This window comes from Monodelphis domestica, chromosome 5 (assembly GCF_027887165.1).
Source record: "Monodelphis domestica isolate mMonDom1 chromosome 5, mMonDom1.pri, whole genome shotgun sequence".
Classification (NCBI taxonomy): domain Eukaryota; kingdom Metazoa; phylum Chordata; class Mammalia; order Didelphimorphia; family Didelphidae; genus Monodelphis; species Monodelphis domestica.
Window position 1 is genome coordinate 85,130,302 of NC_077231.1, and position 72,089 is coordinate 85,202,390.

General features: G+C 37.9%; 1 protein-coding gene across 1 annotated transcript; it reads left to right on the forward strand.

Annotated features, from left to right (window-relative positions):
• The first annotated feature begins 290 nt into the window (after window positions 1-290).
• Window positions 291-42,304, forward strand: GAS2L3 (growth arrest specific 2 like 3). The gene is made up of 9 exons (XM_007503275.3): window positions 291-2,012; window positions 18,654-18,701; window positions 26,520-26,688; window positions 27,403-27,521; window positions 30,470-30,611; window positions 33,481-33,544; window positions 34,790-34,928; window positions 36,567-36,674; window positions 37,913-42,304. The coding sequence occupies exons 2-9, from the start codon at window positions 18,678-18,680 to the stop codon at window positions 39,245-39,247; spliced, it is 2,100 nt and encodes a 699-aa protein (XP_007503337.2). The 5' UTR covers window positions 291-2,012; window positions 18,654-18,677; the 3' UTR covers window positions 39,248-42,304.
• Window positions 42,305-72,089: the final 29,785 nt, after the last annotated feature.

The following is a 72,089-nucleotide window of genomic DNA, read 5'->3' on the forward strand; positions in this document are numbered from 1 at the left end:
GATTCAATTCAATTCAATTAATTCAATCCAGCTCAATAGGTACTCTGTAAAGACCTATAGTTGGACCAGCATTATGTTAAACCTTGGGGATTCAGGAAGCAATCAATTAACAGGGATTTATGAAAGTGCCTTTTATGTACTCAATACTGTGTTAGGTACCAGAGTATTAAAAAGACAAAATGAAAAAAAAATAGTCCCTGCCCTCCTGGAAGCTTAGATTCTAATGATGGAGACTAGATGTATACATGTCACCAAATGTCTCTGGGATTGTCTTCTTCCTATAAGGCAGTTGGACTAAAAGATCTCTAAGGTTCCTTCCAATCATAAATCTATGATTTTATGATGCTGATGTATTGTGCAACCTTGGGAATCACTTAGGTCAGCAAGCATTTATTACTACTTTTTAAAATAATATTTTATTTTTACCCAGTTACATGTAAAACAATTTTAACATTCATTTTTTTTAAAATTTTGAGTTCCAAATTTTCTATTTCCTTCCTTTCTCTTTCCCTCCCAACCCACCTGAGACTGTAAGCAATCCAATATAGATTTTACATATAGCAAGCATTTGTCATTTTTAATCATATTTTATTTTTACCCAATTACATGGAAAAATTTTTAATATTCATTTAAAAATTTTTTGAGTTCCAGATTTTCTCCCTCCTTTCCATTCCCCACCTCCCTCATGACAGTAAACAATCTAACATATTTTACATGTAGCAAGGATTTATTAGATACCTATTCTGTTCTACTGACAGAGCTAAATATTGGGGGATACAGAGAAAGGCAAAAAATAAGTCTCTGGTCTAAAGGAGCTCCCAGTCTAATTGAAGGAGACTGTTGGGAAACTACTATGTATAAACAAAATATATACAGAATGAATGGGAAGAAGGTTCAGAGCTTGGGAAGGCACTAAGACTGAGGACTGGGAAAGGCGTCTTGAAGGAGGGAAGGAAGATGAGATTTGAAGGAAGCTGAGAAGCCAGGAGGCAGAAATGGGGAAGGAGAGCATAGCAGGCTCTCATAGGGTGGGAGGATACACCAATGAAAACGCTTGGAGTCCGGAAATGGAGCCTCTGGTGTGTGGAATAGCAAGGACAGCAGTGTCACTGGATCGCAGAGTAAGAGGGGTTTTTAAGAAGATCCGGAGATCTTAGGATCCCTGGGCCTCAGTCATTTGTATTCTCTTCCAATTCTATTCTCTGATCCCTAGGACTTCCCTGGGCCTCTGTTTCCACGCCTGTAAAATGAAGTTTTGTCTAGATGGCCTTTATTTTCCCCATCAGGAAAATGAGGGTATCAAGCTAGATGATCACTTCCACTTCTAAATTTCAGATCCCTTTCACCTCCCTGGCTCTCAGTTTTCTCATCTGTAAAATGCTGAGCCCCTTTGGGGGCAGGTAGGTGGCTCAGTGGAATGAGAGCCAAAGCCTAAAAACAAGAGGTCGTGGGTTCAAATCTAACCCCAGACCAGGGCAAGTCCTTTAATCTCCATCGTCCAGCCATCACCGCGCTTCAGCCTTGTAGCCAACAGATGGTATAGAATCTAAGACGGAAGGTAATGATTTAAAAGAAAATGTTGATCTAAGTTCCCTCAAGCTCTAAAGCCGGATGTTTTCAGTGGACTGAATACGTACATACAGGAGCAAGAACCTGCACTCCCAGAGTCCAGTCCGGTCACAGTCACTCCTCTCCTCTTCCCTCTTCCTCAGCATCTACCATATACCAGCATAGGACGCACACACGTGGCACTGAGCCAGGACACAACCAAAGAGCAGTGAATCAGTGCCTGGGGCTTTTCTCCCCCTCCTTCTACGCGGCTCTCTAATGGGCGAGGTTTCGGCCTCCCTCCAAGCCACGCCTTCCAGACTTCTGATTGGTCCTTTCGAAAGAGGCGGTGGCGGCGACCCGAGACAGAGCCAGAAGCGGAGGCGGTTGGTCGGGGATAAGGCACCGCTTTAGCCTTGGGATGGGGACCCAGGAGACGAGCTGAGCCTCTGGTCCCAGAGCCGGTAAGTAGCCCGCCGCTGCCGTGGGGACCTGTCTCCTGTGCCTTGGGCATCTGTACTTACTGGATTCGGCCAGAGGCTACTTTCCGGGGGTCCCTCGGCGTAGGGGTAGCGGGCTAAGCCCCGCCCATACCTGGCGGCCATTGGCCTTCCTGGGAAGGGAGGTAACCCCGCGTTCTGGTTGGTTCGTGATGACGTCCGTTTACCCATTCCTCCCTCTCCCACCTGCCTGACAGCTCCTAGGGTCCAGATGCGTCCCCAGGCTCTAGTTCAGAAGAGGGGCAACCGTGGTGTCCTTCTAGCCCTCAGAACCTAGGAGAGCAGGTAGAGAAGTAACTCTTCATCTCTATCAGACCAGACCCTACGCCCTTTTTACATATGAGGAAACGGAGGTCCAGAAGAGTATCGTTACCTGCCCAGATTCACCCAGGTCTCTCAGAGCATCAAAAGGACTTAGATTTAGTGCTTGGAAGGGACCTTAGAGATTACTTAGTCCACTCCCCCTTTACTGTCCCCCGCCCCCCAATATACAGATAAGGACACTCAGGTCCAGATTAGTGAAGGAACTTAACCAACACAGGTATGCCATGGCATAAAAGAATAGATTTAGTTCCTGGAGGGATCTTAGAAATCATTTAGTCCATTAGTACCATCTTACAGAGGAGGAAACTGAGGCCTTAGAGAGGTTTTGCTCAAAGTCCCACATGTCATAGAATTAGAGATGGAATGGATTTTGAGATCGTAGTTGCGTCCAACTGTTTCATTTACAGAGGAAAATACTAAGGCCCAGAGATGTTAAGAGACATATGTAAAGTTACCCAGGCATGTGGCAAAGCAATTTATTTCAGTTCAGGAAGAATTTATTAAATCCTATATGCCACGAACTGGAGGGGAAAACCAAAGCAAAGAAGTCTATCCTCTTCTCACTTGTATCCAAAATCAACTCTGTGAAGTGGGAAAGAGGACTGGATTTGAAGTGAGTACTTCCTTTCGAGTTTACTGACGTGTATGGTCCTGAGCACATCAGCTAATGAATCTGGTTTTAATTTCCTCATCTTCTGGGATCTATTTTGACTCTAAATTCATGCTTCTGTGGTACCCATAGATAGTGCTTACACCTTAATGATTGGTAGTTGATTGCTTGGTTGATTATGTGTCTACATTGACTTAAAAAAACCCAAACTCTTACCTTCTGTCTTAGAAAGTAAGGGCTAAGCAAGGAGGATTAAGTGACTTGCCCAGGATCACTCAGCTAGGAAGTATCTGAGGTCACATTTGAACCTAGGACTTCTTATCTCTAGGCCTGGCTCTCAATCAACTGAGCCACCTAGCTTCCTCCAATATATTGACTTCTAATTTTTCCCAAGACTATCCCTCCCAAGTGGGGCAAACCAGATCATTTATTTATATTGAGAACATCCTTGTGCTTTTTTTTTCTTGGGCCATCTTCAGGTAAAGATGTTTGGTTTTTTTTCTGAATTTCTTATCAACATCAGAAAATGTTTATTATGAATGATAATATTTCAGATGTATGATATAGAGCAGACGTTTCAAACTTAAAAACGTGAGACCATTAAACTGTACATAAAAGATCCTTACAGACCTCAAATTGATGTAGTGAATCACACATGTTTCTGTATTTCTTTTTTTGTTAATACATCACCATCTTGAAGACAGGAATTACATTTTAATCTGGTTCAGACCACACTGTCATATTTGATATCTCTAGAATAGAGGACAGAGTACTAGCCTTAAAGTCAAGAAGGAAGGATTAAAGTCAGAGTCATAGAATTCAAGAAGGGACCTCAGGAGTCATATATGGAAAGGGATTCCCATGATAGTTTCACCACAAGTTATTATCTAGCCTGTACTTGTAGATCTTTTGTGAAGAGGAATTCACTACTTCATGAGGCCACCCATTCTGCTTAATGAGAGCTTTTCCTAATATCAACATTCTGAGTCCCATTTCTGACACATACTGTCTCTCAGATGTTGGTGGAGTTCTTTAATCTCTCATTTAACTAACTCTTTATGTTGTAGAAATACTGTTATTTTGCATTGGTAGAAGGCATTTCCATTATAGGAATTCTCTCTCTAAACCAGTAAAGTCACAGGTAGACCAAAACTTGAAAGAAAAAGATCTATTTGCATAAAGATTTATAATGTGCATTTCTTACTATCCCCTTTTGAAGTGTGTGTGTGTGTGTGGGGGCATAACTATTACTGTTCTCATTTTTCAAGTAAAGAAACTGAGGCCTAGAGATATTAAGTTGTTGGCCTTGGTTTACATAATGGAAATGTTGGTGATGGAATTTGAACCCTGTCATTTGGATTCCAAGGCCAATGTTCTTTGTCTTTGTCTTTTGCCTTGTTTATTATGGGGTTAAAAAAAATACCTCAACCTAACATTTATTTGTCCTTGAAGAACTGCATAGACTAAGACAAGATTTACTCTTTCTTCTTTACCTTTTAGCCTACCCACTTTCTGAATGGGCAAAACTAGAAATCTTCTATCTAGTGACAGAGATATCAGTGAATTAATAAGCACTTTAAGTAGTTGTTAATTGGCACTATTGAGTCTCAGACACTGTGCTGGACCATAAAGATACAAATATAAAAATAAAAGAGCCTCTGCCTGGAAGGTGCTTACATTACTAAAGGAGACAGCAAAAGAATCAACTCACGGGTCTGAGCTAGACCATGGTTTGTAGAACACTTTCCTTTCTTCAGATACAGGTTGCCGTTTTTTTTTTCAACAAAAGCAGATACCATTAGCTAACATTTATATGTTATTTTAGGGTTTGTTAATTGCTTTGTATATATTCCACCATTTAACCTCCCAATTACCATGAGAGGTGGGTGTAATTATTGTCTCCATTTTACACATAAGGGAACTGAGTCTTAGAAAGGTTAAGAGACTTGCTTAGGATTATACAACCTGTAGATGTCTGGGTCAAGTTTAAAATTTATGTCTTCTTGACTTGTCAAGTCCATCACTCTATTCACTCTACCATGCTGCCGAGATCTGATGCCTGTGGATAATTTGTCCAATTTGGAATCATTTTGTAGATTTCCTCCTTCCCATTGGCTCCTAGTCAAATTGAAAAATTTGAAACAGAAGCAGTATAAATAAGCCATGTCTAACTGGCACAATTGCATTCATGAAAAGACAATTTCTAAGGACTATCCAACTCCCAGTTTGAGTCCACGTATGACTTCACTTGGGTGGACTGTTCTAAGACTCACTTCTTCAAGACATGACATGTGATTTTGAGCATTGCTCTTTGGCCACTCCTCTTCTGGAACCTAAATGAAGTGAAATAGAAATCCTAGTGGAAAATCAACTGCCAAACTTCCTGAGATATGACCGTTGGCTGAGTCATCTATTTCATGTACCCCTTTCATAAGCCAGCTGAAACTGAGCAGTAGTAATTGTTTCTCCTCTCATTATTTTGCACCTCTTGAATTAGAATGACTTTTTTTCCCCTCAGATAAAAATCTGCTTATTGGCGTTCTCCTGGAAGTGCAGTTCAGAAAGGAGAATTCTTCCAGTGATGATACCTATTTATTGAAATGGAAAGTTGGAGAGAGCTCATGGTTACAAGTTAGCCTATAGAAGGGAGTAATTTTATAGGGAAGAATGTGACTTTAGCAGACTCTTCTAATATTTTCTTCATCTTATGAGATATTTCTGAAAAGTCTTTCAGCAGCACAGAGAAAAGAAGGATGTTAATTAAGCCCATCTGCTCAATTGTTGTTGTTCATTCATTTCAGTTGTGTCTGACTCTTCATCACCCCATTTGGGTTTTCTTGGCAAAGATACTGGAGTGGTTTGCTGTTTCCTTCTCCAGCTCATTTTATAGATGAGGGAACCGAGGCAAACAGGGTTAAGTGACTTGCCCCAGGTTTACACAGCTGGGAAATGTTTGAGGCCAAATTTGAACTCAAGTCCTCCTGAATCCAGGCCCCCTATCAGCTGAGCAGCCTAGCTGCCCACTTGCACAATACCATACATATAAAGGCTTCAAATACTTTTGATGACAACTAAGATATATGAATATGTACATATATAAAACATTTTTGTTATTTCTTAATCAGAATTAGGAAGTCTGAAAAAAAAACCCTTACTATAAAAGGATTAGGAAGTTTGTTCCTGTTTCTGTTTCAGATAAAACAACCAACCATGTCTATTGTTTAGGTTATGATTCAATATCTTCTGAATGTGTAGAAAAAAAAGTGACTGAAATTCTGAATAGTGTGGTGAAGCAATCCCAGAATCAGGAAATCAGTGAGGATTGTCCTAGATTCCTATGGTTTTCACTTATAATTTTTATTGTGATGAGTGGGTAGAGATTACCTTTCACTGTAGTACCCTACTCCCAGTATTGTAAGAGAAAGCAAATTGTAAACTTTAACAAAACTCTAAATAAATCTACCTCTTGTTATTCAAGGAGACCTGAGGTTGAGTCATACATAAGTTTAAAATGGTTAAGTTTTAAAAATAAATAAATTTGGAAGTTGTGAGGAATCATACATCTGTTTGTTTTTCTTCACAGGGCTCCATATTAATTACAGTTATCCTTTCCACATTGAGTTAGTGGCACAGCACTCCCTTGTTCTGGAAAATCCACATAAGATTTTTTGACCCTCCATATGAGAAGTCTGAATTCTTTCTTTTTCTTTTATGATGTGTTTACTAGTACCTTTTTGTAAATCTTGGGTTAAATATTCATTTCTGAATTTCTAAACTTTTTCTATATCATTTGCTGGCCTTTGCATGCATGCAATCAACAGCTTCAGCAAAACTCCCCCCAAATTTCCATTTTTTTATGTTGACCAGTAATATGTTGAAATTACAATGGGGAAAGTTGTGATGTAGATGGGGTAACTGTGTATTTTAACTTCAGAGTTAAACTGTGAACTCAGCAACACAAAGAGTAGTTTTATTGATGCAATCCAATTGTCTAATATTGACCTCTGAGGAGGTAAATAGATTAAGGCATCCTTGTATACAGTGATGCTTCCTGGGAATGATATTATATTGAGAGTCAGCAGGGGCTTATTAACTGTCCTGGATAACCCACACTCTTTCCCTTACTCATTATTTAGTGGCTTAAATTTACTTTCTGTATAGGCTTGTCTTGTCCTATTCTCTTTTATTTTATTATTTTTTTAAAAATTTAAAATCCATACCTTCTATCTTGGAATCCATACTGTGTATTGGTTCTAAGGCAAAAGAGTGGTAAGCTCTAGGCAATGGGGGTTAAGTGACTTGCCCTGGGTCATATAGCTGGGAAGTATATGAGGCCAGATTTGAACCTAGGACCTCCTGTCTCTAGGCTTGGCTTTCAATCGACTGAGCTACTCAGCTTCCCCCCCTTCTACCCCCCTCCCCGCCTTTTGTATTTTAAATTGTAAAGTTCCTGAAGATCTGGAATTAAGTAGAGTTTATTTCACATTTGGTCTAGAGGGTTCCACAACATGTGAATGTGAGCACTTGGCATTTATGATGATTAAAGTTGCAAAAATCTTCACTAGAATTCTAGAATTGTAGGGCTGCAAGGTGTCTACATTCTGTCCAGCAAACACTTATTGGATGTACACCCGATATAAGGTACTGGTCTTGGGAATATAGAGAAAAAAGCAAGAGAAGAGCCCTCATGGAGTTTACATCCTCTTGAAGTGAGGACGGAGGACAGGCTGCTGGGATACCACTCAGACAAGGAAATAGAAAATGACTGGAGGAAGGAGAAAGCATTAAGCACTGAGGTACCATGGAAGACTTTCCGGATGTGACTCCTGAGTTGAACTTTGAATAAAATGGAGGAATATGAGGGGTGAAGCTGAGGAGAGGGTATATCCCAGAAATAGGAAATATTCTGGGTGAATGCTCAGAGGTGGGATTTAGAAAGGTCTCATTCAGGGAATGACTACCCAGTTGTACAGTTTGGTGGGAACACAATTCTTGGAGGGGAGTAAAATGAGATAATGTGGGGAGATCAGAGTTTGAATGTGATGGACCTTAAAAGCTAAGGGGAAGAGTGTGTAGATACAATAGGTCCCATGTCCATGGGTGACATGTTCTAAGACCTAGCACAAATGGCTGAAACAATGGATATAATTGAACATCTGCTGACTCCATGTACATGTGCTCTCTCTCCACTTCTGCCCCTCCAGTCCAGCTCCACAACCTCCTCTCCCTGCCACAAAAAACCTTGAAAAGTAAAGGTGAAAAAACAAATTAGTGAAAAGTGAAAGGTAAAGCAGAAGAGACCCTTACTGCTGCCTGAAGACATCTGCCTGCATGTTTCCATGGATAATTGAAATGAAAAAAAAAAAAAAACAGAACCTTGGATCTGGGGACCTGATTGGATTATCTTAGAGGCAATAGAGGATTGAAGCATGGCAGTGACTGGGCCAGATTTATGCTTTAGTAAGATTATTTTGGCTGCTCTTGGGAAGGTAGGTTATGGAAGAGAGAGACAAAAAGAAGAGAAGCCAGTTAGGTGTGCAATACTGGAGTGCAGGGAAAAGAGGGCTCGACTTAGAATCATCTTGGCTCTTGCATTTTATATCTGTGGGACTCTCCAGGCCTTGGTATCCTAAAATGAGAAGGTTGGAAAAGATAACTTCAAAGTCTGTTTATCATGAGGCCTGCATTAGAGCGGTGGCTCTGTAAGGGGAAAGAAAATAGAGATAGATGATAGAGAGGAGCTATTGTGGAGGGAGAAGCCACAAGACTTAGCATTTGCTCAGATATGAAAGGAGAATGAAGAGCCAAGGCTGACTCCACAGTCATTGACCTAGGTGAGTAGAAGGATGGTGTGTCCCTCAACAGAAATAGGGCAGTTTGAGCGGAGAAGATAAGCTCTGTTTTGTACATGTTGACTTTTGTATGCCAGTATCACAAGGGGGAGTGGTGGGGAGGAGTTAAGGGAGAGTAGGCAGATGATTATACAGAACTGGAGGGAGAGGAAAGAGATTAGAACTGGACCTACAGATTTCAATGTCATTGGATAATATTTAAAGATAGTATGTAAAGCTAGGGGCACTGAGAAGCTCACCAATGAAGTATTTTTTAAAATACCTGCTAAGTGCCAAGTGTTGTTCTGGGCATGGAGAATACAAGTGCAAACAAGGAACAATCCCTTCTCTGAAGTATTCCATTCTTATTCATTTCCTGGACATCTCTAGCCATGTAGCCTCCCATGATTCTACTTGGGTCATCACCTCAGTTCTCTCTTTATCAGAAACATTGGACTTCATGACTAGGATCACCCTAGACTTTGAAGGGCAAACTTTTGACTTATCCTGCTTGGTTCTAGGCTTCTGAAACACTTTTCTGACTTCTTCAGGCATTTCTTCACTCACTTTCCACCTATTCTTTATGTGTTGTTTTCCCCTTTAGAATGTAGGCTCCATGATCCTCAGTATTTAGCATGATATTTAGCCCATAGTAAGGATTTAAAAGATTATCTGCCTGCCTATGTTTAGTTATTCTAATGGAAGAGACAAATATATATAGAAATATATGCTGTATGAGGATAGAAGATAGACTGTATGAGGAGGGAGGAGCTGCTCTATAGAAAGCGATGGAATGAATCAGGACAGACATAAAAGAGAGTGCTTCCAGGAGGACTTGGGTGAAATAAAATGACGCAGATTTGTAATAGACTTGGTTGGTACAATTGCCTGATCTCTTCCCTACAGCTACCCAACCACTCTGTAATGGTATCTGAGAAGGTGGATGGTAAGGATACTTCAGGGTGGAGAACTAGCAGTAGGTTCATGAGGTGAGAGTCAAGGTAGAAGAGAGTATACAGTAGAGCTGGTTAATTATAGGGTCAAGACTGTTTAAGGGCACAATGATGACAGAGTAGGGTGGATGCACTGGGAGAACAGGTAGAGATAGGGAGACTGAAGGTCTCTCTATGATGCTGAGGAAGAGGTTTTAGGAGCCATAAGGTTAAGGCAGAGATGGAAGTACAGGAGTTTATAATTAAAGAGGAGAATCTCCAAGTTTCAAATTATAGAGGTGGGCCAATTACCAGCATTGATGAGGTCTAGGATAGTTCTAGCATTGTTGGTGGCAGAGGTGTGGTCATGGGAACTCTGGTTGAAGGTAATCAGCTTGCCTATTTTGGTCCCCAAGCATAAGGGCAGACAGAGATTGGTATGGAGAGGAAGACTTAGAAGAAGGTGCTATGAGCCCCTGGCCAGAGATCTTCTATCTAATAAATTGATCTAGTCAGAAAGTTGCTTTAATTTCCTCCACCTGGATCTTACTTAATTATGGAAGTGCTTAAACTTGCCCCAGTCAATTATAGGGTCTTGTCAATTTATCAGTGGTCTACTTGGGAGGCTGCTTCTTGAACAGCTGGCATGGGATAGAAGTAAAATAAATTAATGAATTGTTCTGTAATTTGTTCGGTTGTATCTGACTCTTTGTGACCCTGTGGATAATAGCACATTAGTGCTCTCTGAGGGATTTTCTTGGCAAAGACACATGAGTGGCTTGCCTTTTCCTTCTCTAGAGGTTAAGTGACTTGCCCAGGGTCACACAATTAGTAAGTATCTGACTTGGGTCTTTCTGAATCTAGGTCCAGCTCTCTATCCACTGAGAAAAGAAAAGTGTTATTTCAGCAGGCAGATATTTCCAGTAATTATATAACTTTGTATGGTAAGAAGCTGATCTTGCCTAATGATAGTGACATTCATCAAATGTATGCTGACAGATAAGATTTTGGCAGTGTTTTTGACCTTCAGCAACAGCGACTTCAAGGGCATGTCAGTGAGTGGTGCCCCTGGGCATGGTGTCTCAGCCAAACTGGGCCATGACTCTGCTGCCCCTGGGACATTTCTGCCTCCTGCCTGCCTCCTGACTTGTCTTTTCACCTCCCCTTCTACCGGCAATCTGTACCTTCCTTGTTTCTGCCTATTCCTCCAGGCCCAGCTCAAAGACTCTCTGTAAAGTCTTTCTTCCTATGGTCACCTAGTTAGAAGAGGCCTGTCTTTCCCCAGGCCTTGAAAACACTTTGTATCTTTCTTAGCTACTTATTCCATTTTGTAGTACAGTTATTACGTAGTTACTGTATATTGGCATATGTACACAATAACTACACAGCGTATATGTAGTTACTGTATATACACTCTTATTGTCTTTGTGAGATTGTAAACTCTTCGAGCCTGAGGACTGTGTGTTTCCCATCCATTTGTGCATCTCTCAGCGTTTATCCACAGCAGTTACTTAATATAAGGTTGCTGAATAAATGGGCTTGTGTGCATGTACTTGGGGTGCAGGTTTGTTTAGGAATGTTTCATCAATTAGAAGGTAAGAACAAGTTACTAGGTATCCCCTTGAGTGGTCAAAGTCTTCTCTAAAGCACTGAAGTCCAGGCAAAAACATGCTACATATTAAAAATAAACTCAGTGTGACAGGGCTTTTGTTTCTGTCTTTTAGTGCTGAATTGCTTAAGCTAAGAGCAATCTTTCTTCCTTTTTATTTACTCATTTGTTTTTTGCTCTGTCTCATACAGATCCAGTCATTTCACTACCAGATATGCCCATATAATTCAATTAAATTGTTGAAGCTAATCACAGATAGTAATATCACATAACTTTTTACATAAAATTAGTGACAGCAGAATGCTTCTTCCACATGCCAACTTGCAGATACCTGTGAAATCTCTCTGTAAATCTGAGAGCAAGGAAGGGATTCAGCAAAAAAAGTTAATACAATATTAGGGCAGCTTGTTTTCCTAATCAGCCTTGATGACTATTTGTTTCTCTCTACACATTGGAAAGTAGATGAAAGTAGATCTGTTTCTTGTTGAGCAATGTGATTTAGTACAATAGTAACCAGATGACCTTTTGGAAATAGATTCTTGTGTTCTCTCTGTGGTTTTCATTTGGTCTTGCTGAACTTCTATTTTGTTTATAACAGGACATTGAAATATTTCATGAGTAATCAGTGTATTCTCATTATATAGTATCCTGTACTTATAGATTAGGAAGCACTTAGGTGGCCCAGGGAGAGAGTGCTGGGCCTGGAGACAGGAAGACCTGAGTTCAAATTTGATCTTAGACACTTACTAGCAGTGTGACCCTGGGAAAGTAATTTAATTTCTGTCTGCCTTAATCCCCTGGATGAGGAAATGGGAAACCACTTCAATATCTTTACCAAGAAAACCCCAAGGAGAATATGATCCATAGTTTACGAAGAGTTGGACATGACTGAACAACCACCACAATTTATAGAATACTTCTACTTTAAACTCATTGTTTTGTAACTGTATTAGAGTAAACATTATGATATCTTGAGTAGAGGATGATCTTTATCTAATTTTTGACCAATACAGAGATTATTAATAAAGACCTGGAATGTAGAAAAAATGCCTTTGCCATTAAGATTATAGGAGCTATATTTTAACCGTTAGGGTTTTTCAGTGTCTTGGGCTTATTTTTTTTGAAAACTAGTTATGTATTGAATATATGTTGGAGTAATGGTTGACAACATTAATAGAATGTTGCATAAATTAACTTTTACTGTCTGTGATTGAAATGGTAGCTCTCAAAAAATCTCAGTGGACACTACTTCACCAAATTTCATTAAAAACAAATCCCTACCTTCCATCTTAGAATCAATACTCTATATTGGTTCCAAGACAGAAAGAGGGGTAAGATCTAGGCAATGGGGCTTGAGTGATTTGACCTGGGTCACACAGCTGGGAAGTGTCTGAGGTCAGTTTTGAGTCCAGGACTTCCTGTCTCTATGCCTGGCTCTTAATCTACCAAGCCACTTTACTACCCCTCCCCTCACCAAGCTTCTTATTTGTTCTTTTGAATTCTCTGAAGTAGCTCTGCTTCTCTCTTTCTTTTGAACAGCTAATTGTTCTGGTCATTCTCACTTCTTCTAAAGCTCTCCATCCTCTTTGTTTATTCTTTCCTATGCTTTCAACTGATGACTTCACCTTTTAGTTGTCTCTGGGGGGACATATTCCTAGCCCAACAAAATGACCTTTCAAATGGTCATATTGATTTCCCTTCATCTTATTAAGAATTCCTCTACTGCACAAGACCACACTGGTGTCCCCAACTAATTTCCAGAGTTGTAGAAAAAGATTAACCTTCTTTGACCAGTTTATGCTGCCTTTTAAAGCATTTATTAAAAAGGAGCTGAACTAGGTTGGCTAGTGCCCAGAATAGAAAAAGGAAACTTGTTACTGGAGAACTATGTTAAGCTCAAGACTTTGGTATTCATAGTCTTTGGTAGGAAATATGTTGATGTAATTATGTTGGGCTTAAGGCAGGTGACTAGATCCATCAGTGCATATATCTAAGTGAATTTTGGATGCTTCCAGTAAGTCTGAGTTTAGAAAAGTTGATGTTTATCATGATTTTCAAGAAGGAACTAAACAGGGACCAAGATCAATTAATAGGGAACATAGGACCATAAGATTTCGCAGGATTAAGTAGTGTGAAGGTATAAAAAGAAGATGTTGCAACTTTACCAAGAAAATCCAAAGACTGGAGATGTCCAAAGCTGATGTAGCCCTGGGGCCAGAAGGAGGTCCCAGAGATCCAAGTAACAGGAATAACAAGCCAAAAGCTACCCTTGTTTTACACTTGGACAGCCAAATCATTTGACTTGTATTGTAAATAGGACCTATGTGCATTTAGAAAACTAATATAGGGACAGACAGAAAGAATGAATTCAGGTAAGGATGAGGTGGGAATCCTTTTCAAATGGGGCAGCACATACTTAAAGGGAACTCTGGAACCAAGGAAATTCAATGCTATGCTTTTCCCCACAATGGTAATGTTTTGGAACCATAGGGACAAAGTGAATATAAGCGGGGAGGTTCTGACTAAATTCCATCATTGTATTATATTACCTGAAACATGGTAAAAAGATGCTCAATGCTTCTGTGCTGAAAAAGCAATAGAATATAATTTAATTAAAAACCAAAAACCAAAACAAAAACCCTACCTTCCATCTTAGACTCAATACACTGTAATTTGTTCTAAGGCAAAAGTGTAGTAGAGGCTAGGCACTGGGATTTAAGTGACAGGCCCACACAGTTAGGAAGTATCTGAAGCTAGATTTGAACCCAGGATCTCCTGTCCCCAGGCCTTGCTCTCAATATACTTAGCCCCACAGCTGCTCCTGCATAATTTATTTTAAATTTGATTCAAATTTACCCAGAAATCTCACAGTTATCCACCACTTGACATCTAAAAGAGGACTTTCTGCTGTTCACTTACCACTTGATTGTGGACACTGAAGAAGGTGGCAGGCCTTATGGAGAAGTTGGCTCATAGAACCACTTCCCCTACTTGATGAGTATAGGATAGTCAGGGAGAAGTAGTTTTTGAAGTCATTGATACGAAGTAGTTGGGGATGGGGGTATTCAAGTTGCTATAATTACAACAGCACAGTCCCAAATGATGAAGTTGGAACACAGGCCCCAAATAGGAAGCTCTGCCCTCTACATTTCCCTTTGGAAACTTCCTGGTAATCACCTTTATAAGCACTTGCTGCAATTAAGGGCCAGGATCTAGGTATTTAAAGAATATATAGATTCATTAGATGGATGTAATAAAGATAGAGCATGCCATTTGCTACTCAAATAGGCCTTTGACACATATACTTTTTCTCCAGAGCATAAACAGATAAGTGAATTTCTACCCTGAATAGACAAAAGTGATGAGTACTATGGACCTATTTGAAAGAGACCTGTGTGGACCTATAACGAGAGAGAGCTAATTTGGCTATTTTGATCATGAATGGAGGTATTCCTTTTCCTTGGTGAGGTTGGCAGCTGCAGCAATGTATTAGTTCCAGGGGGCTCAATGAAATAATGACCTGTAATTGTTCCTGCTGCTGTTGATCTCTTCTATCCTAGGGAGAGTACAAAGGGCCCACATTTATAGCAAAGTGGATTCAAAAGGAACCGTTCAGTATTGTTACAATTTGATCCAGAGATGAATAGAAGACAATGTTCCAGGTGCTCTTTGGACATAACAAATGCGAGCTCATTGCTTTTGGGCTGGCTAATTCCTCAACAACATTTCATAGCTTCGTAACTAATGGTCTTGTAGACTGATAGAAGGTTTTGTTGTAATTTACTAGGATAACATCTTAATGTCTTCGCATCTTAATCACGAGCATGTCCTAGGTAAGAATAATATGAACCTAGTTGTAGGGCCATAGCTTATACCACAAAATGGAAAATGCACTTTTCACTGGCTCCAAATAGTATTTGGGAGACTCACTTTTAGGTCATATGTACTGAATATGAATTCTGAGTATGTTCAGGCACTATGGAACCATGTGGCATCCCAGGAAGGAAGTTGCTTGCAGTGATGATTAGGAACTGCCTATTTCTCATAAATCAACTTTACAGCAGGGTATTTACAACTGATGGAGCACTTTATGTTACTTTATGAAAGATGAGCAACCCCCCCCACCAAAAAACAACTTTTATGCTTGCTTCATTACCATAGTGGCTTTCTAAACTTAAGTGTGCATTTATGTGTGTGTGTGTGTGTACACGTAGTTGAAGAATGAGAGGAAGACCATTGTCTACAATTTGTGCCAGTCAATTCCCACTAAAAGAAATATTTTGATTAGAAAGGGAGGTTTTAGTAATTAGATTTGAACTAGAACAAGGATTCTTCATCCTTTTATTTTATCATGGGCTTCTTGGATAGTTTAGCAAAGCCAGTGAACCCCCTTTCAGAATTGTATATTTAAGTACATAAAATAAAAAACAAAGGATTACTAAGGAAAACAATTATATTGATATACAATCATTAAAATACTTAAAAACAATAATAAACAAGTTTAACCTGTACTCTGCACTAGAGACATGGTGGTATCATCTAGTGAAGCTTGGTACCTGGTGCTAGGCTGTTACAACAGAAAAGTTTAAGATGTTAGGAACCTTGACCTTGTCAGGGTTTCATGAACAGTGTCACTTTTATTTTTACACTATTTTTCCTTTAGGGTAATTTATATCCTGCAGCTCATCAACACCTTGGTAGAAACATTGACCTGAAGCATGGCCTTAAAAGAAGATCTAGGGGGAAGAGATATACAAACTTTTAGACTTTAGTTTTAGGTAGAGAAAGGATGGAAAACAAGAAGTGTGCAATAACAGAAGCAGAAATTATGTTAGAAATGGGAACTAAATAACAAATTGAATGGGTAAAGAATTGGGGATGAAAGTGGACTAAAAATTCAGGGGTAAAAGGGATCATTATACTTTGGGTTGTGTTAGGAGGAAGCAAGTATTTCAGGTTATCACCTGGATATTCTCAAGGTTGCCCATAAGTGTCTCTTATTTATCTATCTCAGACAGTTTCTATATAGATAAAAGGCACAATATTTACTGACAACACTATATTTTCAGATATATAGCTCCATTGCCACCCAGTATTTTATTTTAAAATTTTGCATCAATATTCATCAGATAGATTGGTCTGTAGTTTTCTTTCTCCTTTTTTTCTTCTTCCTGGTTTAGGTATCAGCACCATATTTGTGTCATAAAAGGTATTTGGTAAAATTCCTTCTTCACCTTATCATTCTCTTAGATTGTTTTTTTTCCCCCTTAAAGCATACTTAGGAACTTATTTGGTTAGTTCCTACTCAGTAGTCACTTTCTTTGCTGCCAAAAGTACAGTTAGTTATAAAGCAACCTAGGTAAAAATAGGCTAAGTTCAAGTGTCGCCATTTTGTTCACAAGTTCTTTATTTCATAAAAACAGATTATGTTGAGTTTTCCATAAAGTGCAGCTACTAAACATTCTTGTGATAGCTTCTTGGTGAATGCATCACTGTCTCAGATTTGAGCTTGCCTTGCTATTTAGGCCTTCTTTTGTTTCTGCTTGACAGTAGCAACTGTTCCAGCCCTTGTCTGATTATGTGGGACGCCTTCATTTAATGGGAGCAGCTTCTTTGCTGCCCCTTTTTTTTTTATAAGCAAGGAAGCCTCTTACTGGGGATCTTTGTTGCGGACAAAGCGTTATTTATGCTAAAGGAAAATGTATTCCCCTTTGAATGAGCTCGTGGGAAGCATAACAAGCTCATTAGTTATGCTTAGTTTGTACCCTGGCTTTTGCCTATGGTAGGGAGTAGCAAAGATGACATCAAAAAGGGACATTCTGCTGTTATTGGCATATCATGCAAGGAGAATGTCATGTAACTTGGAACTCTTCAGTTAGGTTCTACCCAGGTTCAGTAATTTAGCTGATGTTTATGAATCACTTTGGTACTATAAGAAAGTAATTTATCCTGAAAGTAAAAGATATGTAAATTACAAGGTACATAATAATAACATGGGCCTTTTGTCTCTAGAAGCTGTGAGGGAAGAACATACACCTTTATGTTTGAAAATGATATCATTTTAATTGATTTATCATAATTACTTTGTACTTGGTATGAAGTGTTTTGTTGGTGTTGGCTTACAAAGAGATTTTCTCATGGAATCCTGAATATGGACTACTTGATTAGACTGCTTAGAATCAGTCAAAGATTCTAGTTACCTCCTGGATCAGCAGCACTGAAGTGAGTATGCAAGGTGGTCCTGAATGCAAAGAAATAGGCTTTTCCCTTGACTTATACTAAGGAATTTTATTATATTAAGTTGAGACATCATTTTTAGAATTTCATTTGAGGTATTTCTGAGGTAACTATGGTTGTGGCTGACATTTCTGGTTGGGTCGTAAGGCTAAGAAATAGATAGATGATTTGCTTGTGAGTTTTAGTACCTCTTTTGTTGGGTTAAGTATATACCTGTTTAAAAGCTATTGAGTTGTTTTTCATCTTAATAGTTTATTTGTTAAGTCTTTAGATATGCAGAGAGGTTAGTTCCATTATAAAAATCTATTTTGTATGAGTAAAATTTTCACTTTGTGACAAAGGTTGAAGATTTCTCATTTTGCTATATTCTTTCTGGCAGATGAAGATGATGATACTACATTCTGGCAAATTGTACTATGAAATATAGCTTGTGAATTTCTAAAATACATTGCAGATCAGATTAAGATGTAGCAGTTTCAGAATGAATTACTATTGTCTAACTCAATTTATTTATAGAAACACATAAATATAAGGGAAACTAAAAAAAAAAATACCATTTACATTTTACCCCAGTGCTTCTCTTCTTTTTAACCAAGCTCTTCTCTGAGCAGCATAGCAGCAAGTCATATATTATGCAAGCATTTTTCTATTTTCCATCTTTCAGAAATGATAAGCAAGGAAACCTAGAGAAGAACTGTATTTCTTTGGAAAGGTCATTCTTTATCAGAAGGCAAGAAGATCTGAGTGTGAATTGTTAGTAGTAGTAGCCATGACCTGAGGTTAACTCACCTAACCTTGTTTTAGTTAATTACTACTTTTTTCATATTTAAAATGAGTGACCTGGAATAGGTGATCCCTTAATATCCTTTTCATTTTTTAATCTTGTGATTTTTGAAGTTACACTTTATAGCCAACTAATTCTGCCAAGGAGAAGAAAAGCCTTATTTGTCAAATCAATTCACTTCAACAGGTTCCTAAGCTATAGTCTTGTATTAATTTTGTTTGAGTAAAATGGGGGAAAAGCTAAAACCTTTGTACATCACCTTTTCTGTCTTCTTTCAGAAAAAGAATTTAATTTCCATATAGATGACCATGCAGCATGCAGTTCAAGTAAGTGATCTATTTATATTTACTCAAAGACACAGTGGCAATTAAATTCTGGACATAATGCAAATTGAATTTTAAGATCAAGTCACTTTAAAATTTCTAAAATGTTTCCATTTTGGTAACTGGTTTTTAAAGTTGTGCTTTAATACTAGTATAACTGTGGTTTCCTAGGTTTGTCTAATGCTTATTTTAAAAATTTGTTTTTATTTTCTGCCACAAATGGTTTCTGAAAGAATCAAAAAATAACCCAAGGTTGATAGAATTGGCTCATTTCACCACCTCATCAAAAGATGGATAGAGTCTTTTTCATTTTTTACCACCTTCTCATACATAGAAGTTGAATGGATTTTTCCTTCAGTAAGAATAAATATTAGGATCATTGAACTAGAACTGGAAGGGACCTCAGAGGCCACTTAGTGTGACCGATCATTTTACAGATGAGACAGATGAAGACCGAAGAGGGGAAGTGACTTGCCCAGGATCACACAAATGGTGGGCATCACAGGTAGCATCTGAACTTGACACTGAAATTGAAAGCCAGCACCCTTTCAGCCATATACAGCCTTCTCATGGAGGGAAATGCTGAAAAAAAGTCAGGAATATAAAAATATATATATACATAGAAATGATTGAAAGTGATAAGAAAAGTTCAATTCGGTTGGTATTCAAAGTTGGTCTTTCTGTAGTTATTTTTAAGCCTAAATAAGATACATTCTTTCCCATGGCATAAGTTAAACAGAAAAATATTAGATCTTAGATAAAAACTCTTCAAAGCACTTGCTGGAACTTATCAGATAGATCTCAGCTGCTATTAACAAGGTAGAGTCTCTCTCTTTCTTCTTTGATGGCAGTAACAATAATAACTCCTAGTATTTATTGAGGATTTTAATGTTTGCAGAGCACTTATGTATATGGTTTATTGAAAGCATCCAAAAATTGGGATTTGTCTTGTATAATTAAAGCTTTTATTTAAAGGAGACAGAAATAACAAGAAAAACAAGTTTGTTTTTTTTAAGTTTATACTTGAAACGATTGGATGATACTTCATGCAAGTCTTACATGGGTTGGTTAATTGATGTTTTCCTCCCATCTTTTTGCCTTCTTGTGTAGACTTACCATTCTCTAAAAGATAAAAAAACCCCATAGTCCTGTTTTCCAGCCAGTGCTTGGAAACTGATAGCAATCTTTCAGTCTTTAGTTTTGTTTTCCCTTTTCCTATTTACCTTTTACTATTATTTTCACTTTTTCTAGAACTCTTTCATTCTCAAATCCATATTCAACCTGATCAAGGTATCCTAGAGGCAACTCTATCAAATTTTTCCACTTAATGTCCAAGTTTCACAATTTTGCCATCTCAACAAAGTGTTTGATTCCTTTATTCTCATCATTTCACTGAAATTGTTCTTATCCATAATTGCAAACACTTCCCAACAAAGTTTAATGAGCCTTTCTTAAACTTCAGTTTTCTCTGTTGCTTTTCTCACAATCTTATGCTCCCCTTTTGCTCAAAGCTCTCTCTGACTTAATTTCCATAGATTTCTTCTTCCCAATTCTTTTCTCAAAGCTCCTATAGGTGTGTCTATTGGAAAAACCTCCTGGGAAGCATATTCCCAATAGATTTCTTCTCTTTTGGTCTCTTTCTCTACTGGATACATTTGATTGCTTGATCTCATGATTTCTTCGACATAATAGGCACATAATGAACTTTTGTGCTTGATTTAAGCTATGAAATTATATTGAGGGGATTCTTTCCTCTTTTATTTGTGCTATCTTTATGACCTATAAAAGTGTGAGACCTAGGCAGCATATATAATCTTTACACGTGCATTTTTCATTGGTAACATTAAATGTTTTAGAAGTATTATCATCTTACTGCATAATCTGAATAATTCTAAAGACAGAATATTGCATTTCTTGGTAATGCTAGGAATGACTTGAGACATCTTTATATAATATGATGCAAATTAGTACTTTGCTATGCTGAAGTTTAGTCTTTCTCTTATTTTCACAAATCAATAATGTCAGTTATGCCAAGAATGTGTGGTTTCATATCTGTGAGTACTATCAAAGCAGATTACAACCCTTTATAAATTTAGAGCTGGAGAATTGTCTGTGGTCAAAGAGTTTAGGAATTTGCCTACAGATATACTACTCATTTTGGAGGTAAGATTTGATCCTTTACAGGCCTTCCTGACTCTTAAGTCCAGCTCTCTTTCCCTTATACCACATTGTTTTCACATGTAATTTTAGGGGAACTCACCGTTTTATCTCATGTATATATCTCCTCTTTGCCCACTGATTTCCTGGCTAGCTTTGACTGTGTCCCTTCTATTTCATCCATATAGTTGATAAGAACAATACTGGTTAACCCATTCAGCCCAAATAGATATTACCAGGAGGACATTTCAGCTAGGGGCTTGGAGGAAAGGCTTGGCAGAATGGAAATGACTGAGTCAGGATCTAGTCTTAAAGAGGGGAAGGTCCAGGGCTAACCCTAAGGTCATGGTGTTGAGATTATCTAAGCCATGCTCTGGCTCTAAAAAGTCATATGCAGTCACAATTTGGCCATGTCTATGTTTTTGCCACATTCAGAGTGGAATAATTATACAACATTCAGGAGAAGATAGTCTTTTGTCTTTAACTTGAATACAATTCAGATCCCCTATGAACAATTTTTATTTAAGTGCCAGAAAGACAGAATTTACTACATGTAACCACTTTTGTTCAGGTTTTTTTCTTGGTCTTCCCATTTCCTTCTTGCCTTTTGTTGTGTGTATTTTCTGCCTCTCTTCCCTTGAGATTTCTCCCTGTTTCTTCTCAGAGGATACCACAAGCTAATTTTCTTCAGTGTTTGTATTAATTGTGCTGATGCAGTGCCTGCTAATTTGGTGTGGTAGTCATTGATATAAAAGTGCTTCCTCAAAATATATTGCCTTACACATATGAGATTTTTATATTCATAAGCCTTTTTAGATTATTTTCTATTGAAAAGTTATAAATAGGACCATCTCTTTTAGAATTTCAACAATTTTGTACTTTCACATAATAAACCATTTTGCTAATTGTGGCTTAATGGATAGAGCACCAGAGTTGGAGATAGGAGGTCTTGAGTTCAAATATGGACTCAGATATGTCCTAGTTGTACCACCCTGGACAAGTCATTTAATCCCAGTTGCCTAGCCCATACCATTCTTCTGCCTTAGAACTGACATTTCCAAGGCAGAAGGACAAAGCATTAAAAATAAAGATATCTGATAATAACCCAGGAATCTACAAAGTGGCTGAGCTCACATGGACTGGGTCTGATCCTGAGGGCCTATCTCCAAGAGGAAGTGTTTGTTATGTTTAATATGTGCTTCAAAAGCTAGTTGTACATAGCAAGAGTTGTTGATTTCATCTAGGTAACGGCCCAAAGATAGTGGTATAGTCCATGGGAATAAGTCTAGTGGCAGCTCCAGCAGCACGCAGTGCTCATCTACTCCCCACTCTCCACCCTGCCTAGGTTATTCTTCTCTTCATTATTCTTTCCTGGCTCTTCTCATACTTGATTCAAAGGGTAAAAAAAGGTTTAGGGTTATGTAGACAGGAACTTATATTTGGGCAAATTTTGATTTTAACAAACCTTCTCGTCGGCTCTACCATCACTGCCATTAAAGGCTGAGGAAAATGAAGAGACTCTGTCTCTTCACATTTCAATACCCAATGCCAACAGGTCAGGTTGAGAGCCATCAAGTTTCATAGCGCCGGTTTAAATACTATAGATACTGAAAGTGAACAGTAAGGAGAAAAACAAAACACCCAGGAGCTGCCCAGGCAGCCAAGGAAAGATAAAGGGGGAAGCCAGGAAGTGAGCAGTTGGCTGATTATGAAAGTGGCCCCCAGTGTCTGAGTGGAGAAAAGGTTGCAGAGATGACCAAGGCTGCCTATTGACTGGTATCCTTTACTTCCAATTGATCAGCTCTCCCAGACCTTTGCTTTGCCACCACAACTCCTGATCTCTAGGTCTTTAGCAAAGTGTTGTTAGAGAATGTTGTCTCTAGACTCTGTGTGAACTTTCCACCTCCTTTGATTCTCTGCCACTGCTGCTATTGATTTTTCCTTGGGAAAGATGGAAAAGCCCTGTTGGTTCCTTCCCAGGTTTCTTCCCAAAATTCCATTCAAGTTCAAAGTTGAAGGCAAGATCTCAGGGAATTCTGACTGACTTGTGTGCCTGCAGGCTGATTCCTAAGTTTTCCATCTGAGAAAAAACTGTTTCACATATGATCTTTTTCTGTGTTTTTTTTTGTATGTTAAAATATTTATATTTGTGGATGATTTTTAAAAAATTGTTTTTTAAACCCTTACCTTCCAATTTAGAATCAATATTGTGTATTGGTTCTGTGGCAGAAGAGTGGTAAGAGCTAGGCAATAGGGATTCAAGTGACTTGCCCAAGGTCCCACAGCTAGGAAGTGTCTGAGGCCAAATTTGAACCCAGGACCTCCCATCTATTATGCCATCCTTTTGGACATCATGGAGAGATGTGGTCTAGATATTAGTGGAATTCAATACTGTTTGAATGATAATGCAGTTATCAGGTTAGGTTATTATTATTTTTTTGAAACCTATCTTCTACCTTGGAATCAATACTAAGCTTTGTTCCAAAACATAAAAATGATAAGGACTAGGCAAATAGGGTTAAATAATTTGCACAGGGTCACACAGCTAAGGAAGTGTCTGAGGCCAGCTTTGAACCCAAGCCTTCCAATCTCTAGGTTTTGCTCTCTATCCATTGAACTACCTAGCTGTCCTTTCAGATCAATTTTAGCCTGGAGGCAGATAGGAGTTAAGTGCTTGAGAACTCTTTACTTGTATGCTGGTTAACGTTCTTACCCTGGATTTAGGTGGAGAGAAAAATGACATACTTTCTAAATTTACCAATGAAATAAAATTTGAAGAGTTGCTAATTTATTGGATGATGGAATCAAAATCCCCAAATCTCTCAGCAGTATAGACTAATGGGCTGATTAACAAGATTATATATTTCATTCATGAATATCAACTTTATGGGCTTGGCTTAAAAAAATCTGTTTTATAGGTAAAAGTAAAAGAAGATGAGATTAGAAAATAGGGTACACAGACTCTGGGTCTTCTAACAGATGATAAACTCAAAATGAGTCAGTTATTTGATGTTATAACCCCAAATGCTCTTATCATCCTTGTTTATATTAAGAAAGGCCCAGAATCCACATGTGAGTGATGATAGTACTGTTGTACTCTGCATAGGTCAGACCATAGCTGGAGTTTGACAAACTGGGAAATGTCCAGAGGAGAACAGCTATGTGGGTAGTGGAACTTGGGGTTATACCATAGAAAGATCCTTTGGAGAAACCAAGAAGTAAAGCTTGGAGAATAAAAGACTTAATATAAAGCATGATAGTTATCTTCACTTATTTGAACAGCTACTTATCTGAGATTATTCCCTTTTTTTTTCTTATTATACTTTTTTCTTGTTTGTTATGAATTCTAATCATTGCCTTCACAAAATGGTGGTCTGGCTTGTACCCAGACATCTGATCCAGGGATAATTCTGAGATCAGTAACAAGTATTTTCTGAATGAATGTAAGAATAAAAATTTCTTTAGTACTTACTATGTGCAAAGCACTGGGGTTACAAATAGGAAAACAAGACAATCTCCACTCTCAAGGAGCTGATACTCTAGTGGGGGAGTTGACCCATACATAAAGGTTTTAGCTGCATGTCCTAGAGTCCAGTCCTATGGTTCTTAGGGGGAAGCAACAAATCACATGGTAATAAGGCCTCTTCTTGAATATAATTTTCATTTTTAAATGTTTTCTGCTTATTTTTTTCTTTCTTGCAATGCTATTTGATGGTTACCACATCCAACACAACTTCTTTTCTAGAAGAAAATATCCATTAGAAAAAGATATCCTTGTGTTCTCTTAGAGTTTTTAAGCCTTTCTTATCCTTTTTTTCCTAAGCCATGATTTCCCAGGTATTTCTCATTATCTTTATCTTTTCCCATCTTTGCTTTGAGGTCACTAAGTGTCTAAATGAATGTTTGATTAGAAATTTAATTTGGAAGATTTTATCCCATAATACCTCTTTGTCCTCAGAACCATTGTTGGGGCTCAACTTGCAATTATTTTCATGGTTTTCTTTTAAAACATATTTGTCAGAGGAACTGCAATTCATGATGACTAAATAGCATATTAACATGATGTTTTAAATTGCCTTTGAACTTTTGGTAAAACCACTACCCCATCTTGCCTTTCCCTCTTTAAAGATTATCCGTGAGCCATCCTTTTATTAAGCAACAGCTTCTTTCTTCTGATATTATCTATAGTAGGAATGCCAAGATTGATGTGATTCTGATCTTTCGGCTTTAAGGTCTTTCATTTAGAGTTATCAACAGACAAAGTTAATTTAATTAATCTAATAATCATGATGCCCAATACCTTTTGCTCCTTTTGCTGCCTTTACTGCAAAAGCAGAAGGCTGCCATGAAAGACGGATGGCCATTTTATATTTCTTCTTTGTTTCAGTGGCTGTTAAAGCCAAAAATAACATCACTAAGTGGTCTGCTTGTTGGCGTTATCTTTCTGTGTTAAGCCTGACTGGTCCTTGGAAATTAGCCTCCACTTCTTACCAAGTTTATACTTGAAACCTTTCTGTCACGGCATAATCTGCCAGGCTTTAGACTTCAATGGTGTAATTTGACTATAGAATAGGATTTTGTAGAACCCTTCAAAGTATAATAGGGCCTTGATATGTTCCAAGACATATAGTGTGTGACTGAAAGCAAATATTTGCTGACTCTCTATATATGTTCTCTTCATTATTGACCATGGATAACTGGAACCTTGGAAAGCCAAATCATGGATAAGGGGGTCCTACTATATATAATAAGGGATCATTATTTAGCACTTGTCCAAAGGTAGAATGGGCTTCTTCATAAGGTAGTGGTTTCCTCATGTTTTCAGAAGTTGGAGGAACAAGTTTTCACAAGGTTGTTATGAAAATATTCTTGTTCTAATTGGATGGGGCATTTTCTGAGATTCTTTAGATCTAAAGCTTTCTATGCCTGTTTTGGAATTGGAAAGCCTTGGAATTTTTTTTTTCACTTATGTTGTCCTCTTAGAATGTAAGTAATTTGATTTAAAAATTTTTTTAATTAAAAAAATTTTTTTAAACCTTTACTTTCCATCTTAGAATCAATACTGGGTATTGGTTCTGAAGTAAGAGTGGTAAGGATGAGGCAATGGGGGTTAAGTGACTTGCCCAGAGTCCCACAGCTAGGAAGTGTCTGAGGTCAGATTTGAACCCAGGACCTCCCATCTCTAGGACTGGCTCTCCATCCACTGAGCTACCCAGCTGTCCCCTTGTAAATGGTTTGAAAGGAAGTGACTATTTCATTCTTTGTCTTTATATTCCCAGCATTTAGGAATGTCCCTGGTGTATTATAAGTACAAATAATAAATATTTGTTAATTGACGATTTGACCTGAAAATTGGACATTGTAAACTAATATCTTTGGTCTTTATTACTTTGTTTTCATTTCAAAAACCTCCTTTGCATCCTGAGAGGTTGGTTTTTTTTTGTCCTTTGTTTTATCTTTTAGTCTGTGTTTATATTCTGCCAGCTTGTTGGTCTTTAATTTAATTGAACCTTTTTGAATGTGTATGAGAAAAGTGCTTTGCAAACCTTAAGGCTCAAAATATAGGTGAGCTATTACTTTAACAGAGAAATATGTAGGAATGCCTTTCAGCATTTGTTAAGACATTTTTTTAATATTCATTCAAGAAAACATCTTTTTTTTCAGGTGTGGTTTGGAGATGATCTCCCTCTAAGTCCCCGAAGTCCCCTTACTCCCCGACATGGACCAGGTTTGGCAGATGTTTGCCAGTATGACGAATGGATAGCAGTACGCCATGAAGCTACTTTGGTACCTATGCAGGAAGATTTGGCAATTTGGCTAAATGGCTTATTGGGTAAGGCTTTGAGATCCACTGTTGAGTGAATCCTGAGAGAAGCATGATTCAAATTGATATGACATGATATGTGTGTGTGCATGCCTCTCCATATGTATATTTGTACTTGGACACATACACACATGTCTTAGGATTAAATTCTGAGGAGAATTTGTTGTAACTGATATCAGCATGCTCAAGCTAATCATTAAAAAAATTTTTTTTAAATATTGACATTGGGTGATAGCTGGGCAACTCAGTACAGAGCCAGGCCTGGAGATGATAGATTCTGGGCTCAAATTTGACCTCAGAAACCTCCCAGCTGTGTGACCCTTTCCAAGTCACTTAACCTCCATCACCTAGCCCTTGCCAATCTTCTGCCTTAGAACCAATACACAGTGCTGATTCTAAGATAGAAGTGAAGAGTTTTTAAAAATAAATATCTACATTAGTAAATGTTTTCAAGTAAGTTTGTATGCCTTTTTAGCTTTTTATTCTTCTTCTTCTCTCTGATCACAAAGCCACCATCTTCGTTCAGACTCCCATCCTCTCGCCTAGATCATTGCAATATTCTTCCAATCGATTTCCTGTTGCCAACCTCTCGCTGCTTTATTCCATCCTCCATTCAGCTGCTGAAATGATTTTACTAGTGTGATAATGATGTTGCATTGAGCTATACTTTTTGGTTGAATTTGGTGTCTTTGGAAGAATCCTCATTTTAAAATATATTTTTAGGTGTTGATGTCAAGGCAGAAAGATTATTAGAAGAACTTGACAATGGAGTCCTTCTGTGCCAACTGATCAATGTTCTACAAAATACAATTAAAGCATGTTGTGATTCTGAGGAACTAGGGGTAAGTTACCTTTTGAAAAAAGTTCGTCATAATATGATAACCTGAATGTTGATTTCTTTTACTAGCCTGTTTAAAAAGGTTTATTTAAGATTTCATATCAGTATAGATAATAACAACCTCTATTTTTGCACCAGAAATACCCCCTTACTATTTCTTAATTACTGTTAGTTTAATGTGTAAGGCTCCAACAAGCTGATCCCTGGTGTCCTTTTTCATTCTCACCTCTTCACTATTCCCTGCCTACTTTATATCCTTCATTCCAGCCAAGCTGGACTGCTCACTATTCCTTGTGTGCTTTCCACGTGGAAAAGAGTCACAAGATGATCACTATGAAAGTGTAGTCCGTGTCCCTTTGGAAAGCAATGACTGATCCCAGCATATTCGTAATATATTTTCTGGTAGATTGCCCCTTTTCTTTTATGACATGGACATATATTGCATTTTAATAAAGTAAACTCGATTCCTGTGTTCCTTTACTTAAACAGAATTCAGGTAACTTTTTAATTGCCAAAAAAATGTATAATTTCATCCTATTTGCTTGTAGCATTCCCTCTAACTGTCCTCTCAATTTACAGTCTTCACTCATTGATTTTTGTACTCAGCCTTCAAATGCCATTTTCTCTATGAAAGCTTCCAGAAGTGATTTCTTCCTCTGAATTCATTTCAACAAACATGGATTAAATTCCTGTGCGCAAGACCCTAAAAATACAGTAAAGAAAAATGGTGCAGGCCCTGCCCTCAAGAGCTTTGCAGTTTTGCTGGGAGGTTAGACATCTGAATAACTGTAAAGATAGGTCAGAATGTGCTAAGTGCGTCAGAGGAGACAAGAGCCAGGAGAGCTCTGGAGGGGGAGGAGTGCTCCCGTGGTGGCCGCTGAGGTGTTTCGAGGAGAAAGTGGAAATGCAGTTGGGCCTTCAAGGACAGGTTTACCATGTGGGGACTTGCAAGGAAGCCACCCTATTCTTGAGGGGTGGAAAAGAACCAGAGCAGAGAGGGCCCCTTTGGTCAGACAAGCTCAGAGAATGGCTGGAGGGCAGAAAGAGAGCATGCAACAGGAAACAAGAACTGGATGGCGGTTGGAACCAGATAATGGAGGGCTATAAATACCTGGGCCAAGAGCTGGTGCTTATCTTGTAGACGATAAGTAGCACTTCTGAGCAGGGGAGGAAGGGGATCAGAGTTGGGTTAGGAAAGCTAGTCTTCAATGTCATGGGGAGTTAGTGAAGGGACCCTGGAGGCCAGGAGAATGCTTAGGGAGCTTGTGCCAGAAGTCCTGAGAGGAGTAAAGGAGGCCCTGAGGGTGGTGTCAGGGCAGACGGACTGCACGGGCGCCCTCTTGAGGTGACTTCAGCAGACCTGATGCTTGGGCCAATCCTTAAGTCTCTTATTAGACTGTAACCTACTGGAGAACAGGCCCCATGTCCTGTGGCCTATTCATCTTTGTATCTCTCATCGAACCTACTGCAGTGCTTTACATATAGTTGATATGTGGTTAGCAGTTATTACATTGGGGGTATGATAGGAAGACTTCATTATTTTACTTCTTCCTTAAATCTAGAATAAATTCAGGAAAAGAAGCTTAGGGTATATCATCACCTTTAATCAACAACAGGGTTGTCTGAGCTAAATTCAGGCCTGTTTACCTGACAGAATCCCCAATCAAGAGTCTTTCGAAATTGTATTTGTTTTCAGAGCTCTTGAATCACAGATTCTCTGTCATCTTTTTTGCTCACCTCTTTAAGAATTCAAAGATCATGGTACAATTATAATATGAAGAAGAATGTCCAAAAGGCTTTTGGTCTTTTTGAATGATGAGATTTGAGGGGAAAAACCATGATTTTAGAGGTGTGGACTCATGCCGTAAAGCTACATGCACTAATATGTGCCAGCAACTTGTCTGATACCGAGAGATTTAGAGAATCTGGGACAATGAGTAGATGACTTGCCCAGGATCACCTAGACCTGTGTTGGTGAACCTAAGAGGGGCCTGCTCCCTTCTCCCTCTCCACGCATGCCCGAGGACATTTCTCACATCACTCGCCCCCCTGCCCAGCAGCTCAATGGGAGTGCTTCCTCCCTGCCCTCTCTGGGGTAAAGCAAGAGGCTTACATGCAGCAGTTTGGGCACATCACTGACCTAGGGTGTGTCAGAGGCCAGCAGTTTTGAACCTGCTTCTTTCTGACTCCAAGACTAGCTTTCTGGCTTTTGTACCATACTGCCTTTTGGACTACTTTTAGTCTGCTGCTATTTTACCGTTTTGAAAAGGTTCCCAGGAATTTAAAAGACAGAAGACAGTGTTAGGAGAGTCACGTGAAACACTCGTTTTCTTGGGAAGTATTTAAACTAAGGCTTTTTCTTATTTAAAAAAAAAAAAAAGCTTGGAAAGGCCCTAGATATCATCTAGTCCAGGGTTTTTTAACCTTTTTGTATCATGGACTTCTTTGGCAGTCTAGTGAAGCCCAATATTGCTCTGCTTTGGTGCTCAAAATTCATAATTAAAGGAAATGCTCAAAATTTTATTTTCCTTGCTTGAAGTTTGTAGACCTCCTGAAATCTCTCTATATGGATTTCCATAGGGTCTCTGGATCCCAAATAAAGAACCTTTAGTCCAGTCTTCTTATTTTGCAGTTGGAGAAACTAAAGCCCAGAGGAAAAAAAAAAACGATTTTGATTTGCCCAAGGGATTAGCAAGTTAGTAGAAGAACAAGACCTTTTGATACTGATTTTAATGAGGCTATTTTCCTAAGAAAACAGTACAGAAATGAAGAGATTGAAAGGAAACTAGAGTATAATACTGGAAGATAAAATACAATGATTTTTTCTTCAAATCAGTTTTATTCTACTAGCACTTTATAGCCATGGTTCGTACATTGAACTTACCTTTTCACCTTAAAAAAATGTAAACCTAATTTATCCTTTTTTTATTTCTTTGTATTTTTAATTTTTAGGATTTTCCAATGAGAAAAATGCCTTGTAAAAAAGATGCCCCATCAGGCTCATTCTTTGCTAGAGACAATACTGCCAACTTCCTTCACTGGTGCAGGCGTGTTGGTGTTGATGAGACTTACCTCTTTGAATCTGAAGGCTTAGGTGAATATTTCAATATTTTAAAAAGTTTGATAAATCATTTACTTTCCTTTTAATTCTCAAAATAACACAAATGGCAAGCCTCAAATCTCCTGAAAGATGTGAAACACAATTGAAAAATCACATAGACTCTGGATCCTAAATATTATAATCTTTATTCATTGGCAAAAATCTTCATCTGGAAGGCTTTCCAAACAGACCATATCCAACTTGCTTAAATGAGCTGCCTTAAAAAATGTTCTTAACTGAACTTACAACTCTTTGTTAGTAATGAATATTTATATCAAGTGGCACTCCAGAAATGTGAATGACTACTGATTTCTCTTCAACTGGTTTATGAAAATACCTGCTTAAATGCTTACCTCCTAAGCAGCAGCTTTTCTTCCAGTGTTCCAGATGGAATAACATTTCTGCCAACTCATTTTGAAAAGTCATACTTTTCATACTCCCACCTCAACCCCCACTCGCAACCCCTACCGTCACCAATTTATAGAGCACCTGTTGTGTGTCAGGCATTGTGCTAAGTGCTTTGCACAGATTTGTTCCTCACAAAAACCCTAGGACGTATATGTCGTTAATATCACCATTTTATAGATAAGGAAATTGAGGAAAGAGACTAAGTGACTTGTCCAGGATCACATAATTTTTAATAAATGTTTGAGGTAAGAGCTGAACTCAATTCAAGTCTTCCTGAGTCCAGCCAGGACTATTGTTGTGTGTTCTGTGGCATGAGCTAATTTCTGGATTTATTAGTACTCAAGATTTATTGATGTGCTTTCGCATTAACTTGACAATATCACAAATGTCTATATGATAGCTAAGATGGCATGATAACCTGACACAGGTTCTTTTTTTTTTAAGCCCTTACCTCCTATCTTAGAATAATTTCTAAGACAGAAGAGCAGCAATGGCTAGGCAATTGGGGTTAAATGACTTGTCCAGGGTCACACAGCTGAGAGGTGTCTGAGGCCAGATTTGAGCCAAGGTTCTACTGAATTTAGGCCTGATACTCTATCCATTGTGCTGCCTACCTGCCCCTGACATAGGCTCTTAAAGGAAATTTTGTCCAAATATATATTTACCTATATTGTTGTTGTTGATCATTTGTGTCAGATTCTTTGTGACTCCACTTGGGGGTATCTTGACAAAAATATTGGAATGGTTTGCCATTGCCTTCTCCAGTTCATTTTACGGAGGAGGAAACTGAGCCAAACAGGGTTAAGTGACTTGCCCAGGGTCACAGTAAGTAGTAAGTGTGGGAAGCTGAATTTGAACTCAAATCCTCCAGACTCCAGACTTGACACTGTCCACTGCACCACCTGGGTGCCCTTTTTCTTTATGAGAGTAGCATAAATGAAATGCAAAAGGTGTTTAGGTTTTTAGCAGATTGGCTCAAACCCTACCTTTAGGCAGTGAAGAGAAGCTGAACCCTTTTGACATCTTTATGGCAGGCATAACTTTGAGAAATCACAAGCAGCAGCTAATTCTGTCTCAAACTTATTTTTCTTCCTTTGGGAGGAAGCAAGATGGAGTCTTCCACTTTTCCTTCTTGGTGAGAAAGTATTTCACCATGGACTGACTTGATACCTGGGCCATCTACAAGGAATCAAATTATGAAAAGTATAGTTTCTAAGTTAAGCACTTAGTTAATGATCACCAAAGTATTCCTGTGCTTTGAGGGGTTCCCAGATGTTTGGCCATCATTTGTGTCTTTCTCTTTTTTGCCAGGACCTTCTGCAGCAATCCCCAGGGTAGTATCACAGCCAGAGGGAAGAAACAGGCCATGTAACTTGTTTTCAGAAGAAATGCCCTAGTGGCTAAGCTATTTAAGACGCTTTCCATCCTCCAGTACTAAGGCTTATTCCTGACTGCTTGAACACATTAACTTGAATGTAGAATGGAAAGAACTAAAAGTCATAAACTATCCTACCTCTCAAATGGAAAAGTATGCCAACTAGCAGCAAGCCTGCTCATATGCTATTGTTGAATTAATATCTTAAAATTTTCCTTTACTTTTTAGTCCAAAATGAGAACATGATAAAAAATAAACAGAAGCGAAAAACTGAAAGACAGGGGAGGGAAACTTTAAATTTAGGTTGATTCAATTCCTTTTTCAATACAACTAGTGTGAATTCTCATAGACACTATTGCTTCAGCCAAAAAGAAAGGTTCTCTGCTATGCTGTATTTTCTTTACCTTCCACTCATACATCATGTTTGGAGATTGGTCTTCAGTTTTGTTCCATCCCTTTTATTGCTGTCCTTTTGGGGTAGATTGTTACTCTGAGTATCCCCAAAGGTGAAAATGAATCCGTAATTTGACAAGTAAAGAAAGGAAGTAATAGCACACTGCATCAGAGCATGGTTCTGGATAAAATCAGGCTAGAATTTAGCTTCTCGGGTTTTGTCCTGTGATAGTATCAGCATGGTGGAAATAACAAGTAGTTAATGTTTTGAATCTTGATTTCTTTGTAGGTAAGACCATTTGTAAGCATCAGGGCACCACAGAGTTTTCAGTGTTGAGTCTTCTTCAACTCTCTCTTAACTAGTCATGTTTTGTATTTGTAGTAGAAATAGAGAAATATCTAAGGAACATGAAAATTCCAGGTATAGGTGTCAGAGTAGCTTATCTTCTTTTAAAATTTCTTGTTACTTTTCTTAGATGAGGGTCAGTATGATAGATTCCTACTTTGTTTACCAATTCAGGGAAATAACAGTTCAATAACATTTATAGAAAGGTGGAAATGAAACCATGCCTGCCCTCAAAGAGCTTATATTCTAGTGCTCTCATTTTTTTCACACTTCTTCCATGCTAAAAGAAAATTGACTTGTTTAATTTTGGACAGTAAAATATAACATTTTATTTCCCACAGTTTTACACAAAGATCCAAGACAGGTTTATCTTTGCTTGCTGGAAATTGGAAGAATTGTATCAAGGTATGTTAGCAGTGAAATTTTAGACTTTTGATGTTATTAAAAATTATAATTAGCTTTTTTATTGTAGGGCAAAGGGGTGCAATAACAGAAAATAAAAGTCCTTCATTAGAACAAAGGAAGTGAACTTTCTTCATAGATTCCTTTTTCTTTTCACTCTTAAAAAACTAATAAATGTCTTTCCCTCCAATGTACTGTGTCATAATAGATTAGTAGAAAGGTGTAACCCAAATGGGTTGACTTCCCTAACCTCCATTCAACCATATTTATCAGATTGACCTGAATATGTCATTCCTTCTCACCCAAATCTAAGTATATCCAAAATTGTGTTGATTTTTAATCGAATACTAATGTATTTTTTCTTCTTAAAAAAAAAAAAACCTTTTATTTTTAAGGATGCAACCTGTTTTTTGGAATGACTTCTGTTTGTATTTATGTAATAGTCTGTGTACAAATTGGGGAAGTTAGTCCTCTTTAAATATGAAAGGTGGTTTTCCAGGGTGACTGTGGAGTCATACGGAGATTATGAACCACTTGGGCTTCTCCTGGGTTCCCAACCTAAAGACTCATGGTATTCCTAAATTAATTCAGTATACAGGGTTGAGAATTTTAAGCAGGCAGAAGGCTAAATATGTGAAAATGAGACTTGGAATACAAGGCTGTCTGAAGAATTAAACATGCCTCCACTCAGAGGACAATGGAGAGGCTGTACATAATAGGTGTGGTTGACCATGACCAACAGATAGCCAATGAAGAACTTTGAAGAATTGGAGAAGGTAGAGTCAGGGAAATGTATGTTGTGAGAAAATGTGACAGGGTTAGATAAGAGGTGAAAGGCCACATTGTGAACCTGTCAGAAGACATTGAGGCAGGCCTCTAGACCATCAGGTGGGCCTCCTTTGGTGGACAAGGATGAGGTGAACAGGATGAGCAGGCCTGGATGGTGGCAATTTGGCCTTGGAGACCAATCTAAGGTGGATGTGATTCATAGATTCATTGGAGTGTGTAAGAGCTCATCCTAAATACTCCTGACTGCCTTAGGTCTAGTGGTGGAGTTTTAAGAAACTCTAAGTGCTCCCCATAAAATGATTTTTTGTCATGTTTCTCGGCCATTAACATCTTTAATCTTAATCAGATGAGATCTTAAATGCAGTAACCAGCACTGTCCAATCTTTACATCAACCAGATTTTTCTCCTTAATTACCTTCTATTCTTCCCCTCAACACTCTCTTCCTGTCCTTCCACCAGGTATGGGGTTGAGCCACCTGTATTAATAAAACTTGAGAAAGAGATTGAATTAGAAGAAACCTTGCTAAATACCTCTGGGACTCTCCTTCCCGAGAGTCCTCCAAAATCCTGCTGTCACCAGGGAGAGCTCCATGAAGCTGTAAGTACCAGCTCAACCTTCATTGTCCTGTGAGCCTAATCTGCTCAGTTTAGCTTGGGTGAAGCCATGTTTATTTGACTGTTTCCTCACCTAATCCTTGTCCTCAACTCCAGTAGGGACTCTAGGGTATGCTGTGGTGACAGCTACCAAGAGTCCTAAATGTTGAGTTCATAGTTCTGGGTAAGACTTCATATTGTTTCTTGGGTTTTTGTATTTTCTCCAAGTGCTCGATTCACAGGATTATATTATGAGAGAAATGACTGCTTATTCACTTGTCCTACCAAGACTTTTGGAAAGTGATTATTTTTAATGCAATAAACTCATTTAAGTAATCTTTGGCTTTAAAAAAATCTAAAAAAATTCCTTACTAGAATATAAAATATTCACCTGTACTTATGGAGTTCATCAACAGAATGAAACTAATAATTGTCAGTATTGTGGTGAGCAATGGTGAAATTCCAGTGACTACTCTTCGTGGACAAAAAATTAAAATGACTTCTTTTAGATTATGGCCTAAAATTGTAATGTTTAGATATAAATAGTGTTCCGACAAAGAGAGAGACTAGATTGTCAGAACTCTCAGTATCCATTAGGATCAGCGCCCACTCTCTCTCCCTTGTAGTTTTAAACAGCTGCCTAGAGAGAACGTTGAATGGTTCCTTGATGTGTAGGCCAGCTCTGTCCTCTACCCCTACTGCCCCAGAATTCAGATATTTAGTCTAAACTAGTATTCTTGCATGAAATGATGATAATTTCCTTCCTGAAGGAAATGAGTCATTTTGCTTTGAAGAACAAAAAGGGGGGGGGGGGACACATTTCTCCAAAATGTTTTGTTTTACATATCAATCTATAGATATTGTATGGTATCTTATGTGTCGTACCTAAAGATAGAAATGGAGCTAATATTGATGTGAATAGAGAATTGTTGTCAGAAAGTCCATTCTTCAGAGGCTTATTTTTAAAACTTAAGTTATGGAAGTCATTTAATGACTCATTATATCCTTGTACCTTCCTGAGAACTGTTTCTTATACATTGTTTGAGGCTGGACCCCCTAGGAAACACAACTGTATTTCACACAACTTCCGGTACTTGTCTCAGGGACAGGCGGCAATAAATGAGATCAACTAATGAAATCACAGTTCAGACAGATGGCAGACTTCTTGTGTTGGCTAAAGTAAATGCGACCCCCGCTGATGAGTTTGACATGATATCTAGAGATACCTCAATCTTTTCTTGAGCTAGAGTGTAAGAGTAGAACTGAATCCATAGGCATATGGAACTACTAGAAATCAGTGTTGTGACTTGATGAGTTCAGCATCTTTGCAGCACCAAAAGGACAAATCCAGGAAATGTGACACTCCCGATTTCTTTTTCAACCTCCTTATGGGTAGTTGTTTGGGTAGATCTCAGGACTCTTAGGAACAACCATCCAGTGTTGTTTTTCTCCATAGGGACTTTTTAGTTTGATCAAGAAATCCATCCCCTCCTGTTTCCTTAGTAGTAAATGGTTCTTCAATAGCTTTTGAGTCTTCGCCTTTCGATTTGATTTTGGCAGCTTTCATCACATTTTGTATCTTAATCTTCACTGTCATTACAATGTTGTTATGCTGAGTCCTAAATTTTATTTGAAAATGTAGGTTAAACACATCGCCGAAGATCCCCCCTGTAGCTGTTCTCATCGATTTTCCATTGAATATTTGTCTGAGGGTCGCTACAGATTAGGAGACAAAATACTTTTCATAAGAGTAAGTATGCTTTATGTGTGCATGTGGTGGTGGTGTCATATATACTTTACTTTAGAGTTTTAATGAACTCTTATTTGATTATTTTTAACTAATCATTGTCAGAAATAGTGAAATGTGGGGTAGTGAGGTAGATTACCAAGCCTGGATTTGGGAGAAACTGAATTCAAATCTGGCCTCAGACACTTGTTAATTGTGTGACTCTGGGCAAGTCACTTAACTCCAATTGCCTAGCCTTTACAGCTCTTCTCTCTTAAAATTGATACTAAGCTGGAACCTAAAGATTTTAAGAAATAGCAAAGAGCATTTAGAGGAAAAGGGGGTTGGGTTGTTGTGGTTTTGTTTTTGTTTTTTGTTTTTTTGCCTTAAAAATGAAATTTTTGCTATAGGGACTTTGAGATATTTGCAGTCAAACATTTTTAGTGGAGAATGAGTATAGTTTTCTAAGTCATTGAGATTAATAGGAATTTTTTGTCTCTACCTAGAGTATTCTTCTAGTTTTATAAAGATAGAACCACATTGTAAGGTAAGAAGAAAAGGGAAAGTTAACACATATAAAGAAGATTAATTGAAATTAGTGAAAATAAAAGAGAAACAGAAGCTATTGAAGCCTATAGAACCTTATGAGAAGAATGTTCATTTTTGTTAGCAATAAAATAAACATCCAAGTACTCTTTAGTGGCTATGCCACACTCTTTGCTCTGAGTTTTTACTAATGTCATTAGTAAGAGGATCAAAAGTCAAGAATTTGCTTTTGCATAAAGTGATTTAAAACTGCTTATCCTATTATCTTCCCTGTTCCTAACTTGAGAAACATAATGGGAATAGATAGCTCCTGATGAGTTTCTTCACTCTTATATTCCCTTCAGTTTCAAGCTTCATTTTTACTTTCAAGCTTGTGTTCAATTTCTGTAGTTTCTTACTTTCATTAATACAGTTTTTATGCCCTCCCTTAGTTTATAGGAATAAAAAATCATACCATGTTACTCTTCATTAACTGAATGACTTCTAATATTGCTAATTCTGCATGGAAGTGATTGAGTTCTGTGAAATGTAGAGTTTACGATGGCTGCTTCATGCTGGATGGCTGAAATTTGCCTTGCATTTTTAAGTTCACAATTTAATTTGACATGCCATAACAGCAGACTGTATATAATCAAACCTTTTTTGCATCCTGTAGAACCCATTCAGACTGAGATGTAAACTTCAAGATTTCTTTTTCCCCTTCTTTACTTGGACAGATGCTTCATGGCAAACATGTGATGGTTCGTGTTGGTGGAGGCTGGGATACTCTTCAAGGTTTTCTGCTTAAATATGACCCCTGCCGAGTGTTACAGTTTGCAACGTTAGAGCAAAAAATCCTTGCTTTTCAAAAAGGCATTTCTAATGAGAGCATTCCAGATTCTCCAGCCAGAACTCCACCACCTCCTTTAATGGATCCAATGTCAGCAGTTAACATGATTCAGAAGCAAAATTCAAGACCTGGCACACCAGTTTCTGTGCTGAGGGCCAGAGAGAAACACACCATTAGTAAACGCCCCCAGTCTCCTGCTCGGGCATGTGCTACACCTACACCACATCTGCCCACCTCGCTAAAAGCTGGTCACTCCAACTCTGGGCCTTCTAAAGTACCAAATTCATCAGCAACAGCTTCTCTTCAGCATCTCACACGTCCCAAAGGAGCACCAAAGAAACCACCTTCTCTTGCCCATCCAGTCAGTAAAAGCACTTCTTCACCTGATTCATTAAGGACTGCATCGAGTGTCTCTGAGTCTCTCCGCAAACGTGTCTTGTCCCCTGATTATCCCAAAGCCAAGTGTCCACCAGCACAGAGTTCTAGTGGCAGGCCGTCTCCTGCCCATCTGTCAAATAAGTATTCTGATAAAAGCGAGCCAAAGCAGTTAAAGCACAATTATGATTCTTCTAAGTACTGTGCAGTGTCTCACTCAGCATCTCCAAAGCCACCTAAGCTTCCCATAACAAGCATTAGGCAAGCATCTAAGGCTTCCCCTTCTCTTCAGTCCCCTGCAAAAATAGCAAAATCCAGTTCTAAAAGCACAACTGAAAGGCCAGGTACAGCACAACCTCAGCCACCCAATAGAGAGCCACAGACAAGGAGAGACCAGATGCAGAAAGTCAATTCCATCCGGAATTTAAGCCAACCAGTTTCTTCAGCCTCTGTTATGCCTGCGAAAACAGCCCAGGCAGCAACCTTGCTGGCATCAAATGGTAAGAATGTGGCTTCTGAAACCAAAAAACAGCCCCTGAATAAGAGCAAAGGTCTTCCAATGGGATCTAGCCTGTCAAAACCTTCTGTTCGTACTCCACTGTCAGTTGTAAAGCTTTCCCAGACTTCCATCAAAACACCGACTTCAGTAAAGGCAGCTCAGCCTGCCACAAAGGGTCAGCCTTTGATGAAAACCCCACCAAAGACAAGCAAAACCACAAATTTGTCAACCAAGAAACCACTCTTGTCCAAGAAGGAAACAGTTGTTGATGGTGACAAGCCCATACCGAAGAAAAAGGAGGATGACCATTATTTTGTTATGTCTGGAAATAAGAAAGCTAGAAAGTAAATGAAATGGAGTGAGTAGAGGAAACAAAAGAAGAATGCAATTTTCAGTAAGATCTTTCCAGTTTGTTATATCTGAATGTGCAGCAGTTAGCTCTCCTAAGGGAGGATGCAAAATACTGATAAAAAACACTGGGTTTGAGTAAGAAATCTTGGGTTTGAATTCTGCCTATATTAACTACATGGGTGGCCTTGGGCGAGCCACTTCATAACTTTCAGGCTCAGTTTCCTCATCTCTAAAATGAGGGAGTTTGGTCACATCCAGTTTTGAGTAAGATGGCACGTTTAGCACAAGGGAACAGCACCCAGAAATTCCAAGCTGGGGGTCCATTGGGACAATGCCCCCAAGATGAGTAGATTCCCATCCAACGTGTTTTTGCTATATCTACATGTTCAGGGAAGCCTGAAAAATTCAAAAACACGACTGAAATTCTGGCTCGTCTCAGTGCCAATTGATGAAAATGTCAACTATGAGTTGGTTATGTGTCTTGTTAAGCTCTTGTTTGTAACTTTGGCATTTGTGCAAAGCAAAGTCACAGTATGCCTTCCTTTCCTGTTCAACATGGCCAAGACATGGACAGTCATTGATTGCTAATGACTGGCCTGGGATTACTCTTATTACTGTAGATTTTTTAAAAAAATTGTTTTAACTTTCTTGATTGATGTCCCCAGATTCTAGACTGACTCTGCAAGTGCCTGTTGTTATCATGAATAACATTTTACTATTGTGCCTAATTTATTGATTTATTAATACTGTACAGCAAATAGGAACTAAACCTGGTTCAGTATGCTATATGTAAACCTGCAAATATCTTGTACTTGAGAAGGGGAGTTAGCATAGTGTGCAATGGTTATGGGCAAAACGGACTCAGTAGATCTTAGAAAACACTTCCAAACAATTGTTTTTAACACTATTTTTGAGTAAGGAAGAAGGGTTGACTTTTAAAAAGATGAATGTCAGAACTATGTTGGTTTAAAATCTTTAAAGTGAAAGACAAGAAATTTATTTGGAGTGGTGCTATAAAAACGTCTTTCCTAAAAACTTTTCTCTTTAGCTAGTATAGCTATGTCAATTTAAAAGACATTCTTTAGGTTATGCATCTTTTCTCGACCAAGAGCAATGCTTTCTTCAAAATTCAGATAATCATGTTGGACACTTTATTGGTTTTATAGCCTGAGCTCCTTAATTTGGAGATGGAGTCAAATCATGTAATGACAGTAGACCAGAAGGCAGTGGAAATTGTAAATACTTTAAAGTGAAAAAATGTTAAATTTCTCAGTTTCAGGTAATTCAGACAATTTAAAAAATTGCTTTCAGGATATTTTATCTTTGTAGTCTCACACTGTTTTATTTACTCCAGGTTCTTATAGATAATCATGACTTGGATATATTAGATATATATTTTAAGTAAAGTCATAATTTCCTAAAAAACAAAAAACAAAAAACAACCCCAAAGCAGAGTATTTATTTTTAGAAACTTTTTTTTTAGTGACGTAAATTGATTGTCAATATTCTGTAGCCTAGAAAGCAGGAAAAACTTATCTCAGATGCTTTTAACATACAGACCAACATGGTCAGTTTTGGAATGACTAATACTGCAAATGTGGTTTCAAATAATTCAATTAAAAAAGAACTGGTTTTAAAGGAATATGCATCAAATAGTTGGCTAAGGCTACTGGTATTCAGGGAATTTAAGGAGACCCTACCTACAATTCACTTTCTCAATAAGAAATTCATAAATCATTGTTCTTACAAGTAAATGAAGAGCTAACATGGCATGGTGGATGGAAAATTGGTTCACCTTTGACATACTGGTAATGGGGCCCTGGGCAAACCACTTAACCATGAAGATACCTACCTAGATTGGTAAAGAGTTTCCTTATTTGAGAGCTCCCATTTCCAATGAAATCCCAGGTCTTGTCTCTATCTGTATTAGTAAATTGAAAGTTAATCCACCTCAGGAAATGGGCAACTTGCTTTCAAGAAAGACTTTTAAGTCTGCATTCAATCCAAGAACAATCTTTCTTTACCAGTGGCCTAGAACTTTCATGTTTTTATGTTTTTTTCAATTTTGACATTTCAGGAAGCCAATATGTTAAAAATAGCCTATGTAGCATATATATACTTCTGCATACTAAACTTTAGAGAGTTAGACTTTCATTTTGTCATTTAACATAAACACATTGAAGGGGTTGGACTAGATGACCTGCTCTAGATTTGTGATTCTCTGATTTGAGATAGGACTGTTCTAGAGTCCACTGATCTCTCATCAACATGTCATGATGCTACACAACTCTCAAAAACCGAATCAGTTAGAGCAGGAACTATTTAAAGCAGGAGGTCCCATCAAGCCTCAAGTGTGGGACTGGTAATAGACTGCCTACATGTTTATCTTCTGAGGACGAGTCTAATAAAGTTCACCAGGCTAGCCATGAGGAGCTCTTGGAGACAGTCTACTGTGTGACACAGATGAGCTGTGATATGTGTCACTGGTGAAAACCCACACCAACCAAACTAGGACTCCAAACTAAAGTGATGTTTCTGAGCTGTTGTCAGTGTATAGTAGTGTGGCTCTTTAGCCCTCAAGACCCCCCCCCCTCCCCATTCAGCTATTCTTATGTCACCTGCCTATTAAATTAGACATTAAAGATTTTAATCACCTAAGCCTGCTGGTTTCCCCAGATGCCACTGAAATGCCTCCCAGATAGCAAAGGACTGCACAGAGGTGAGGGAGCTGAGAGAATATTTTCATTGTCATAATTTGTCATCTGATGAAATTTGAGTATTGAAATGACCAAAACTATTGGAAGAAACAATCATGTCCAATTTTATTTTTAAGAACAGTGTAATAAGTTTTTAATTGGTTTGCCATACTTTATTAATGTAACAAATGTGTTAAGACAAACTCATCCCTGGTCTTCTTTTATATTACTTGGTCACAAATAAGCTGCTGCAGTTAATGTGGATACAGATCAGAAAGGCTTGTGTTAATTGTCTACAATACAATCATATATTGCTCTTTGTTACTGATTAAAAAACAAAATCCTGCTTTACCAAAAAGGTCTGATGTTCTTATGTGTAAATGTAAGAGGATTCAATACTTGACTCTGAATTTATATATTTATGTTGGTTTTCTTTTACTAGCATAACTTCAAGTATTAAATATGTAAGAATTAAAACATAAAAATGTGTGCCAAGTTTAAAAAAAATGTATATCTAGGTAAATGGGACACTTTCTGGATGCAGGAGCATATGGGAAACTCTCCTTCTATAACATATATTGCCAAAATCATGACAATATGAAGATAATTTTATATTGAATAATTTGGGGGGGCATCTTCTTTGCACATGATATTTATTTCACAACTCCCTTTCTTTTTGTTACTGTGCGAAGTCATCATGGAAATAACTCCAAAGACTACATTTGCTATATGACTACCCCTTCAAGCAAGCTGTAGATTATATGTCCACTGTGATGGTGAGCTAGCTTGTTTTTTTTAAGTATTTTTAAAAATAATATTTTATCTCCCAAATACATGTAAAAATAACTTTTAATGTTCATTAAAAAGACAACTTGAGTTCTAAATTCTCCCTCCTTACCTTTCTTCCTCCCTGAGATGGTAATTAATCTAATATAGATTTTTTACATGCAGTCATGTTAAAACAGTTTTGCATTTTGTTGATGAGGAGTGTAAGGTAGAGGACTGCTCATAATAGGGGTTTTCCAGCAGACATTCCTCAGTCTTAACCTCACATTGCTTAATTAAAAAAAAAGAAAGTATCTGGCTAGGCTGATTTCTTTAAGGACCTTTAAAAATGCCAGGCTATATTCCCATGTTTTAGTCATGCTGTTCCCAGGCCCCTCCTAGCACACATATCCCTTCAGCCTCTTCTCCATATTCCAAAATCCTGCTTTTGTGACATATATCTCAAGATTTTTTACTTCTGAAAGCCTTTTCCAATTGCTTCATTTCACAGTGAGCTTTATTTTCTTCCCATCTTGAAATTATGGACCAAAAATCCAGTAAGGAATGTATTAGGGATATAAAATCATGCATTTGGCTCAAAAAAGTTCCATAAGGACACAGAGGGGGTGGTATGATTAGATAAGATTTTGGGTAGAAAAGACTTGGGGGCTTTAATGGAGTGGCTGCAAGCTCCATGTGTCACCATTTCAATAGCCAAAAAAAAGTAATTTGGGTCTTAGCCTTAAGAAAAACCTGGTGATAAGATTCACTGCTCACTGTCTTGTGCAGACTACATCTGGCATCCAGATGTGGCATCCAGACTATATCTGGAATGTTGTATTCAGTCTGGATGCCATATTTTAGGAAAGGCATTGACACACATCCAGAAGAGAATATTCAAGATGGTCAGGATCCCTATAAGAGCAATTGAAGAAATAGTAATCACCAGAAGGAAAGTTCTATAAGATAACATTTCAGTTATTTCTACAATACATCTTCATTTTGATAATTGAGTTTGTTCTAGAATGTTAGAGCTGAAAGAGACCTTGGAAGATCTTCATTCAAGAGCAACTCATCCTATTTGCTTAAGGGATTTAGTTAAATGGAAACCAGTATTAACCCTCACCAAAGATGACTCAATATCATTTTATCACAGAGGGCTCTCTTATCAGCACAGAGCATGTCACTAGGGGCATACTTATCACTTAGGTACATTTAATGATACTCATCATGATCAGAATCATGTTAATAGCACAAGCAGTGGTCCCCTTTTTATTCCCTCCAGTGATTTTGCAGGGGAAGCTAAGCTATTCAGTGGATAGAGCACTGAGCTTTAGAATCAGGAAGACATCTTCATGAGTTCAAATCTGGTCTCAGACACTTCTCAGCTGTGTGACCCTGGGCATGTCATGTAATTCTGTTTGCCTCAGTTCCTCATCTCTAAAATGAGCTGGAGAAGAAGGCAAATTTCTAGTGTCTTTGCCAGGAAAATACCAAAATGGTGTTAGGAAAAGTTGGATGCTACAGAAATGACAACAATAATGACGTGAGTTTACAGTGATTGCTTGGGATTCCCAACACAGAGACTATTGGCCACATGTCCAAACCTAAAGTTCAGGTTTTCTATATATGACAAATAAAGCATATACCTTAGCCTGGTGAAATAAACAGCAAGAGGAAGCAATTATTTAGGACCTTATTATTGTACTTCTATGCAAACAAAAAAAACAAGGAACACTAACTACTGGTCTTGTTTTCCAGGAAGGAGAGTCTATCTGGTTTAAGGGATTTGTCATAAAGAGGATTGTGGGGGGGCTGGGGAGTGGAAGAGAGGACAGGGCAGAACTGCCTTCTGGTATTTGGAAGAGGTACTTGAATATATATGGTAGCCCAAGTATTCCCAATGGGCTCCATAAGTCAACTTTAGCAGTAGACAGCAATCAGATGACAATTATTAGAGCTCAACATCTCAGCTCCTCAGGGAAAACCTATGGATAATGTCACTTAACTAGTAAAACTCTTCTCTTGACTCCAGTGACAGCCTTCAGAACATCTTTTCTGAGCTGAGTGGAGTGAAATGTTCAATGAGAATTTAGTTCAGAGAGCCTTGAGTTGATTTCATACAATGACTGGTTTAAGGGATTTGCCATGCAGAAATTTTGTGGGGCTGGGGGAGTGGAAGAGAGGACAGCACATACCTGTCTTCTGGTATTTGAAGGACTACCATCTTGAAGATGTGTTTTTCTTGTCTTATTTGGCCTCACAGGGCAGAACTAGGAGAAACAATTGGAAGTTCCAAAGAGGCAAACTTAGGGTCCAGATGATCAGGAAGGTTGTCAATTACAGTGGAATTGGCTGCTTTGAGAGGTGAGTTCTTCATTATGGGAAGTCTTCAAGTAGAGACTGAGCAACCACTCATTGGATATGTTATGATCAGGATTCCTTCATATATAGTTATGTTCAGAAGCCGAGGTCCCTTCCAGCTCTAATTTATGTGATTCTATGAAGTATGAAGAGGCTAATTAAGACTTACAGAGGAAAATTCCTATTAGTAGAACTGTCTAGAAAAATAATGCCATAGTAGGCAATAGATATTTTTATACTGAATGCAGTTTAATATATGACTGCTTCTAACCATACTATGTGTGAAACTGATTCAGTTGCTTTCCCTTTCCCTTTGGGTCTTTCTGCAGAGATTAGATGACCTCTTATTGGGCCCGATAGAGGCTGAGGTAGATATGTCTAACTGCAATTTTCCTATTCTGTGAAACAAGTGATTTAGAGTGCCCAACTATATTCCGAATAGGCTCAAGTCAAATTCAGCAGTAGCCAGCAATCAGATGTTTCCTCATGAGCTACTTAAAATACCTGGTGTGCTTACCCAATGTACTGGATACAGAATATGTCAGTCATTGCATCAGCCAGTGTCATGATTGCAGCTGAATAATGTGGTGCCATTAATGGAGGCCAATGATACTGATCATTGGTAGGGGAACTGATTCTGTGCAAAGAGGCCAGAAAAAAACTGGAAAATGTCACCATTACATTGGAGCATCAGGTCAATTTGTCTTGGCCAAACGCCCCTGGGAATTGTTGTTTTGCATGAACAAAATACTTAGCATGCTGAAACCAAGTAAATCTGGAAAGGCTTTTTGGTCTTGTTTTGCCGTGTTTTCTTGGGTTTGTACCGTTTCACAGAATCAGGAAGGAATGTTATTGAAGGAGATTACTGTGCAGGTTTGGGTTGGACTGAATGACCTCTGCAGTCCCTTCCAGGTTAGGCATTCTGGGCTTCTGGGAGGTCATCTAGTTCAACCTTCCCCACCCTCAAAATCTCTCCTTTCTATCTTGGAAAGTTTGCCTCTTGACTTGCTTCATTCCTTAAAAACCACATTGTTTCAACTGGGTGTACGGCTGTTCTTAATTGTACTTGGCCCCCTGTTTCCTCATCTGTGCAATGAAAACACTGGACTAAATAACCTCTAATACCTCATCAGGCTCTGGCTATAATCCTATGAATGAAAATGATAGTTCATTGAAATGAAAGACTGAAATGGTGACTGTGTATTCTGGAGACCTCTAGCGGTCAGGATCAGGTTTGCAGCACTCATTTTGCCTCTGCCTACAATTAATTGTGTAGAGTAGTGAACACAGGTAGTCTCAGGCGACTGGAAAAGCTGGGTTCCCATTTATCCTAAGAGTAGGCTGTCACTGCGCTCATGGATACACTGTGTGAGCCTCTCACTGTCTCCACACAGCCCTCTAACACTATAAATGAGAAAAGGGACCATCCTGCTCAGTGGAGGGAGATTCCATGTGAGGAGTTCCCTATATCAGTGACAGCACAGGTCCAGATGAGAATTTTGTTAAATGTGATATTAAGGAGAATTAAACACAGAATCATAGGCTATTAGGAGCTGAAAGGGACCTGTGGTCATCTAACAAAACCCTCCCACTTTACACATCAAGAGCTAGAGGGATTAAGGAGGGGGGAGAGCGGTTGTACTGCCTGTGTGCCTGGACAGGTCATGTTGCTGCTTTCCTTACTCCAGACTCCTGTTGAACAAGTGCTGCTCTAGAGTAAAAGTGGTCCCTATCCCAATAATATTAATCAGCAAGCACCCTCGGTCTGGCCCCTGGACTTCCAAGACAATAATTACTATAGTGATGACCCATCTTTCATCATAATTTTTTTCAAGAGATTATATTTCTTGCCTCTGTTTTCAGTAATCATTCGCTCTTTAACTTCTCCCTTTTTCTTTTCCATTCCACTATTTTGCTGACATCTGTTCCATCAATGATTATAACGTTGTTTGCTGAATCAGTGGTCAATTTCTCACTTTTGTCTTCCTTGACCCGTATATAGAACTGAGGTTGAGAAAATCAAGCTGTCCTTCCAAGTCTCCTTGGTTGTCTGACACTGTCCTGGTTCCACAGCTCTCCCCCATTCCGTTTTTACTCCAGTCCCCTGAATATGGGCATTCTTCCAAAATTCTGTGAGTGTCCTCCTTCTCTCTTCTGGTCTCCCCTGGTGATCTTAACCAGTCTGTACTTTCAAATGCCCTTTCTATTTGAGTGACCCCCAAATCTATAGCTGCAGCTCTGATTTTCTCCCAGAGCCCCAAATCCATATGGTAGCTAAGGTCCCTTCCAGCTTTAAATTTATGATCACATACTCCTATATTTTAATTTCCTGATAATTAACAGCACCATTGTTCTCCAATTCAAGAATTCTCAGAGTTTCTCTGACCCTTCTGTCCCCACCTTCATCTGCCAACATCCAGTTCAGTTCCTGAATCCCAACTATGGACCTGCCAAATCCATTCTCTTTTCCAGTTCCATTGATTATTTCAGACCCTCTGGACTTTGCTAGAGCCTGTCAACATGTCTTCCTACTTCCAGTCTCTTTCTCTACCATCCTGCTTCTATCCAATGAATTTTACAAATGCATAGGCAATTAACAATAATAGTAACATTAACAGTAACGTTCTAGAAAATGCTGTACGTTTTGTAAAGCATTTTGTGTACATGATCTCACTTGATCTTTACAACAATGGAATGTAGGTTCTATTATCATCTCCACATTTACTGGGACTGGCCAAATCCCTTAACCTCTCTGTATTTCTATTCCTTATCAGAGATCATTTTTGGATGGTAGGACCTCATTTTATGTGACTAATATAGTCAAAGATTCTTCTTGTAAACTGAAAATTGTGCATCTATGTGAACCCCATTATTTAATAAGTATTTCTTATATGAAGCTACCTGGACACTTTATGACTTTCCTTAGTCTTATCAGAGCTACCAGCTTCACTACTCATGTTCTCTGAGGTTATTATTAATAACTAAATACCATTATTGAAACAAAGGAGTAGCATTGCTCTATTGTGGACAAGACATTACAAGTGAGAACTCTGGACAAAGACTGATACAGGAGCTAATGTTTGGTATAAAACAATGCAATGGCACACTAGTGCTTCTCAGAGAGAGAATGAGTATTATTGGTCAGACCTCTGCAGGATTTTACCTGCCTTAGTGTGTAATTAAAAGTTTTATTTTATGAATTTATGAAATTGTATGAATTTATTTTATTTTTCTGCCTTTATTTTTTTGATGACCAATTGTGTATACCTGGATTTACATGTGTTGAATTCATCTAAATGAATGTATCCTCAAAATGGAGATAATAATACTTGCACTCCCCACCACATGAACTTTTGTTAGAAGGAAAATAATTTTAAAACCCTAAAGGCAGGGTTTCAGGGGTCTGGCAGGTGAACAGAGAGCCTTTACTAACCTCTCCCCACATAGAGAGGTGGAGGGGTCTGCTTTCAGGAGAGTTGTGACAATTAACATGGGAAATGTTGAGGGGAGGCATTGGTACATAAGGGGACATCCTATAACTGGTTCCAGTTGGCTAAGCCTAGGAGGAAAGGCCATCAGAGATTCTCAGCACATGTTTCTGACTCCCAAATCTTACTAGAACTTCAAAAAAAAATAACATTTATATAGCCCTCTATGGCTTATTCAGTCTTATTCAGTGGTTACCATGTTCCAGGCACTGTGCTCAGTGCTAAAGTTATTTTAAAAAGAACAAAAACATCCCCTGCCCTCAAGGAGCTTTACGGGCCTTGGAAAATGCTTTATAAATCTTAAAAATGTTACTTATTCTATATTTGGTTTAGAATTTAAATAGGAATAAAGAAATATGTACTCTAGATACAAACAGTGAATCAAAAAGAGATTCCAAGCTCTCACTGAGCTCGATTCATAGTATTCAAGGCCAGCTGATTGAAGTCTCTGCTGTATCATATCTAATATACCTATCTAAGAATATTTGTAGATGCCACATAGATCACAGTACTCTAGCCTGGAAGAAGTTCAGGACTCTGCCCAGGGCCACACAGCTAGTAAATGCCAAAGATGGAACTGGAAACCAGGTCTTACTGCAGGGCCAGCATGTGATCCACTCCATCACTTCGCCTCTGAGGACAGAAGGATTTATTGTGCCTCCAAATTAGTCATGAGTCCCTAGGGTTTCACAAAAAAAACATAGCAATTTTCTTTGGCTAGTGCACTGAAGGGAAAGGCACCTATCTCCTATTCCCAGACACCTAATGCAGTAGCAGGATAATTTCAGAGAAGCACGGAGTTAAACAAAGACTATCCCTTCTTCCCAGTACATTTCCAAAAAGAAGTCGGGAGATGGTAAAAAAAAAACACCATTAGATGCAGAAACAAAACTGGTTAACTCCAAAAATCAGCTTAGTATAAATTGCAAAGTTATAATATTTTAAAATTCTCTTCTTCAAGTCAAGTGAATTGATATAGTAACTTTACTTCCTGAATAATCTCAAAGCTAAGACTTATGTACACCCTAAAAATTCACCTTTCAATGGCTATCTGTGCTGTTCTTTATTTTCCTTAAGAAACTTCTATTAGTTCATAGAAAATTAACTCATGACAGACAGAGGTGCATCCCCCTCCCCACCCCCCCCAGCCCCAATAACCACTATGATGTAGGTAGAGATAATAAATAGGCTTATTGACTGTCAAGTCATGCCACTCACCTCTGGCTGGAACACTTTTCTGCATTCTTTCACAATTCTACAGAGCTTAAAAACAGCTGAAGATTCCACTAAAATCTTCCCCTTGATGGAGGACAATTATCAGGGTAGCACAAACTATGGCTGACCTAATCAAAGATGGAGAGAGCTGTGTGGTTTATTGGAGAGAATGCTGGGTCCGGTATCAGTAAGACTTGGCTTCGATTCTGGCCTCTGACACTTAGCCAAAGGGCAACCTTTGGCAAGTGATTAAACTTTTCTGAATTTCCATGTCCCCATCTAGAAAGTGAGGGGATTGTACTGGATTATTTCTAAAGTCTTTTTCAACTCTAAATCTATGGTCCTAACATATACCACCCAGACTGTAGGCAAGTCACTGGATCTCTATAGGTCTCAGTTTCCTCAACTGTAAATATCAGTTTGGCTGAAATGAATTCTCAGGTCCTTTCAGATTTGTATTTCTCTTAACTATAGTATCATGATAAGAAATGTCTTTTTTTTTTTAAATTAAGGTAACAAGGTAAAGCTGTTAAAATGAGCAAAATACAAAGCGGATGTCTGTGGAATAAGGGGACAGGAAGGGGAGGTTTCTGAAACACTTTGTTATAGTGTTTATGTGGGACAGCTAGTTGGCATAGTGGATAGAGTGCCAGACTTGGAGTCAGGAAGACTCAGCTTCCTGAGTTCAAATCTGGCCTCAGACCCTTATTAGCTGTGCAACCCGGGGAATGTCACTTAATCCTGTTTGCCTATTTCCTCATCTGCAAAACGAATTGGAGAAGGAAATGGCAAACCACTCCAGGCTCTTTGCCAAGACAACCCCAAATGGCATCACAAAGGCGAGACTGAAAAATAACAAAAACACCCAATATCACAAATATTATCTGCATTCACTCTGTAGGCATTTAATACCCTTCACAACTTGTCCCCTTCCTACCTTTCCTATCTCCTAACACTTGATTCCCCCTTCAGCAGCTCTAGGGTCTAGCAATTCTGGATTTCTAACTCTTCCTCACATATGACTTCCAATCTTCTAATGCTCTATCTTTACCACTGGCTGTGCCCTATTCTCAAGATGCCTTTCCTCCTCCTCTCTGTCTCCTAGGTCTCCTGAATCACTTGAATACTCAGCTCATATCCCATCTCCTGCAAAAGATCTGCCCCAAGCTCCTTACTCTATGCCCTTTCTATCCTCAGAGGAGAGGCTGGTGCCTTCCCTCTGAAATCACTGTCCATTTCCACTGGATGTAAACAGTCATCTCTAAGCTGGCTACCCCATTCAACTATAAATTCCTTGAGAGCAAACACTGGTTTTGCTTCCCTTTGCAGTGCTTGACATAGGGCATGGCTCATAACAAACCCTTAATTAATGTTTATTGACTAAAGGAAGAGAGTTTATGCTTTGAGTTCAAATTGTACTAGGGACAGGCTCTAAAGTCTCCTCTAAATTTGGAATTCTGTGATTCCATATATTGGGAGCAGGAAATAGTATACTAACACTTATATGGTGCTTTTAGGTTCGCAAAGTGCTATACATATATCATTTGGTCCTCACAACTACCCTAGCAAGTAGGTGCTATTATTATCCTCATTTTACAAAAGAAATGGAATTACTTGCCCAGGGTCAAATAGCTGGGAAGTTTCTGAGGCAGGACTTGAACTGAAGTCTTTCCTCATTCCATATCCACTCAGCCCACCTCATTGCTTTTCTGGCAGAACAAGTATCAGGAAAAGCATCCTTTCCAACCTTGATTTAATGATCCCCTGATTGTCTGAGAGGTGAGCAGAAATTTGGGGGGAAAATCACCTAGCTTTGAGCCAAGACAAAGCATTTATGTCTGTGAACTGGCACTGGTTTAGTCATTCCCAGGAGTGATTTTCTGGGATTGCATTTGTCATTCCCTCTGCAGAGGACAGATGTCTGATAAAACACCATCTTCTAAAAACAGAGAAAACTGCCACTTTCCAGAGATCTCTTGTACCTGCCCAATTCTCTGTTCTCACTGCTACCTGATCAACTTATCTTAGCCTTAAGATAACTTCTCAAGCTAGAAAGAAAATTAGCAATTCTGTAGTTCAGGAGGCCTTCACTTTTGTTGTGTCCTGGGTGTGTCTCTATGGCAATCTGGTGAAGCCTAGAAACCCCCTTATCTAAACGTTTTTAAATGCACAAAATATAATACATAGGATGATGAAGGAGCCCCATCATATTGAAAGAGAGGTGCAAATGTATTTTTAAACTCAAAGATATTTCATTTTCCCAATTATATGTAATAACAATTTTCACCATAAGTTTTATGAAATTATAAGATCCAAATTGACTCCCTTCCTCCCTTCCCTCCTCCTTCTAAGAGATGATAAGCAATTTGATCTCGGTTATACAAGTATTTTCATGCAAAACATACTTATGTATTGGTCATTGTTGTAAGAGCACACTCATATGAAAACAAAACCCTCAAATAAAACCATAAATATACTCATATGAAAATCTGGATATTTTGATCATCAGTTCATGTAGATCTTTCCAGCTTCTTCTGAAATCATCCTACTTATTATTTCTTATAGCACAGGGATATTCCTTCACCAAACATGTACCACAATTTGTTCAGCCATTCCCCAATGGATGGACATTCCTTCAATTTCCAATTCTTTGTCACCACAAAAAGAACTGCTATAAATATTTTTGTACAAGGAGGTCCTTTCTCCTTTTTTAATGATCTCTTTGGTTACAGACCCAGTAGTGATTTTTATAAGATCAAAGAGTATGTATGCCCAGTTCTATAACCCTTCCAAATTGCCTTCCAGAATGTTTGGATAAGTACACAATTCTTCCAACACTGCATTAATGTCCCAAATTTCCTATATTCCTTCCAACATTACTTTCCTTTACTATCATATTGGCCATTGTGATGGATGTGAAGTGGTACCTCAGAGTTGTTTTAATTGCATTTCTCTAATTAGGTGATTTAGGGCACTTTTTCATTTGATTATTGATAGCTTTGATTTCTTCATTTGAAGTGTTTGTTCATATCCTTTGACCATTTTTCAACTTGGTAATGACTTGTATTCTTATAAATTTTACTTAGTCCTCCACAAATTTAAGAAATTATATCTGTATCAAAGAAATTTGTTATAAAAATTTCCACCACCCCATTTGCTGTTTCCCTTCTAATTTTAGTTATACTGGTTTTGTTTGCACAAAAGCTTTTTAATTTAATATAATCAAAATTATTCATTTTATATCATAATGTTCTCTATCTCTTATTTGGTCATAAATTCTTTTATTTTCCATAGCCCTGCAAGGTAAACTGTTCTATGTTCCCCCAAATTGCTTATATTATCACTTTATATCTAAATCATATATCCATGTGATTTATCCATATATACCTTATATTGGTATAGGGTGTGAGATACTCAGCTATACTTTGTTTCTGCCATGCTGTTTTCCAGTTTTCCCAGCAGTTTCTGTCATATAGTGAGTTCTTACCCCCCAAAGCTTGAGGTCTTTGGGTTTATGAAACACTAGGTTGCTAACGTCATTTACCACTGTATATTATGTAGCTAATCTATTCTGTTGACCCAACATTCTATTTTTAGCCAATACCAGACTTTTGATGATTATTGCTTTATAATATATTTTGAGATCTGGTACTATAATGCCACTTTCCTTGATAGCTTTAAAAAATTAATTCTCTTGATATTATTGACATTCTATGCTAGTTCTATAAAATAATTTTTTTTGTATTTTGATTGGTACTGGCACTGAATAAGTAAATTAATTTAGGTAGAATTTCCATTTTATTGTACTAGCTCAGCCTACCCACAAGCAATTAATATTTTCCCAGTTATTTAGATCTGAATTTATTTGTGTGAAAAGTGTTTTGTAATTGTGTTCTTATAATTTCTGAGTTTGTCTTGGCAAGTAGATTCCCAGCTATTTTATACTGTCTAGAGATATCTTACAGAATTTCTCTTTCAATAGCTTGATGCTGAACTTTGTTGTTAATATATAGAAATGCTGATGATTTATGTGGATTTATTTTGTATCCTTAAACTTTGCAAAAATTATTAATTATTCCAACTAGTTTTTAATTACTCTAGAATTCTCTAAATATGCCATCATATCATCTGCAAAGAGTGATAGTTTAGTTTCCTCATTGCCTACTTTGATTCCTTCAATTTCTTTTTCTTCTCTTATTACAAATGCTAATATTTTATAGTAGTAGTAGTAGTAGTCTCTCGGTAACCGAGGATGACAATTGTCTTTGTGCGTTTTCATCTATGATAGATGAGAGTGTACAAAGACATTTGTGCATGAAGGAGATTTAAGTGGAAAAATCGATGCACAGAGATAGTCCCACTCTCTCGGCGTTGGAAGCCTGGGTCCAGTGGCACGAAAAGTCGTTACACCTGGAGACTTCCTCAGCTGAATTGGATGGCTGTGTTGTCTTTTGTGCTCCAACAAGCCCTAAGCACTCCACAGTGCTTTGCTGCGTCGCCATCTCAGCCGTTGAACCTTCTTATTGGTTTCTTCCGTCTGTTCCGCCAAAGCAGTCCTCACATGCTGGGTAAGCAAGGCCCTGGTTCACCAGGGGTCTATGACCCGATGGCTACTCTCACAAGGTTTAGCCGGCCTGTCGAAGTCGTTGCCCAGGAAATAGACAGTAAAACTATATGGGTTGGGGGCAGCTACTAGGAGCCACAAGTGAGAGCTGAGTGTCAGGTGGGGGTCAGAGGCTGGAGAGCTCCCCTAGAAGGGCACGACAAGCCCTCTGTACCAGAGATACTACCCCTCCCTGAATGCCCCATACACCCCTATTTTATAGTACAATATTAAATAATATTTAATTTGGTAATTTGGTAATAAGGGGCATCCTTGCTTCACCCCTGAACTTATATTGGGAAGACTTCTACCTTACCTTTATTGCAGAATCATCTGTATCAACTTGCTGAAAGTTTTAGGTAGCTGCTACTTATCATTTTAAGGAATGTCCTATTTATTCCTATGCTTTCAAGTGTTTTAAATCGGAATGGATGTTCTATTTTGTCAAAGGCTTTTTCTGCATCTTTTGAGAAAGTCAGATGATTTCTGTGAGTTTGGTTATTGATATCAATTATGTGTATAGTTTCCCTAAAATTAAACCAGCCCTCTATTCCTGAAATAAATCTCACAAGCTCATAGTGAATGATTCTTATGATATATTGTTGTAGTCTCCTTGTAGTATTATATTTATTAAGAAAATTGCTTGATCATTTTCTTTCTGTTTTTGCTCTTCCTAGTTTAGGTATTTAGCATCATTTTTATGTCTTAAAAAGGATTTGTAGGATTCCTTCTCTGCTTATTTTCTCAAGTAGTTTATATGGTATCAAGATTAATTGTTTTTTAAATGTTTGATAGAATTCACTTGTGCATCCATCTGGCCCTGTAGAATTTTTTTAGGGAGTTCATTGATGACATGTTCAATTTCATTTTTCTCAGGTAGGATTATTTGAGTATTTTATTTATTTTTTTGTTAACCTGGGCAATTTACATTTTTCTGAATATTCATCAATTTCATTTAAATTGTCAGATTTATTGGCATATAAAAGGGCAAACTTTCTCCTAATGATTGCTTTAATTTCCTCTTAATTGGTGGTGAAGTCACCCTTTTCATTTTGATATTGGTTATTTGATTTTCTTCTTTCCTTTTTAAATATCAAATTAATTAATGTTCAATATATTTTTTCCTACCACCACCTAAAACTAACTCAGTCTTATTTATTAGTTGAATGGTTCTCTTAGTCTCAGTTTTATTAAGTTATCCTTTGATTTTTAGAATTTCCAATTTAGCCTTTAATTGTATATTTTAAATTTGTTCTTTTACTAGCTTTTTCAGTTGAATGACCAATTCATTGATCTGCTTTTTTTCTACTTTATTGATGTAAGCTTTTAGAGATATAAACTTTCTCCTAAGTACTGCTTTGGCTGTATCCAATAAATTTTGATGTGTTGTCTTCTTTGTCCTTAATGAAATTATTGATTGTTTCTATGATTTGTTGTTTGACCCATCCCTTTTTTAGAATTAGATTATTTAGTTTTAGTTTAAAATAAAATTTTAATTTGTCTTTCCATGGACTCTAATTGATTATAATTTTTATTGTGTTATGATGTGAAAAGGATGCATTTGTTTTTTCTGCATTTGGTTGTGAAGTTTTTATGCTGTAATACATGGTCAGTTTTTATGTAGGTGCCATATACTGTTGAAAAGAAGGCATATTCTTTTCTATTCCCATTCAGTTTTCTCTAGAGATCTATTAGTTTTAACTTTTCTAAAATTTCATTCACTTCCTTTACTTTTGTGCTTATTTTTTTTCAATTTATCTAGTTCTAAAAGGGAAAGGTGGAGGTTCCCCCCCAACCCATATAGTTTTACTGTCTATTTCCTCCTTAACCTCATTTAATTTCTCTTTTAAAAATATGAAGGCTATACCATTTGATACATTTATGTTTAGTATTGATATTTCATTATCTATGGTACCTTTTTTATCAAGATGTAGTTTCCTTCCTTATCTTTTAAAATTAGACCTATATTTGCTTTATCTTTGTCTCAGATCATGATTGCTATTCTTTTTTTACTTCAGCTAAAGCACAATAAATTCTGCTTCAGCCCCTTGCCTTGATTTTTTGTGCATCTCCCTGCCATAAATGTGTTTCTTGTAATGACATGTCATAGGATTCCAATTTTTAATCTACTTTTCCATCTGTTTTGGTTTTATGGTTGAATTTATCCCATTCACATTAATAATTATCATTAACAACAATGTATTCCTCTCTATCTAATTTCCCCATGCTCTTTCTCTTTCCTTTCATTATGTCACTCCTCACAAATGTTTGCTTTTAATCATCACCTCTTCCCTTCTATTAAACCTCCCCTTATTGTATTCCCCTCCTACTTCCTTAGAGGGTAAATTAAGATTCTATACTCAAATGAGTGTGGTTGTTATTCCCTCTCTGAGCCAATTGTGATGAGAGTAAGGTTAAAGCATTGCCTCTTACCACCATGATCCTTCCCTCCATTGTAATAATTTTTAGCAATTATTTAGGTGTGATAATTTACCCCATTCTACATCTCTCTTCCCTTTTCTCTCATTGCAATCCTCTTTTTTCACTTCTTGATTTTTTTGTATATCTTATTCTAATCAGCTTCTTCCCAAACTCTCTATGTATATGGCTCCTAACTGCTCTAATACTGATAACAATTTTAAGTGACATTAATTTTCTTTTCCATGAAAATTATTAACCTTACTGAATCCCTTTTCTCTTTCTTATTCATCTTTTTATGCTTCTCTTGAATCTTGTATTTGAACTTTCTGTTTAGGTCTGGTATTTTTTTATCAGGAATGTTTGGAAATCTTCTATTTTATTAAATCATTATTTCCCCCCTGAGAGAATATCCTCAGTTTTGCTTGGAAGGTGATTCTGGTTTGTATATCTAGTTCTTTTGCCTTCACGAATATCATATTCCAAGAATATCATATTCCTTTAATGTGAAAGGTGCTAAGTCCTATATAATCCTGACTGAAGCACCGTGGTATTTTAATTTTTCTTTCTGGCCACTTCCATGGCCTGAGAGCTCTTGAATTTAGCTATAATATTTCCGAGAGTTATCATTTGGGAATTTACTTCAGAAAGGCAAGAGAATTGTGTCCACAACCAAGAATCACCTACCCAGCAAGATTGACTATATACTTCCAGGGGAAAGTATGGGCATTCAACAAAATAGATTTACAAATATTCATAAAGAAAAGACCAGAATTTATGAACAGTTCATGCAAAAGGAAACAACATTTCAAACAGAAACCAAGAATTTAGAATAGATAGTCACTAGCTGGGTGTCAGATTGGGACTTGGGAAAAATAGAGACACTAAACCCGATGATACCTTTATTCCAAAACAAAGAAAATACAGAGTCATATTTGTGGATTAAAGTGGGGGAACAACAATACAAAGCCCTAATTGACACCAGTGCCACCTGATCTGTCCTCAAGTCATCCCCAAAGAACATCATGGCAGAAGGGTCTGTTCAGATAAAGAGAGAAAAGGGTAAGATTCAAAGAGTCCCCAAACTGAAATCTAAAATAGTTAAACTGGGACCTTTGACACTTGACCACACATTCCTTTGAATACCAAGTTGCCTGTCCAACCTGATTGGCTGAGACTTTTTATGCAAAATAGGGACAACCATACAGTGTGACCAGACAAGAAAGATTAACCTACATATCTCCAAGCAGTCTTTAAAACATTACCCATTACTTTTCCTTGGGCAATTGAATGAAGAACCAGAGCAATGGCAAAATGATAAATGTATTTCTGAAATTCCCAAAGACATTCCAGATGGGGTCTGGGTGAAACATTTCAAAGGGGTAGGGATAATAAAATCAGCTTCACCTGTTAAGATAGAGGTCAAAGAGGGTACTCCTCCCCAAATTCCTCAATACAAACTAATCAAGGAAGCCATGGAAGGAATCACCCAATAATCAATAGCCTACTGGAGCAGGGAATATTAACACCAACAATCTCTGAATATAACACCCCTATCATGCCAATAAAAAAGCAAAAGCTAGATCCATGAGGCAAAGCAACCTGGAGATTCGTGCAAGATCTATGGGCAGTAAATAATTTCATAAAAAAGAACCACATGATAACTCCAAGTCCAAGCAGCATAATATCAGAGATACCAAGTACTGTTTTTTTTAAATTTGAAAAATTGTAACACCTTATTAATTTTATATGTAAAGAACATTGTAATAAAATTGTTTTAAATTCTACTATACCAATGGATGCTAACATGTCATCAGGCATGGTAAGCAATATGTGAATTTTGTTCTGTGAATATATAATGTGTATTCCTTATGCTATATTTGTAACTTTCCCTAATTTTTGTCATTCTGTATTTCAAATGGACTGTATGAAACCTGTAATGGACATTAAGTTATATGATATAATAGCCTATGTTCCCCAACTGTTATCTGTGGGTGTATCTTGTACAAGTTTTATGCCTCTTTGTGTGTTTGTGGAAATTGGCTAAAAGATCTAATTGCTTGAAAATTATGGTCATGCACATGAAACAACAACTGGATACAATGGAACTCTATATGAATAGCATTACTATAAACCTGGGATGTGGAAATGATAACAGCAATATAAGCAATAATGGGAAAAGGTTAAATAGATTGGAGCAGGAAGAAGCAGCAGGAATAGTGAATTTCTGTCCCCTTAGAGATTTGCCAGTGGTTACAAAGAATGATGTGCATAAAGTTAGAACTCATAAAAGGTTTTCCCTGGAGGAACTTGGGTCTACTAAAAGGAGAACCCCAAATTTTAGTGATAAGTACAATAAAGTTATTAAGGAGATGCATGGGGCAATTGAATTATATGATCCTGATTTTAATGATTTTGCTCTCCTAATGAAAGAGGTCTTAACTAAGAGAGAGAGAAATAAGTTTATAAAGGAGACAAGATCAGACCCTCTGTTACAATCATGGCCAGAGAATTTGAAATTGGATACTGCAGATGATGGGGTATATGAAATGTTAATTGAAGTGAGGGTCGCAATACTGGAAGTTATGGGGAGATATACAAAAAAGGCCCAATGCTTGGTCCAAGTTTGAGGCCATGAAGCAAAAGTGTCTGAAGCACCTGCAGTTTTCCTGGAAAGAATAACTGAGGCTGATAAAACTTTATTGGGAATGGATGCAAGCATGTATTTGTGAAAAATGTAGTTCCAAGGGTCAGAAAATTCTTTAAGTCAAATTACCCAGATTGGGAAGAGCTTGATCTGGAGGAATTGAGGAGAAAGGCTACTTATTTGACAAATGATCCAGAAGAAAAAGCTGATGATAGAGATTCCATTGTTCAAGATTTGAAAAGAAAATTAAAGGAAGCTGAATTGAAAGCAAAGGAAAGTGAAATTAAGGAAGTAAAGGCAGTAGCTGCTTTGAGATCTGTGCAGTCAAAATATAATAATAACTATAGGCCTAATGAGAGGAAATCAGGTCCTAGGCACTGTTTCCTTTGTGATCAGACTGGACATCTGTACAGAGACTGCAGATTCAAAAATCAAGTCAGAAGGCAAATAAATAGGAATAATGGTTTTAATAGACAATACAATAATTGGAGTGATAAATATAATTATAATAATAACAACAGATAGAATAACAATAATAATAATAATCAAAACAGATATGTTAATCAATGCCAAAATGCCTGTTGCCAGGGCCAACAAGCACCAAATCTAGATACTATGTGATCATGGAAAAATTCTGGAGCTAGACCAAAATACAGCCAGGAAGTAAAAGGTGATCAGAACAAGGGTACAAGTGCCTTATGAAGGTTTTCTGTAGGGACATATGAAAATGAATCAAGAAATTGGTGTGGTATAAATGAAAATTAGTTGAGGATAAATGAAAGTGAGAGTAATGAAAATGAGATAGATGGTGATACAAATGAATTAATTGAATCAAAGGAAGATATGATTAGTGTAAATAATTGTACAGAGAAAGAACAGTGTAATATTAATTTAATAGAAAATACTAATGAATGTAGAATAAGAGAAATTAATGAAGAATATTAACTAAATAATAATAATGAAATTATAAATGAGAACAATGATACTAAGATGGAGAATCTAAGAACCAATGAGAGTAATATAAAAGCTGATGATACAAAATTCTGGGAAAGTCAGGTAATTCAAGTAGATGTAGACTTGAATGGACAGGAAATGACTGAGCTGTGTAATGATGTTACTGTGCTTGCACCAATTCTTGAAACCTTCCAGTCTCCAAATAGCACTGAACCCTATATTTCTGTAACTATAGGGGATAAGATATATGATCTTTTGGTGGGTACTGGAGCCAGTAAATCAGTTTTTCAAAGTCTTCCTAAAGATTGTAAATCTGTTGGTACTATGGAAATGATTGAAGCTACTGGAAAACTAGAGAGAGTAGCAAAATTACAAACTAAAATGATAACTCTAGGTCCTTTATCTGTGGAACATGCATTTCTTTGTATGCCAGAATGTCCAATGAACCTTCTCAGGAGGGACTTGCTTTGTAAACTACGCGCAATGATTCAATGAACTGACACTGGGGATATATCATTACAACTACCAGAAGAATCTATGAAAACTTTTCCATTGCTGTTCTTAGATTCAGTCAGTGCAGAGAATGACTTGGATTCCATATATCCTATTTCTGAGGATATATCAGAAGACTTATGGTCAAAGTCTTCCACAGATGTAGGCCTATTGAAATCAGCTACTCTAGTAACAGTGAGAACCAAGGAAGGACCAGTTCCTTATGTTCCTCACTACCCTTTGTTTAAAGAAGCTATAGACAGGATAAGACCTATTATTGAGGCCCTAATTCAACAAGGGATCATAACACCATGTTTCTCAGAATACAATACACCCATACTTGCAATAAAAAAGCAAAAGCTGGATCAAAATGACAGAATTGTCTATAGATTCATACAGTATTTGAGAGCTGTAAACAATCATGTAATAAAGACTCACCTATAGAACCAAGCCCAGCAGCTATAATCTCATCCATTCCAAGTCAAGATAGTTCACTGTGGTAGATTTATGTTCAGTGTTTTTCTTGATGCCAATTCATGAGGATTCTCAAAAGATCTTTGCTTTCACATGGGAGAAAACAAAATGGACGTGGACTCTCTTCCACAAGGTTTCTGTGATAGCCCAAGTCAATTCTCTCAAATTGTGTACAGTGACCTTAAAACAAAGCCATTCAAGGAAAGTAAAATAGTACATTTTGTAGATGATATCCTCCTAGCATCTCCATCTGCTAAAGTGTATTTAAGAAATAGCAAGATTCTTTTGATTGAATTATATAAATGTGGACGTAAAATGTCTAAGGCAAAAGTTCAGTGGGCATTTCCTCACATTGAATATCTTGGATTTGTGTTGTCAGAGGGTTCCAGAAGTATCACTCAGAAAAGAATAGCTGATATCTAGGAACTGAGTGCACCTAAGACCAAGAAGCAACTCAGAGCTGTTCTTAGAACAACTGGTTTCTGTAGGCAATGGATACCTGGGGATAGTGAAATTACAAAATGTTTAACAGATCTAACCAGGAATATAGAACCAGAACCTCTGAAACTCAATACTGAACATCTGCAAGCCTTAAGGAATCTTAAAGAAGCAATTTTATCTGCACCAGCTCTTGGAATCCCAGACTATACTAAACATTTTCAATTATTTGTGAATGAGACCAAAGGAATTACATCTGGTGTACTGACATAGACTTTAGGACAAAGTTATACAATTGGATACTATAGTTGTCACCTAGATCCAATTGTTGCAGGTACAGTTCCTTGTTTAAGGGGTGTAGCTGCTGCAGCTGTGTTAGTTCAGAAGTCATCAGGTTTAATTTTGTGATGTCCATTGATGGTATTTTGTTCACATCAAATAAAAGCACTAATGAGGAAATTTTGTACTCAAGCTTATTCAGACCAACAAATATCTAAGTATGAAATTATACTTCAGGTAGTGAAAACATTGAGTTGAAGAGATGTAGTGTATTAAATCCAGCTACACTGCTTCCTGATTGCCAAATAACGGTGAACCATTACCTGAATGTATAGAAGTAGTAGATCTAGTACATATACTGAGGATGGATTTAAAAGACACTCCTACCGAAAATTCAGATTTGGTTTTATTCACAGATGTGTATGGGTGCTGCAGTTGTCACAGAATTTGAGACACTGTGATATGGATCATTATCTAGTAACAATAGTGCTCAATGTGCAGAGTTGGTCACTTTAAAGCAAGCATGTCTTCTGACTGATGGTAAAAGTGAAAATGTATATAAAGACTTCTGTCATGCTTTTTCAGTATGTCATGCTACAGGAAAGATCTGGAAATGAGATTTTATTACTGCATCAGGAAAACCAATTGCTCATGCAGAAATAATAACTGAGTTGTTGGATGCTATCCAGAAGCCAAAACAGTTAGCAGTAATCCATTGTAGAAGTCATACTTATGGCAGAGACTCAATTGTTAAAGGAAATAATAGAGTTGATATAACTGAAATTTGCAGCCAGAAATGCTCCAGTGTATGTCTTGAACTTATCAACTATAGAATCTGATGATCTAGAAAAAGCTTATGTAGACTCAGAAATACAAAAATGGAAGAAGTTTGGAGCAAGAAAAGAACATGGCATATAGTTAGCAGATACTGGAAAGCCACTGTTACCAAAAGACCTGTATACCTATTTGTGTCAAGTCATTCACACAAAAGGTCATTTTGGTACTCAATCTGTAATTGACACTGTAAAGAGACAATGGGTAGCTCCTGAAATAAGTACTATAGCAAAAAAAGATCTGCTCAAGCTGTTCTGTTTGCCAAAAATGCAATCAAGGAGCATTCAGACAGAAAGGTTTAGGTGGTAGATCTTTAGCATATTGTCCATTTGAGAGTCTGCAGATTGATTATATCAGCATGCCAAAAGCTGGAAGATACAAATTTTGCTTGGTAATTGCTGACAGATTAACCAAATGGCCTGAAGCTTTTCTATCAAATACAAATACAGCTAGCTTTGGGGTGAAAGTGTTGATTAAGGAAATTATACCTAGATTTGGGGTACCACTAACAATAGACTCTGATAAAGGATCATATTTTACTCAAGACATCCTGAAAAGAGTCTATGAGAATCTAGGAATAACACCAAAATATCATGTTCCTTATCATCCACATAGTTCAGGGCAAGTGGAGTGTGTAAATAGGGAACTAAAGACTATGGTGGGGAAGCTCTGTGCTGAAACTCATCTAAAATGGCCAGAGATTCTTCCCATAGCTTTGTTTTACCTACATACGAGACCAAGAGAAGATTTACATGTATCATCCTATGAAATGCTCTTTGGACATGCTCCACTACAAGCAAAAACCAGATAGGTTTATTGAGATTAGGGTTTAAGATTAATTGTAATAATTGTCCTTACCTCTTTTCCTTTCCCTTCCCCCAAAATAAACCTGATTTTTATATTTTCCTTCTTGTTCTTTCCCCAAACAAAATCCCAATAGTATAAGTGTTATTGATCTATCTAATGTATATTTCACTGTACCTGTCCATAAGGAGAGCCAGAAGATATTCGCCTTTACTTGGGGAGAAAACAAGATTTCCTGGGCTCATCTTGCTCAAGGATTCTCAGTCAGTGTCAATTTTCTGCCAATTGCTGAAGAGAGACCTTGAAACCATCAAGTTTAAACACAGCAAAATAATTCACTATGTGGATGATATTCTTGCTTCCCATTTGGCAAGAATTTGTTTTCAGGATTTCAAGACTCTCCTAATAGAGCCTATATACAAACTATACAAAAGAGGGCACAAAGTGTCAAAAAGTAAGCTACAGTGGGTAATGACATAAGTATAATATCTGGGATTCATATTAGAAGATGGTACAAGGAAAGTTTCAAAGAAGAGAATAGCTGACATATAAAACTTAAGTGAGCCAACATCAGAGAAACAGCTAAGGGCATTTTTAGGTGTCACAGAGTTTTCTAGATAGTGGATTCCTGGTTTTAGTCAGATTTCAAAAGGCCTTACTGATTTGACCAGGAATGAAGTCTCAAAACCTTTAAAGCTCACAAAGGAACATGCCAATGCACTGTTACACCTAAAGCAAGCTATAATATCAGCTCCAGCCCTAGGAATTCCAGACTACAACAAAGAATTCCACCTGTTTGTCCATGAAGCCATAGGGATCTCTTCAGGTGTTTTAGTGCAGACTCTAGGACAAAACTTTATACCAATAGCTTACTATAGTTCCAAAATCAACCCAGTAGCTAACAGAATGGTCTATTGTCTCAGGACCCTAGCAGCTGTTGCCCTAATGCCCCAAAAATCAAGTGACCTGGTGTTGGGATGCAAGCTGAACATGTACTCAGCTCACCAAATAGAGAGCATATTGAAAAAAAGCAACCTACAAGCTTTTACATCAGCTAGATTGTCTCAGTATGAGATTGTGTTGCTAAGCAATGAGAATCTCATTTTAAAACATTGTACAGCCTTGAACCCTGCCACTTTAGTTCCAGATCTACCCATGATAGGAGAGCCACTGCATAATTGCCAGGATACCATAGATCTGGTACAGAAAACCAGAGAGGATTTAAAAGATAAAACCCTATCCAATCCTGACCTCAAAGTCTTTACTCCTCATCCATGGAGGATGACAGAAGATTCACAGGTGCATCTGTGGTAACACAATCAGACACACTGTGGCATGCATCTCTACTAAGTTGTGTCAATGCTCAGGGGGCAGAGTTAAAAGCACTGACCATGGCACTCTTGATTGGCAAAGATAAAAGAATAAATGTGTTTACAGATTCCAAGTATGCTTTTACCATCATGCATGCAACAGGTCAAATATGGAAGTAAAGAGGATGTATTATATCATCTAGGAAAGACATGTCTTATGGGGAATTGATTTTACAAGTTCTAGAAACAGTCCAACAACCCAAGGAAGTGGCTGTAATACACTGCCATAGTCATATACATGGAAAAGACAAAATATCCCAAAGGAACAACATAGCAGATATCACAGCAAGATATGCTGCTAAGTGTGGACCTGTACATGTTCTGAGTTTCTCCTTAGTTGAAGAAAATGAAATAACACAAGCCTATAATGAAAGGGAAATTCAGTCATGGAAAGAAAATCTTGGTGCCAAACTATCAGAGGGATATGGTTCTCAGAATCAGGGAAACCCATTTTACCCAGAGCATTATATTATCATCTGGGTAATGCTATAAATTCAAAAGGGCATTATGGAACCCAAACCACCATAGACAGTGTCTGGTGATTTTGGTTGGCTCCCAGGATATCCTCTTTTGCAATCAGAGTATGTCAAAAGTGCTGCCTTTATAAACAGTTCAACCAAGGAACTTATAGAAGTAAAGGCCTGGGAGGTTGTCCATTAGCTTTTCTCCCTTTGAATGTTTGCAAATAGACTTCATAAACATGTCACAAGATTGATTTTAGACAGACTGATGAGATGGCCTGAAGTTTTCCCTGCCAAAAAGAACAATGCTGCCTTTGTGGTAAAAACCCTACTAAAAGAGATCATTCCTAGGTTTGGTATACCCAATAGGATTGACTCAGATCATGAGACTCATTTTACATCCCAAGTCCTACAAGCATATTAAAATCTAGGAATAGAAGGGAGCTATCATGCAGTTTAACACCCCAAAAGTGCTGGCCAAGTTGAAAGGCTAAAGAGAGAAGTGAAAATTCTAGTGGAAAAACTCTGTACAGAAACTCACCTAAAATGGATAGAAGTTCTACCATTAGTGTTATTTCACCTAAGAATAAAGCCAAGTGGAGACCTGTACATCTCTCCCTATGAAATGCTTTATGGTCAGCCAATTTAGCAAGGGAGAGCATGCAAGCTTGCATGTGTGTCTATGCTAAGTGGAGACTGTCAGCTGCACACATACCTACAAACTTTACAAAAAAGACTAAAAGAACTATATAGCTTAGGTCTAATCCAGCAAAGAGTACTATTGGACTATTCCTTACATAATATAGTTCCCAGTAACTTTGTGTCTGTAAGGAACTTTAACAGGAAGTCTATAACAGACCAAAAAGGGAATAGACCTTATGAAGTTCTTCTAAAAACTCCTACTTTTGTAAAAATATTGGGGAAAGATACCTGGTTTCATGTTTCCAATATAAAGCCACAGAAAGACATGACCAGTTCAGAGCAATCAGACTTGAACTCAAACCCGGAAGATAATGCTGAAGATCAATACAATAATGAAACAGAATTTGATGAGTACTGAAATATAAAACTGCTACACAAACACAAAAATTGCTACATAAAGAACACTTCACACACAACTACAAAAGAACACACACACAAAGATTCCAGTGCAGGAGATGAGCATCAGTCATAATTTTAAACAATTGTCAAATATGTGACTACAGCAGAGGAAGAGACAAAGAGGACCCAAAAAGGAGGAGGAAAAGGCCTGTTCATCAAAAGAATCATATAAGCTGCAATGGACAGATAAATTTTTACTTTATGCACAAGCAAGCAGGAAGAAACTGCAGAAGATGGAAATCATGTAAGGTGTTGAGCTATTAATACAATGAACATCACACTTAAGGACATACATGCAACATTCACATAATAGCAAGAACAAAGCTGACCTCTGCAGTCAAGAAGCAGACAAAAGGACAACAAACAACTTTTGGGTAAGTATGTGTATATATCACAATGTAAATACATCACAGACACAACATGTTAGGGGTAAAATTAGGGGTTGAGACTGAATATATTATATTAGTGGTCACCAGGGATTTAAATTCAATCCCAATGAAATACTCAAGTCAGTATGGGATTTTATGGTGGTTTATTTACAATAGAAGGAAGAAATTAAGAAGAAGGAGAAGAGGAAAAGGGTAGAAGATTTGCTCTGGCCCGACCTAAGCCAGGGAGAGTTCAGAGGCCTCAGTCAAGGGGCCTTCTCAGATGATTAAATCTAGCTCGGCTTCCAGCCACAAGGCCTCCTCCAAGGTAAGGGGCCTCCTCAGAGGATAATGCCTTCAGAAGGTCAAGGAAAAGGAGAGTCAGCCTCATCATTCACCAAATGGCCTGGCTCTTCAGGGAAACCTACTCACCTAAACTATGCTACAGAGTTTCTCCCAATAAAACTCCACCACCAAAGTCCGCCAAAGCTGTAAGCACACCAAAAGCTGCCAACACTACCAAGCAAGCGCTCACAGGAAATGATGTAAAATATATAGGCAGTTCTTTACATCATTTCCTGTGTCTCACATGTACCACTGGTGACTCAAGCTTGACTTAGGACAACCCAGTTGTTTCTGATTCGTCACTTGCTAGCACATGCTGGTCATAGGCTTCCTCCCTGACACTTAATCCTTAAGTGGGGGTGTATACATTCCTGGTTTCTAGAATTCTAAACACTAAGCAGGGTGGAGTAAATCTAAAATTCACAAACACAAACTGATTTATAGTGACCCTTGTAGAGAGAAATGGGTGTCCACAATTTTTGCATACTGTAAATATGTATATATGTAAATAGGAAATCCCACAAGGTCTTAGTCAAGAGAAAAGGTCAAAGAATTTTTCTATTTCACTAATTCCAGAGTGGGGACAATATAAAATGCATACTTTGTATAAATGTATATATGTAAATGGTTTACAAAGTAATATACATGTAGTAGTAGTCTCTCGGTAACCGAGGATGACGGTTGTCTTTGTGCGCTTTCATCTATGATGTAGATGAGTGTGCACAAAGACACTTGTGCGTGAAGGAGATTTAAGTGGAAAAGTCAATACACAGAGACAGTCCCACTCTCTGGGCGTTGGAAGCCTGGGTCCAGTGGCACAAAGACTAGTAGCTGGAGTTAATAGTAGCAATAGAGTTAGGGACAAGGTATCGTAGACTGTACATAGTATAAGGTAGAATCAGGGAAAGATTAGAACAGGGCATAGGGAAGTTAAAACACACAGCTAGAGGTAAAGAATTGGGATAAGAAAGAATGTAAGAGTAAGTAAGGGAACAAAATTGTATTAGATCAGTTTATGTTAGAATAGAATAGGCTAGCAAAAAGATAGAACTGTGTTAATGGTTACAATATTGGATATTGTTTAAACAACTTAGAAGTAGAAAATTGTTACATTGCTTATAATAGTTATTTTAGGCAAACATTGTCATATGACAATTTGTCAAACCCTTGTTTTTTTTTCAGCTTTACAAGTTTATGTAACCCAACTTATTTTCCTTCCCAAAACTTTCCACAATCCCTTCTTAGAATTAGCTTTAGTTTAGCATAGTGTAAGATGGGTTAGAGAAGATAGATTTGTTATTTGGGGGTGTAGAAACATGAGCTAGTTAGGTTTAGATTTAGTAAACCCCATAAATTAACCGCAGTGCAACTTTAGGAAAGATTGCACAAGAAAAAAAGTGAGATTTGTAATGATCAGTGCAGAGTTGAAGTTGGAACTTTGCATGAGGGGTTTGAGTGGCAGGAACATTGGTTGGAGAGCAAAGCTTCATGGGAAAGGTGAACAGACTTGGGAAAGATCCATATGGAATTCTTAGCTTTTGAAGCTGAGACCTTGACCAAGCAGGATGTGTTTCCCAGCTGAGTGTATCAACAAGAGCCAAAAGGAGATTATTCTGTTTCTACATCCAAGTTTCTTCTGTAGAGCTATCATCTATCTGACATCTCTTAACAACATCCCTACTGAAGAGCAGATCCCTCAAACCCTGAAAGGGGGGTGGGGCATGGACTCACAGAAGAGGGAACCCGGGTCTCTTTCACCTCCAGTCCTCTTGCACCTGCTTTATAGTTTCCTTAGGCTAGAGATATTTATATATTAAGTTGTTGGGATAATTTAGTTGGGGTTCAGGTCAGAGAAACCCAGGCTAGCTAAAATAAGCCACCTGGACCCAGGACCGAATTAGGAAATAATAAGATTTACCAAATCCTACTTTCCATCTCCCAACCTGCCTTTGGTTTCATCAATAAATAGCTAAACTACAGTCAGATTTTGTCATGCACCTTGGTTTGAAATTGAGAAGGTATCTGAATCAAGATTCAACAGAGAGCCATTGAGACCCTCCCACTGCTCAGACTAAGCATCATCTGAGACTTGTCTTCAGATCTTCTCTATGCCAGGGAAATGAGGTTATTCTTGGGTTCTATTTATTGGGGAGACCTTTCTTCAACTCTCTACCACAATTTCTTTTTTTTTTATTTTTTGTCTTTTTTTTTTAAATATATTTTATTTGATCATTTCCAAGCATTATTCGTTAAAGACATAGATCATTTTTTTTTCCTCCCCCCCACCCCCCATAGCCGACGCGTAAGTCCACTGGGCATTAGATGTTTTCTTGATTTGAACCCATTGCTTTGTTGATAGTATTTGCATTAGAGTGTTCATTTAAAGTCTATCCTCTGTCATGTCCCCTCAACCTCTGTATTCAGGCAGTTGCTTTTTCTCGGTGTTTCCACTCCCATAGTTTATCCTTTGCTTATGAATGGTGTTTTTTTTCTCCTGGATCCCTGAAAGTTGTTCAGGGACATTACACCGCCCCTAATGGAGAAGTCCATTACATTCGATTATACCACAGTGTATTAGTCTCTGTGTACAATGTTCTCCTGGTTCTGCTCCTCTCGCTCTGCATCACTTCCTGGAGGTTGTTCCAGTCTCCATGGAACTTCTCCACTTTATTATTCCTTTGAGCACAATAGTATTCCATCACCAACATATACCACAGTTTGTTCAGCCATTCCCCAATTGATGGGCATCCCCTCGTTTTCCAGTTTTGGGCCACCACAAAGAGCGCAGCTATGAATATTTTTGTACAAGTCTTTGTGTCCATTATCTCTTTGGGGTACAGACCCAGCAGTGCTATGGCTGGGTCAAAGTCTACCACAATTTCTTATCAGGGAACCCCAATTCATCCATGCAGCAGCCATCATCATCCTCACTCAAGGGAGAGGAAAGGAGAGTGGGAATCAACCCATCTACATTCCTACTTTTCTCCACACTTAGCACCTTCTCTATAAAGTCCTTGTGAACTCCACTAAAACTCCATCAAAGATAGTAGAAGGATTCTATAGTAGTAGTAGTAGTAGTAGTAGTAGTAGTAGTAGTAGTAGTAGTAGTAGTAGTAGTAGTAGTAGTCTCTCGGTAACTGAGGATGACGATTGTCTTTGTGTGTTTTCATCTATGGTGTATAGATGAGTGTGCTTAAAGACACTTGTGTATGAAGGAGATTTAAGTGTACAAGTAGATGCACAGAGACAGTCCCACTCTCTCGGCGTTGGAAGCCTGGGTCCATTGGCATGAAAAGTTGTTACACCTGGAGACTTCCTCAGCTGCATTGGATGGCTGTGTTGTCCTTTGTGCTCTAACACACCCTAAGCACTACACAGTGATTTGCTGCGTCGCCATCTCAGCCGTTGAACCTTCTTATTGGTTTCTTCCGTCTGTTCTGTCGAAGCAGTCTTCACATGCTGGGTGAGCAAAGCCCTAGTTCACCAGGGGTCAACGACCCGAAGGCTACCCTCACAAGGTTTAGCCGGCCTGTCAAAGCCGTTGCCCGGGGTGTGGCCGCTGCCGCATGCTAGCAGCTACTAGGAGCCACAAGTGAGAGCTGGGTGTCAGGTGAGGGTCAGAAGCTGCATAGCTGCCCTAAGAGGGCACAGCAAGCCCTCCATACCAGAGATACTATGATAGTGGATGGGATAAGTAGCTAGGTAGATAGATAGACAACAGAAAGACGATCAGTGGTTAGATAGGCATGGATAAGGTAATAGATAGTGAGAGATAAAGGAAATAGATCATGGATGGACAGATAGATAGATAAGCAAGTCACTTCAGTTCTCTGGGCCTCAGGGAAACCCTTGGTAAAGTGAAATTTTTGGTCTAGATGGCTTCCAAGGTTTCTTTCACCTTGCATCTAGGATCCTTTGTATCTAGGCACCTTGAAGTTTCTTTGCTCTGGCATCAAGACTCCAACTGTAGTAAATGGGGCATTTGTTTGTATGTAAGAGTCAGGATCAAGTAATTACTCATAGAAAATTCTAGAAAGATTCCACTTATTTAAGAAAATTCTTTTTATCTATTTCTCTTTCATCTATCTCCTTTACCTTCATTATCCATACCTTTATCCATGTCTATCCATAGATCATCTTTTTCTATTTGTCTGTCTATCTATCTATCCATCCAAATCACCTTTATTACAGCAAGAGAATTGGGTCTATAACCAAGGATAACTTACCCATCAAAGTTGACTATATACTTCCAGGGGAAAGTATGGGCATTGAACAAAATAGAATATTTCCAAATATTCATAAAGAAAAGACCAGAATTAATGGAAAATTTGATATCCAAATACAAAAACCAAGAGAAACATGAAGAGGTAAATAAGAAAGAGAGGGGGAAATTGTTTTTTCTTTAAGCACTTCAATAAGGTCAAACTATTTATATTCCAATATGGAAAAATGTTCATTGTAACTATCAAAAAATGTATTCACTATTATAGTAGTTAGAAGAATTACTCATAGGTAAAGATTGGGGTGCTAAGTGGTTTAAGATTATATATATATATATGTATGTATATATATGTATGTATATGTATGTATATAAAAAGAAAAGGTGGGGAATAGAAGATGCCATCAAGAGAAATTTGAAGGAATAAGAAAATTAGGATATTCTATATCACACAAAGAGGTTCACAGGAGGAGAAGGGGGAGAATACTATTATAAGAAGGAGAG

Excerpts from the sequence above, each read along its gene's own strand:
- GAS2L3 (XM_007503275.3), top strand. The coding sequence starts at position 18,678 with ATGACCATGCAGCATGCAGTTCAA. Across the intron at positions 30,612-33,480 it reads CTTTGAATCTGAAGGCTTAG|TTTTACACAAAGATCCAAGA; the intron begins GTGAATATTTCA and ends TATTTCCCACAG. Across the intron at positions 34,929-36,566 it reads AGGGAGAGCTCCATGAAGCT|GTTAAACACATCGCCGAAGA; the intron begins GTAAGTACCAGC and ends TTGAAAATGTAG.